The sequence below is a fragment of the Microchirus variegatus genome (assembly GCF_963457635.1).
Source record: "Microchirus variegatus genome assembly, chromosome: 15".
Classification (NCBI taxonomy): Eukaryota; Metazoa; Chordata; class Actinopteri; order Pleuronectiformes; family Soleidae; genus Microchirus; species Microchirus variegatus.
The window spans coordinates 12,189,958-12,261,607 of NC_139816.1; the positions used below are offsets into that span (position 1 = coordinate 12,189,958).

The window sequence follows — 71,650 nt, forward strand, 5'->3', positions numbered from 1 at the left end:
AAAATGACAATGTGTGTTTCCCAAATCTCAAAATGCTGTCAATGTCGTCTGTTTTGAATTGTCTACAAAAAAATCTATTGTTACTAAATCATTTGTGTGTTCATATGGGTTTACTCTCAACCTTCTCGCTCTTGAACACTGGATCGCCTAAAAAAAAAGATGTCACATGAAGCACATTTCCTCATGGAACTGCTTTTTTTCGGTGTCTTAAGTGTTTTTATCGTCCAAACCACAGTCAGAAATGTTGGTCCTCCTCTACAGCCGCAACACTTGCTCAAACGGATGTTCTGGACAAGACTCATTCGCTGGGCTCGTATCTGAAAGGCACAGTGGGATGAATGTCAGGAGGTTAAAGTAAGGGAAAGGTTAAAGGTTAAGGGAGGCAGCAATGCAACATTATGGATGTGAAATGCTGGAAAACGCGAAGGAAGAAGAACGGAGTCAGTTCTGTGAGTTACGGACACTACACAGCAGCCATTTTGACATGTTTGAGCTGGTAAAGCACAGATGTTGCAGATTACAAGAACAATGACTCTGTTCAGTTCATGTAAATCAGGACCAGAATGAACCCAGTAAATCAGTCGTACATGTAGTAAGATAGGATACGATAGGCTTTATTGTCATTGTATATGCAGAACAGCAAAACCTTGACATTTCTTTGGCAATTCTTTGGTAGAGCTTTGTTCTTCTATTTCCTTGTGCTTGCCAAAAGGTGTTTTGTTGGAGGTGCCTTTTTAATCTTTGACATCAAATTCAATGACTTTTCAGGGACTTTCCATGACCGGATGTGCTGACACAGCTTAAGATGGGAGGGAAACTTGTCAGAGCCGCTTCTCCCATGGCGTCCACTTTTATTGATTTGCAGCATGCTCTGCATGTGGACCAGTCTTTGTAATTTTCTTTTGTGAGACAGAGACATTTGAATTTGCATTTCCCATGCATCACGTCATTTGCTCTCTCTTGGCTAACATTGTTCTGCACGGAATCTCACGTCAACGGCAGAGAGAGAGACAACACCGCTAGTATTTTTACGACTTGATGTTTGTTCCATGTAGGCCTAGTCTACACACATCAAGCAATGCAAGGCACATGAAACGGTATGGGTCGTGACAAAATATAAACTAAACTTGTGTCTTGCACAGAATTCAAGCACTTGCAATGGCCCATGACAACACAAACACTTAACAGAACCTCCTCACCTCTGCAATCGTTTTCTGATTTCTTTGATTTGCTCGTTTTTCTTGGTCAGGATTTCCTTCATGTTGCGGTACGCTGCAGTCTGCTGGAACTTCTTATCCAACTCCTAAACAACATGCACATAAAATAAACATGAACATAATGTCATGAAAGTGTTTGTTCTGTCAAAGTCTTGTTCTGAATACACTAAGCAAACTTTAAAAAAAAAATTAAAGTTAATGGAAATATGTGAAAACTAGTCCTGGAAATATACTTATATAATTCATTTTGTCGTCACCCTGACCATGTTTAGTCAGAGCAGTAAGTGTAAATAAGCTTCAGCCTATAAACTTTTTTCTTTGTCTATTAATCAGTCTATTGGAGACACACCTAAATAAATAAAGGGAAAAATATCAAAATGAACTCCAAATGTCAGTCCTGGCAAAGAAATTCTTCAATATGCTCATGTTGACTTTCATTCTCAGGAACTGACATCATCATCATTACTGCGTGGGTGTGGTCTGATCAGACTTGGCCTGGCAACATAAACAACAAACCAAACCCTTCGAGCACTAAAAAAATAAGTTTGTGTGACATCATCTGTAATAAGAGACATGATGCACTCAAACCAACTGTTTTCACTTCAGCATCACAGACAGAAAACATGTTTTCTTTGGGGCATTTCACTTGAGGTGATTGTTAGTGTCACTGCTGAATAGAGACCGCAGTCGTGTACCTTCTCTGCCAAGGACAGCTGCTCCTGCACTCGAAGCAGCTCGTGTTTGGCAGACACCAGGTTCTCCTGCAGGTCCTTCTGGGACGCGGCGTTGGCACTGAGCGACCGCTGGTAGTCGCCTTTCAGAGCTGCCACTGTGTCCTCCAGACTGTTGATCTCCTGGGATTGAGCAGCAAGCTAGAAGCAAAAACAAACAACACAGTGGATTAATACGAGACACATGGACATATAGTACTCTGTTTACTGTCGTATGCACAATAAAAATAAAAAACACAGCTGTTTAAACCAGTCATTCCCAGAGAAGGGGGTTGGGAGCCTCTAAATGGGTCACAGTAGAGATTTCTTGATCTGTTAAAAAATATTTGGGTTCACAAGGCGGTACAGTGGCCTGCAGTGTTGCCTCACAGCAAGAAGGTTACCGGTTCAAATACTGGATCAGCTGAAGGCCTTTCAGTGAGTTTGCATGTTCTCCCCTGGTGTACGGTGGGTTCTCTCCGGATAGAAACATGATTAGTTCAAGTGGAATTTCCAGCCTTTTTTATAAGATTTATGAAACAATTTCTATTCAAAATGTGTAATTTTCAAATAAAAAATAATTATATTAGGTGTTGCCGAAATGGCTCTAAAAAAATACTGCAAATGTAGTATTGACAGCATGTGTGAAAGTTATACTGTGTATATTGCAATTTATATGTTAAACGGGTTAAAAAGGTTTGGGGAAACTACTTTAGAGATCACCACGAAAAGAAACCTGGGTTTACACTCAAGAAATTGAGCTTGAAAACAAATGTGGTGATAATAGACATGGTCATGGTAAAATAAAGTGGAAATCATGTATGAGTTTGTGTTATGTGGGATTTTAAATGCGTTCTCGGCTACAGTTTTTTGGTCAATTTATTCATAGTTATTACTATGATGACTGTGGGATTTTTTTCTCCAGTCATTACTTACTTTTTGCTTCAGGTACAGACATAAGCACAGCTTAAATACAAAATCTTATAGATTAAAAAAAGGAATTTATCTATGTTGAAGTGAATGTAATGAAACTACAGAATGGACACCTTCTATTTCTACTCATTAGAAAGCACTCTAATCAGCTACATACGTACCATTTCAGATCCAAGTCGGCACAAAGAAGCACAATGACAGACAGTGTTGAGATGTTAAATAATTATTATGGAGTGAAAGTAGTAAAATGGAAATGAAACCTCAACACAGAATGCTGATGATGTTACTGATACTGTACGTACCTGCTGTTCACCTTGCACCTTCTGCAGATCCTTCAAAGCTCTCTCTGCTCTGGTTTTCTCATCTAGTGCACTCATTGCCTGAGTGGGGGAAAAAACAATCAGAGCAGGAAGTTAATAATGTAAATAAGTTGACCTGAATATGGTGCGTGGTATGTGACTGATTTGTATACCTGTGATTCTATAGAACGCAGCCTTGCTTTCAGTTTGTTGTTCTCCTCCTGTAGTCTCGCTATCTCCTGAGGAAATGATGAGCATAGATTCTGCATGAGCGCGTGAATCTCATCACGATGACAATACGATGTCACGAAATGAATCCGCATGTGAAAAGTTGCTTTACCTTGTTGAGAAGTTCAGAAACCCCACCTTCATTCAGCGGCGCTAACTTGGGTTTGCTTATTTCCTGGTTAATCTGGTAGACAAAATAAACACTGTAAACATGTCCTTGAGTTATTTAAAACAATGCTTAATGCAATAGTTTTACTACAGAATAGAGCCACAGACATCACTAATAAAACTGGTAATGATGATGATGATAAAAATCTGTTTTATTTTTAAATCCCATATTTTAATGCAAATAATGTTAAAGGTGCCATATGTAAGAATGTGGCCAAAAACGGTTACTACATTCAAATTCCAAATACAGAGGTCTTTTACGTTTCATTTTCTGACGTAACTGGCAACCCGTGGTTGCTCGGCAGCTGAGACTCTACTGACTGCAGTGATTGGTAGACGGCGGTAGGTGGCGCCACATGCCAAAACATGATTTCAAAACATAATCATGATTTGCAGTCTGCAAAATATTTTTTTTAATGCAAATATTTTGGCTGTACTGTTGTTGTTGGTGAGTACAGTTTGTTATATGAATATTATTCCTGTGTCTTTGTAACATATTTGGAGGATTTTATAGCCAGTTGCTTTAGATCTATTACATAATGCATGGCTTATAAAAAAAAATCAGTGTTTTTAATGATTTGTGGCCATTTTTGAGGTATATAAGTTGATTCTAATTATGTGCATGCATTTGTACATACATATGTATGTATATTTTTCCTGCATATATTTTGTGAATTATGTGGGACGGGCATGTTCCTGCCGTCTGCGCTTATTCAATCACCGCTGTGCGTGATTGTTTGACTTTTTCCTACGCCGACCGCCTCTACGCGACAATTAAAAAAAGTTCTTCCGCTACATCTAAAGATGTTGAGTGTCTGCTTTTAAAGAAAGGTGTGAACAGAGTGCTGTATTTCAAAGTCGGTTTGTTTTTCCCTTGTGAGAAAATATCAAATATCACACCCTTTAATAACGCGTGTAAAACCACACATGTCGGTCACAGAGGAGTATCACTTCTGAACTGCATGTCTTCATATCAAGGGCAGCTGGCCTGATATATAAAACGACGTTGACTGTACAGGCGTGCTGCTATCGTGCTGCTATCGAGTTACTGAGCTTCATGTGGGTGGAAATGCGCTTTGAACACATGATTAATGGGCGACTCCGGCGCTGGTGATGTTGTAAGGTCGACACATGACCGAGCTGCACTCAGTACTCACCTTATCCGCGGATTTGAAGTCAGTCTTCTCAAATTCAGCCACTTGTTCTAACAGCTCTCTGTGTGGAAAGAGACGAGCAAAGAAAAGGGAAGGGAAGAAAAAAATCAGAAAAAGAAAGCAAAGATTGTGGAATTCTGGGTTGATTCACGTTCTGTGTTTTATCTTTGTGGCAGGAACAACAATGGGTAATACTTTACATTACAGTACAGTAACAGTATGGTAATCATTTTGTAATATAGATGTAATATTGTCTTTTTGTAATGTACTTTACCGCAATAAGAATTGCAATAGTGTGGTGAGAGGGAGAATATATTACAGTAGTATGCTATTTTCAATGTAATGTGATGATACTTACTGTACTATTATACTGTGTTACTGTAATCTAAAGAATAACCAAAAATGTTTAAAAGCACAAGACAATCACACTATCTTTGAAATATCACAAATTCAATCATGCAAATTTAGAAATAACCAGCATTTTTAAAGCCTCTTATTCAACTACTTTTGCATAAAAAGTCCAGATAAATGTCAGCAGATGTTAACTCGCTTAGTAACAGTTCTTAAAGTAAATATTCTATAAGCATCAATGAACATATTTAAGTGACTGACTGTCCATCACTTTACACTTTCATCTTCCCAGTATTTGGAGGTTGTGAATGTTTGGCAGCGAGAATAAAACACCCTTGTTTTTGATGACAGTTTAACACGTATGCTTAAAGACATAGCCCTGTGGTGAACAGATCAGCTTTTGAAATAGCTTAAATGTGGTTTATAGGAAGCAGTTGAGCGCACGTAGAGTGTGACACGGGGCGTATTCCTCGATTTAGACACCGTATGTATCAGTCACGTAGGGCTGAGCCCTGCAAAAACACAAACACAAAAAATCTTTGAGGCCTCTTCATCCACCCACATGTAAATTACAAACAAAAATGACTAGAGGTTCCAGAGGTCAAAAGTTCACCTGAATGTCACATGTACTGTGGCGTTCCACAGGGTTCACAAAATGGTTCTTTACTTTTAAGTAGTCAACTGCAGCTGTTTGTAAATGTTTTGTCCTTTTTATTTGACATTACAGATTATAATTTGTCCTCTTCTTCTTCTAATAATAATAATAATAATAGTAACTTCCAGCATGCTGCCCCCCCCCCGTCACAAAAACACAAACAGGATTGTGTTTTTGTGACTGCGCACAAAAACACAATCCTGTTTTTGTGCGCAGTTCTTCAGTGTGGGTCAATCTCACAGGCACAAAGAGGAAGAGGAGGACATGTTCCATTTGACTTCCAAATATGAACATCAAAGTCAATATACACATTAACTCAGTACAACTTAATTTTTTTTACATACACGTCTCCTTTAAACTGTTAATTGTTGTTATCTTAAATTAAATAGGACCTGTTCTCTGAGGCCTGGCTGTATTTGCAAAAAAAAAAAAACATTGAGTGCTGCTTTACCGAAAATGGATCAAGAATCTAGTGAAGATGCTGCAAGGACTTCTAAGGTACTGGTGTCACATGCACATGCCCATACTGCTCTCACATAAGTTCTGGTTAGATATAATGTCATCACATATGTTCATTTGTGCCACTTCAAAACTCATAAAAACATGAGCTGCTGATAATTGATAGATAGAATATGTTAACTTTATATGATAATCAAATGGAAAAATCATCACCAAAACGTATCATGATTTCGCTGGGATTAAGGATTAAACATGTTCAAATAATGATTTTCATATATGATATAGACTTTAATCCGCAGAAGAAGACAACGTCTTACTGGTGCAGTTTTAACACCATTAGGGATTATTAATAAAAGATGTGATATGATGTAAATTTGGTTGAGCTGACCAACAAAAGCAGTGAAATTAAGACAAGCGCTCTGATTTTTCAGCTTTTTAAATGTGAATATTTTCTTTCCTCCTTAACGCAAATAAATCATTATTTGTTGCTGAATAATTGAATAACTTTGATTTGTGGACAAAACAAGCCCTTATTCAAAGTAGAGGACCTTTCGTCCCCAATATGACGGTGCGCTGTGAGTTAAGAGGCCGAACCCAGTCCTTAAGAGGCCGAACCCAGACCAAGTTGCTTTGCTCGGTCAAAGTCTCAACCATCCTTCTCTCTCAGATTATTAGACCTACATTATACTGAAAGGTTATTACATATGTATACATATATATATATATATATATATATGTGTAGGGGAGTTTTTTTGCTCACCTGTTCTCCAGTTCAGAGATATCGCTCTGCAGTCGAAGGTAAAACTTCTCAGCCTGGGAGAAAAGCTGCCTGAGCAGCAGCACATTGGTGTGGGCTGTGTTGATGAGCTCCATCTCCACCTCCCCACGCACCACAGCCTGCAGCCCGTCCAGCATCTCCCTCACCTCGTCCACCGTGAAAGTTTCATCCACGAGCCTTTACACAAAAACACATGTGCGCGTGAATATAGTACTTGGCTGTTGAGAGCATTTCTAGCTAAAATACTACAGAGATATTCTGTGGTATTATTCATCGAATATTTGAAAATAAGTTTAGAGGAGCAGCTTCAAGATGCATTCAAGAAACCTTGTACAAATCATCACTTCTGCAGTACACTGACTAAATGTTTGCTGCTGCTGCCACCTTGTGATAATAGCTGCAGCACAATTGAGGTAGTGATTGGAGTAGAAAGACTTGCTTTTTATTAATGCAATTGTTGATAAAACATTTGTTTTGCCTCTTTGAATATACAGGGAATTGTCACAGTAACTAATCAACATCTTATAACCAAGTGAATAATCAAATAAGCAAATACTCATACCCATCCCTTGTTGAAAGTATGTATTGTAAAGGTCCAGTGTGTAAAGTTTAGGTGAACTTATCTTTATTTGGTAGAAACTGAAGATAAAATAGTTATCCTTAATATTAGTGTAATTAGCGTATCATATTGTGATTGTATGATTGTATGTTGTTATGATTTACATTTATTTCCACAATGACACCAAAAAGAACAATTACCTGCTGTCTTTGAGTTCCTCGAAGCACGAATCAATAGTCTTGAGCCTCAGCACCCTCTTTGACCGTGCAAATCGCATGTAATTGATGACCTCATGCTGATGGTGTTCGTTGAACCCAAATTCAGCCTATGTGGAGAGAAAAGCAATTAAAAATGTTACGAGCGTAACAGAGCAACATGTAAAAGTTGTAACAGTCTATTTTCAATACTAACAATGCAATAAACTATACATAATACACACACAGAGGCCAAAAAGCAGAATGTGTATATTAATACAAAAAAAACAGCAGAAGGAACAAAATACATTGTATTCATTGCTGCATCCTTTATAGACTAAACCTGATGAAATAATCTGTAATTCAGCATTTAGAAGCTGCAGCTCAAGAACAACTGACTTGGTCTTAGAGAAAGACCTGACAACTTGACAATTTTTTATTACTGTCATCGTCACAAATAAAACTTCACAACCTCCATACACAATCACCGCTGGTTTTCCTTTTATATACATCTGTGTTTTCATGAAAAATTTTTTTATGAACAATTCTGAATTACACTGTAACGTCAGACTATTGGTTAAATGTCCTGATGCTAGTCATATTAAATACATTGAAATGAAATTAGGCTTTCCCACAACAAATAAAGTTTACAATGACAGTATAACACAAGTAAAAGTGGAGAAAACAGTATTATGGCCCTCATGGAGATTATTATAGCAAGCACAACTAGCTGATCTGCTAACTCGAAGAGGATTTTCATATAAGACAGGCCCTGTTCACATGAGCTAACAAACACACACACAAACACACACATTACGGTGTATAACTTTATTGGTCCACGAATTTAGCAAAGCAGTGCTTAATGTGTAGCATGCTAACAGGTAGCCGGACATAGACCGCAGATAAAAGCATTAGCAACTACTCACCATGGTGGCTGTGCAGCTAACGTCAACCTAACTAAGTTAGCTAGCTCGCAGTCTGTGCTGGCGCGACGGAAAACGGAGGATTGAACCTTTACTTGAGACCACGCGGCGAACTCCCAACAAGCTAAAGGTGATTATCTGGAGACGAATGTCTACACAAACTCAAAGTTGAACTCGTTAAAATGCTGCCGTTATAGGGGGTTATTTCATGTCTCTAAGATTATCTGTTAGCCAGCCTAGCTACACCGCTTGTGTCTAAAGTGAGAATGCCTTGGCAACGGAGAATAGCGTCATCACCTTGGTTACGAGAGGTGCGTTCAATTGCACTACGTACAAAACAAAACCCACCAAAAAACGCCCTAATGCAGGTCAGTTGTTAGATAGAACAAGATAAATAGACTGTGTGAATAAAAATATTATGAGTTTAATGTAGATGATGGAAAGTATAAAAAAAAACATTCGAAAGTAAGAATTAAATACTGTGCAATTGTTGTGCAACTTTGCAATGTATATTTCAATAAGATTATTTCCTAAAAGTGTTATAACATTATCTTGTACATATTCTTTATTCATGTTGGTCCTCAAACTGTGGTACGTGAGCTTCCTCTGGTGGTTCTTTGAGGAAAATACTGAATACAAAATACAAAAATACTGTTCTACTGTATATACCAGGGTATGTGATCGGAGTGGAACTGAGGAATTTTGTGTATAGAAAATGAAACAAATAGTACAATTGTTAAAAATATAAAAATAAAAAATAGATATTTGCCTGTATGTTAACACCTAAATTATTAGTCTTAAACTGTTGCCAGAATAAGATAGTGAATGTTTTCTCCCACTGAGTTTATTGTGTTTAACACTTTAAATATATAACACGTTATCATGATGGCATAATTATTCCAAAAAGGGCACTAAACAAATTACGTGTTAACAATCTGAGGTTGGATTTTTCTGTAGAAAACAAGATGACATACACCATATGACTTTGTATGTTTTGTTGTACTACTTTATTCTCCTTAAACTATTTTTGTTATTGATCATGCAGCATCCATAATGTTTTCAACAACAGATGAGTCATCATTGTAGAGCCTTTATTGGCACATTGGCCGCTTCTCCATCATCCATTCATGTGGGTCCATGTGACCTGGATAAAATCTCCATAGAGATAATGTGCACTGCTTCCTTATTTCCCTCTGACTGAAGCTTGAAGGACATTATTATCCATCTTGTGTGTTAAGGTCCTAAAATGGAAGAAGGAAACTCTTTTCCCTCCTCATGTCTCTCTAGCTGTAATTAAATTAGACTAACGGGCAGCGCATGGTTGGTCAGCTCATCAGATGCCTCATAATGTGACCACTTTCGCTGTCCCGCTCAACTTCTCTGTGCAACATCAGTCAGTTAAAGAGGCCAAGATGTTTCCCCTTTACCTTCAGTCACGGTGAGTCACCTGGAATTTGATATGTAAAGGGACTGGTTTCAGTTTGTGGGGGGTTTTGAGACTCACATTCTGTTGGTGTTACTCTGATTTCACTCTTGTGACAGATCCAAAAGTATCGAATGTTGATGTTCAACAGCTGGTCCAGAAACTACATCAACAAACTTTTTAAAGAAGAACTTTTTAAGATCATTTGTTTGCATAGGGATGCTCAAAAACATGAAAAGAAACATAGTTTCTTTACAAGTAAAGTAAAGTTGTTACCTCTTTAGAACCTTTTCTGTCATAAATTCTGACATTGTCAGGACCAGTCGTCCTCATGGAGACCAAAACCTGGTCCTCATGAGGTAGACCCTAATTTCTGAGGAACTGGTTAAGTTTAGGAGAAAGATTTGAATTGTAGTTAGATTAGGTTAAGGTTACGGTTAGGCATTAACTGGTTATGGTTGAGGTTTCTAAATGAATGAAAGACAATATCTGTGCAAACCTGTGCATGTGTGTGTGTGTGTGTGTGTGTGTGTGTGGGTGTGTGTGTGGGTGTGGGTGTGTGTGTGTGTGTGTGTGTGTGTGTGTGTGTGTGTGTGTGTGTGTGTGAGAGAGAGAGAGAGAGAGAGAGAGAGAGAGAGAGAGAGCGAGAGACTAGTCTCAGTCTGTAGACATTATGGCGTTTTACTTTGTGGAGTACTGTAAAATACTGCAGTTACGGTACTACTGCATTAAAGACAACTGTCCCTAGAGGGCGCAATAGTCACATTAACAGATATAATAATTGCATCAGACTTCAGATGTAAAACCACAAGCTCCTTATATCAAGATGCTAGAAATGTACAATGTTAAAACAACAACAACAAAAACTATAATAAATAATAAACAAACTATAATGTATATATATATATATATATATATATATATATATATATATATATATATATATATATATATATATATATATATATATATATATATATATATATATATATATATCAAACGTTTAAATTATTTAATTTCATGTAAAAATATATTTATATATATGTGTGTGTTTATTACAGTTGTACATGTTATTATATACTTTATTATTATCATTATTACTATTAGTAGTAGTAGTATTATTATTATTATTATTATTATTATTATTTCATTTACATCACAAACACTTTTACTTTGAAATTCTGTGAAATATAATTTTGAATATCGTTGATTTTAAAGCTAATTTCACCACATAGTTAAACTATTTTCACATTACCAGCGCCCTCACGACCAGACTGAGCGCTCCCCGGTCGGTTTCGGCTTCATTCATTAATGTAAACGCAGATAAAAGTGATAAAATAACTGATCTCTGGTCAGGTACCTCGGCAATTCCGCGTCCGGACAAAACCAATCAGCTGACAGCCGCATGACAGGCAGGCCTCGCGCAAGCGCAGCAACGCAGTTTAGGAAGCAGGAATAATGGCAGCGTCCTGAGCGCTGTCGGGGGGGCTGTACGGCGCAAACTGAGCACTTCATCATCAGAGTGGGAAAAGTGAGAAGCAGCGGCCGCACTCAGAGGAGGGTGGGGGGCTGAGGGACGCCTACGAATAACACCCGTTATCGAATTGACAGGTAAACGCACACGTTACCACCTGCCACCCGCTCTCTTCCATGTTTGCTTGACAGAGCTCCGCTGCTAATGCGACTTAGCTTCGCTTCTCCACAAAACCCGAGTGATGTGCTAGTTAGCCGATAGCATTTGGCTAACCAAACATTAGCCTGCACCCCTTTATTTCTGCGTTTGGCAAACAAACACCGATAACACATGCATCTGCTGCTATCTGAGGTTCAGATAAGATGGGGCGGCAGTATCGACAGCATTAAAACAGAGCTGTCGTGCTTGTTTTTAGTCTCATTGTACATCGCGAAAGGCCTGCTGCAATGAAGCAGAGTTTGGCTAGTTTCTTGAGAGCCAGGTAACGTTCATGTTGCTTGTCATGGGTTTGGTTGACAGATTGGGAGCTAGCCTTGTATTTATTCAGGTGGATTTAAGAATCATCGTTAATCTTTTGTATTTGTAATTGTATTGGTTTTATCTTTATATCTGAATGCATGTGCAAATCAATTAGGCAAGTGTATATCAAATTTGCAGTGGGTGTTATATTGCATTTTTAAGTGAAGCTTTAGGGTTAAGGTTCCTGTCTTGGTGAAGAGATTGCTTCATATAGTTGCGAAGAGAGAAGGCATTGCAACAGAGAAAGTGTTAAAAAGGAAACCACATTGCAGAAATGAGTTTTGGCTAATTCATATTTGATTCTGATGTATCAGATGCCTTTATTTTTTCCCATTGACCTCATTGTATTTACTCTTTTGTGAATGTTTAGGTGTGGTGTAGTGGCTTTGTGTTCAACACAAATTGAGCTGGAGATATAATGATGTCAGCACATGACAGGTTAACCTTTGAACCTGTTGGTATTCTGTTCTTTAGAGAAACAGCTGATCCAGCAGCTATAAGAATTCAGGAACCTACATAAAGTTTCATATATCAAATTATACATTTCTGACAAAATAGTGTTTGCAGAGTATTGAAAATTAGTTTTGACTCGCACTATGCAGTTGTTTTGGCCATGGTTAGATTTGTTGTTTTAGCCATGCTTTAATGAACATAAGGTATAATTTTTTCTTAAGCACTTTATTTGAAAATGTCCAGAGAATATGAACAACAGTATGACCCCAGTTTGTCCTGCCATCAAGACAAATATCTGGTGTAAACAAGGTCTATTACCCCAGGTTTATTCGAGACATGCTTCATACACGTCATGTTGCATGAGTTAAACTCACTGACAGCTTGCAAATATATACAACCAGACTTCAGTTATAAAATTTCAAACCGCCAATGATCACATAATTTGACAGACATAAAAACAACAAAGCCGGTGATGCCCTAAGACTTTTGCACAGTACTGTATACTGGATGTGTTAGTTGATTACCCTGTAAAAATGCTTTCTCTTGCAGTTTATTAGTTTTTCAGTCTTGTTAACAGTGCTGTTTGGTTGTACACAAGAGCCACAACACATTACAACAGCTAAACACAAATGCCTACAAGATATGCTTTGTTATAGCTGAAAAGGTTGTGAAAACTGTGTTAATACACTAGAGTTAGGTTTATTTTGCGGTGCCATAAATATTTCTGTTACTGCCATCTCTAATTACTTTTTAAAATTTCCAAACTCAGCCTTTGAATTATTTGCTATTGATCTGCATACAGGCAGGAAGAGCTAGGAGGGGTGATCACATGACACAATCCTGGAAGCAGCCTTTTTTTTTCTCGAGCCAGCACAATCTACTAAAAACTTCACTGCTTTCTATGTTAGCAGCAAATATCATTCTCTGTGCTTTGATATTTTTCCTTTCACCAGCCGTCAGCTTTAGGATAGGCTCAGTATTCTGTTGTGTATGGAAAACTTGGCTGTGGACAGTTCCTTGCACATTTGTTTCTCCAGTACAGGCATCAGTCATTTGTTTTCATCCAGTAACGCAGCACCAAAGACTAGTCTGTATTTGTGTCTTGCTCTCTTTAAACACCAGACACTTGTCCTCTTGATGACTGGTGGATTCCTTCATGCGAACCTCATGTGAATTTTTCTGTTAACTGCCTCATTTTGGTTATTAAATGGAGAGGAAGGAAAACTGGAGTCAGATTTTTCCAGGATCCTGGAAGAGTGCTGACACAGGTTCCCCTTGTCACAGTGCAGCCGAAAGCAAATCACTGCAGTAATGACAGGAGAGGCAGTATTTCTCTCCCTGTTGTCCGCTAAAGTCTGGGCATCTCTAATTAGTTTCATCTCTAATCAGTCACAAAGCATCACACTTATTAATCATCCTTTTGCTTTGTATTGTGTAACCTAGGAAGGAAGTGCCTCAGACCGCTGTCTTACTGGAAAATTACAATGATTTTTCATCTAAATTAGACACCAGGTCTGTTTGTCTAAAATGGATCAATGAGCCACGCAGGCTTTGTACTGTATTGACAGTGGCCCACTGTTGTGTTGTTTTTCCTGCAAATGTTATCAACATTGAGTGGAAGACCTTTAGTTCCTTTCTGTTCTTGCTAAATATACTCAATCCCAGATATTCTGTTTGTGTGAGATGAGTGGAGATTCAAAAAAGGGGAGTGTTGTAATAAATTGCCAGTTCAGAAACTGCATTGATGCTATGGCTTGTAGCCGAAGTAATGAGAGTGAAGAATGAGTGGAATCAACTCTATTAGTTCTGTTACTGTGGGAGTGTCTGGTGGGAGTCTCTTCATCTGAGCTGCAAAATGTTGAATGATAGTGTGAAGTGTGTAGCAGTATGGTGCCATGTGTTATATAAACTTGAGGACTTGTAAAAGTCTAGGTACATATGTCACATGTTAACTGACCAAGATTCTGAAGTGTAAGATAATATATATATATATATATAATGCTCAAAAGGTATTTCACTTTTTTATTTTCTGAACACTGTGAATGCTGTATGTTGTTTGGATACATAGAAAGTCTAATTTCTTCTCTCTGTCGTGTTTAGGTCTTTTGAAAAGATGAATGTCGTCAAAGAAAACAAGGACCTGGCCTGTTTCTACACAACCAAACACTCCTGGAGGGGAAAGTAAGACACACATTTTTAAGCCTCAATGATAGGATTTCAGGGCTGATATTGTCTTTTTTCACACATGTGTATTAGTTTACAAAACAATAAAAACCTCACCTCTTGTCTTCATCACCCTGTAAAAGGAGGTGTGGGAAACTCATGAAAATCTGACTCAGTGCTTCCATTGTATTGACTTCCTTATCTCAGCTTAGGATAGCAGGCCTTTTGAACACTGGTCAGCAGTTGTGTGACCAGCCGCAAAATATCTCCTCAAGAAACAGATATGGAGAGTAAATGCAAAACTGAGTGATGAGGAAATCTATACTGATGACCATTAATTGTAGAGAAACATACTCATATTTCTTCACACAAGTGTAGGGCTATTCTTCCCCCTTCTTCTTGGTATTATTAAGCTACTGTAGGTTTTAAATTAATAAGGCTATTGCAGTGTATTCAATTTTGAATATGACTAATAAATCTTTTGAGTGAAACCCAAAATTCAGTGGGTGGCTGAAGATCAGTTTACTAAATGATTTCGTGTTGATGAAACAAATATAACATTGTACCAATAAGGCAACTTTTCAGATTTGAAGCTAAAAAAGTTGGAAAAGCTGTGAAAAATCGAAAACACAAGGCAGAACTCCGTTGTTCTGCTGACGTTGGCACCGTTTTGCTTCTTCTTTGAGTAAATTGGTGGTTCACACACTCGGAAAGATAAGTTACATGATTTGTAATTGGTTAACAAATCATTTCAAGTTATGTTTGTTAAATTATTTGAAACTTTTTTTTATTTATTATTTTATTCATGACAATTAAACCTACACACATACATCTCAAGATTGTGAAAATTCTGGAAAATTGGTTTGGGGATCTGTGGGTCCTGATGAAGAATGAAGCCAACATACTTTATCATTATCATTAGTTGATCAAATGTAATGCATATTATGTAACTGAATTCTATTTGTGTATAAGATGCCCATTTGTTTTCATGTTATAGATCATAGATAACTGTTAAATTACATACTTAAGTCGATGTAGACCTAAATCTGGACTGGACTACTTAGTCCTCAAACCTAATAGAATGAACAAGCTCCAGTCGGAGCAGTGAGCCAGTGGGATCATATTACCAATACCTGCTCTCTAAATGGCCCCATTAAGGCCATCTATTGACTTGGGTAACTTAACCAGGGCTGCAGAGCATTAGCCACCATCCGAGCTTCATCCTACTAATGCCTCTTGAAGTGTCCAGCAGAGACGAGTGTTGATGTGTATGTGACAGACTGTGTGGAGACTGATGCTGTATCCTGAACAACGCAGTAAACCCACGGTGGTGGTTTGTCTAAATTATTCCATGTGTGTCAGCTGACCTGGTTCCATGGCCCTCGTCCTCCTAAATTGTCATTCCAATATATTTTGACTGTGCAATGAGTCCTGCGTTGGGTCACAAAACATCAGTTAAAATCAGGTGGCTCATCAAAGATAAGAGCAATAGTCGATTTAAAATTCACAGTGATGACTGTCTTTTCAAGGCAAAGTCCATAAAGTAGAAGTGGCAGTCCAAAGGGAAGGCTTTACATCTGACCCACACAGCGGGGATGCTGTTTTGTTGCTGTATATTATTTTGCTGACAAAATGGTCAATAGTTTTTGTAAAATCATCTTCAATTTCTGCAATACAACTGCACCCTGGGCATTGAAATGTATTGGTTTGGCCATCTTTAAGTTTTCTATGAATTAAGGATATTTTTAATTTTTCTATGTGCCTTGGACTTCCACTTATACTTTCATTTATGGATTTTCTCTTCAGATGGAAAGGACGGTCATCACTGCAAATTTTGAATAGACTATTTTGATAGAGGAAGAGAAAGATGAGGGTGCAGTACATGGAACTTGCATAGATAAATGAAAATGAAACCTTGATGTTTATGAATGCCCGTCTGCATGTCGAGACTGGTTTTTGTGCCTCATGTGAGGGTCACATCACGCTCCCACTGGCTGACTAATTCATGGTCCTTGTGTAAAGGACATACTCTGGTCAAATGCAGTTCAATAGATTTGCTCTGTCTGAAGCATGTGCAATTTTCTGCACTTTTAAAATTGTTGAAATCCCACAGAGCAATAAAAGGCCAACAGAAAGGTGTTCTGTCAGCATTTCCTCTTTGAGCTTGTTTCATACCAACCATAAAAATCATGGGCTTCTTTTGTCTACAGTTGGTTGTAAATTATGAATGCTAACAAGGTACACAGATTCGTAGGTATGTAGCGTGGTAAATGGTGTTCAAATCCAGGGACAGAAATGTGTGTCCATTATTTAGTTAAGTGGACTAAAAGACAGATTTTGTCAGTAGACCGATACATTTTTAATCGTCTGTTTTGCAGGGAATTCAACAGATTTTATTCATATTCATAAGGTGTTGTAGTTTCCACAACTATCTGTCTCATTTCCTTTTGACATGTCTAAAACAAGCGTTTCTTTATGCCACACACTTCATGGTTGCATCGTATGTAAGTAGAGCTCTTAGTGTTGAGTTACACTCAGGTCTTGCGTACAAATTGCTTTTTCAGCAACATTTAAACTTACAGTAGGCTTTAAGTGTTAAAGATAATCTCGGCTTTTAGTGTGGGAGCAGGATTTTTCCTTTTCTCCCTGTGCTCGTGATCTTTTATGATTAAAGTCTTGTGACTTCTGTTTGTATAGTATATTAGATTTTGATGTCATGAGTAACATTTCTGTGATTTTTATACTAATGTCTCATCCAGGCGTTTGGTGTCATTTTAGTGTTTTGCTTGTTTACAAAGTAGATAATTATTTTCTTAAAAAAAGAAAAAAGCCTTGCCTTTGCATGGCTGCATGTTACAGCGTGGCTTCCTTTTATTGTCCAGGGAACAAGAAATACTCAAGCTGTATTTTTAATCAGCCGCTTTATTCACCGTATAATGCCCCTTTGTGACCATGTCTTGTTCTCTCTCATTGTTTAGTATTTATGTTGCTTGTTGTTTTACTCTGTTTCTGTTCAGTCTATGTTTGATGATTATGCAGCAGACAGTGTTTTTTTAAGATTTGTTTTTTATTAAACTAACCTGTTTTGTAGTGAGAAATTTAGATCTAGTTACCCAGATTAGTCTAAATCTTATCAATGGCTTTGAAAGAGGAGAGGCAGTTGAGATTTAGTCTAATACAGGAAGTTGCTTAATGTGATATTATGAAATGTTACAAGCGGAAGGAAAAGACATGCTGCATTCAGTATTCCTGAATGAAGAGTAAAGTGATTTCATCACAACCTGTAAGCTCTAAGCACTTATGCAAAATTGGTTTTACCTAATGCAAAGCACCCTTAAAAACATCAGCAGTTTTTTTCACCTCATTTTTGATAAAGGGAACCTAACATCAACCATTTCTAAACCTAAACAGAAAATTAGAGGGATTTTAGTAATTTTTTTGTTACATTTTATTCCAGTTCTTTTTGAAATTCTGCTCTATGATGGATTACCTGCTGTCAGTATTAGACATCATCGTTACAAAATCGTTGATTTTGTAATCAGTTTATCATCCATGTATCCTTGCAGCCAGAGAAATCTTTTTTATAGATAGGTTAAAGCATGGAAAAAACGCTGGTTATTTAAATTCCTTCCACTTTTTAATACTAATTTACTCTCATCTCATCCCTCAGTTTTCCTTGAAGGTGTAACACCATTTTAGCTTAACATCTCTGTAAACAAAGGTCCATCTACTCATTTTGACTCATTATTTCATTTGAAGATGTCTCGGGAGGCAACTACTGTTTTGCTTCTTACTGCACACTGCAATTGATATGCTTCAATCAGAAAGAAAGAAATGGGTTGTTAGCTCCGTCTTTTCTATAATGCTGTAGTAATATGCTTTGTTATCAGCTAGTTAAATGTGAAAAAAAAATGAAACCTGCATTATTGTCCTTACAGGCACCTACGAATATAGAATTGGGTGTGAAAAAAAATCGACGTACAGAGAATGAATAATTGACGAGGTTTGAGCTGACACCCAAATTAAGCCTGCCACTTAGCACCAAGGTCAAAATGTGTATGGACTCACTCGGAGAGTGATCGGAATCAGTTGTGGTCTCATACTTTGCTGCCCAAGCTGACATAACCGTGAAGAGAGAAGCTCAGTGACAGAAAAGAAAGAGGATACTGTCTAAAAATGACATGGCATTTGTATAATTGAGGAGAAGGAAGGGGACTAACTGTACCATTCGTTTGGATGCAATATTCCACTACGGCCTTCCCTTAGGCTTCTGCTTGTCTGTTTGTGTTTTTCTCATATGCGAATACAAACGCTAAAGTTAGTTTGGACCAGTGTGAGCAATTCATTTCATTACTATTCAGTTACACTGAATATTGGACGCTATCAACCTACACTGATATACATTGGAATTATGTTATGAATGGTCGTCAGGAGAGGAACGAGGAGAAGGAGCAGGATAATTCTGTACAAACCTCCCGTTGTGCTTATGTGACATCAGCGCGGGTGTGATTGGGCGCAGGTGTGATACTAAATATAAGCGTATAATGTGTCATGAACACAAAAAATATAGCCCTTGCAAAAAAACTTGTTCTGTTCATTAAAATATATATTTTTCAAAGTTACTGGGGACCATCTATTGATAGCAGGAGATGATACTGTTAACTTGTCAGATAATATAAACGACTAAAACATCAGACACTTTTATTCTCTGAAAACATGCAAATAAATGGACATGAATCAAAGAAGTGGACATAACCTGTGTAGGGCACAGGATATGCCCATTGTTTGTGTTGCTAGGCAACAGTCAAGTTGGTCCGGTTGCGGACGGTGTGGAGCCATAAAATTTGTTACATAGTAGTAATTTGTAGTTGTTGATAAAGGCAATACAGTCGACTTGCTCTCGACATCATGCTGTTTTGTAAATAACTTGATTTTACTCAGCATTGTTTTGATATGTTCACAGTTGTTTGAATGTTATCATCACCAGACCAGACTTCTTAACGTTATCCTAATGAGGATGTACGAGACAGAAAGGAGTAGAGTCAGCATGTTCATTGTGCAGTGGAGGTGCTAAAAGAACAGGCTGTGCAAGGATGACAATACAACGCATAACGTTCCATCATTCTGTCATTCAACACCTAAGCTTCAATTTTAACGGGGGGAAAAAAACATTATTCTTTCACAAACATAACTCATTTTGAAGCTAAAACACAAAGCAGAATGGATTCATTCTGCTGGAACCTAACCTGCAGAAAGATGTGCAAAATGGAATTTCACACTTGTTTCCTGTTATGTGAAAGAAAACCCACTCCCATAACACTGAGTTTATGTGTGTCATTTCAATGTGAGGGATTGACACAAAAATAACACACACATGAGCAAAGGAACCATGTTAGGATGACCCCACTTTAGTTTATTTTGCATATAAAACATTTAATTAGGAATGAATGTGTTGGTTTTCATATTGCTGTTCTTTTTAATTTGATCGTTTAACTTTATGAACACTAGTTTTCTTCTTATGTTCATATTAAGATTATTATTTACAATTAAGATTGGATTGGGACTCATCACAGAACTGCTCTCATATAATAAGTTGCTGTCGTCTCAGTGGTCTGTCATTTTATCAGTGAGAGAAACTGACTATGATTAGTACAGAGAAATAGTGACAAATATCCGGATCTTAGCTGGAAGTGCTCTCAATGAAAGGGTTAGTGCAAGAATTCGAAGCTTCCTGTTTTCCTGTCATTTGTCATTTTCACTCCAATTCTTTTTGCAATCTGTTCTTATCCTCTTTTTTTTTTTTACTCGTACATGCCTCTTCTCAGCTATTGGAAAATGATCATGATGACGCTTGATGACAACATCAGTATATGTCGCCTTATTGTCATTATCGTCTTTACCTAAGAGGAGGAGTAAAACTGGATAATCGCCTCCAGTTAGTTTTAGTAGATCTTTATTAAAGCGACGAGATAAACCACACAACACACTTTGTTTCCCACGTCCCCTGCTGATGTGAACTGACTTGTTATGCTGTTGTAGGAATTGATGTGGAGTAAACTGACTTTTTTTCTAACTCATCCCATCTCTGTGTTCCAGGTATAAGAGAGTCTTCTCTGTGGGCACGTATGGCATTACCACTTACAACCCAACCACGCTAGAAGTAACCAATCAGGTCAGTATGTAAACAGTGGAACGCCAGTGTCATTCAGGAGCTTCATCTTCACTATAGCTATTGGCACCAGACAGATTTCTGTTGGATGAGCTGTTCTGGACTCCATTTATCCAATAAAATGGAGACAGTGTTTTGAACTAATTTTGCTCATCCATTAAAAATGCACTGTAGTGGATGTGCAACACTTTGCTTTTCACTGTTTTACGCTGATTAGAAATGTGTCATAAACGGTAATGAACCCAACCCAAGGCTCAGAAGAGACATTAATACATTTGATAAACACTTTTGTCAGCTTGTAGCACAACTTCATAATAATGCTTTTATGTTAATTAAACGGTGTTAATGTTGTGTTTGATTGGTGTAAAAGCTAAATAGAGAGACTTGAGTTCAGCTGTGTCTGTGTCATCACACACCTCCAGCTGGCGATTCAATCACCAGTTTACATTGTAGCATCCTGATTAGTACTGTCAGCTCTTTTGTTCTGATGATAATGGGTTTCAGTCAACTTGTTGATATAATTTAGTAGATGATTTTAAATTTCCTTTTACTGAGAGCACAACAGGAGCAGAACAAGTAAAGGTGGTCAATGTGACACTGAGCTAATCAAGAGAGGCATGGGGAGAATATGTATGTACATAGCAGTTGAAGATGGAGACTGTGTGACATAATATCCTGTCCAATGCTGTCACTGCCCAAGTACTAGTGTTGTGCAAACTGGAGTATAAATTGGGCTTTTGTGTATTGTCCATGTTTCAAGTTTATTTATGTGACGTCATCTGAGCTGTTGTGTTCACCAGTGGCCTTATGGAGACATCTGCGGCATCGGACCAGTCGGAAAAGGTCAGGGAACAGAGTTCAGCCTCACATTCCGGAAAGGCAGCGGCAAGAAGTCGGAAACGCTCAAGTTCTCAACAGAGCACCGGACGGAGCTGCTTACAGAAGCACTGGTAAAGAAAAACAGTCCCAGCTGCACCACTTCACCACTATCATTCAGTCATACTAAACAGACTTCTTGCACGTTTCATAAAAAAATATCCCAGAAACCCAGATGTGGTGTTTGATGTCGCGCATTCTTGCTTTCTCACATTGTCATGGCAACACATTTTGCTCTGCTGGTTAGAAAACAATCGCTTAATGTACAATGCTCTGTTTGCAGTGCTTGCAAATCACAGGTCCTTTGACTCACACGCTGTGTTCACCACACGTGTGAATCAGCAGATTAAGAAATAAGCTCATTATCCTGAGGTGTTTCAATACACCCGCCAGGATGAGTTTTAACAAGTGTTACACTTCATTAATTAAACAAGCAGATGTGTCAGTATTTACTTTAATTCAATACCTTTCTTTTTTTTTTCTTATAGAGATTCAGAACAGAGTTTTCAGAGGGAAAGATAACGGGCAGGGTAAGTACTGTGATCTTTAAAAATAATGAGTAATCGATTCGAGTTGACATGTAACTGAATGGTGTCTCACAACATGTTGTGCTCTCCAACAGCGTTACAACTGCTACAAGCACCACTGGAGTGACACGCGAAAGCCTGTGAGTTTAGAGGTGACGCCGGGTGGCATAGACCAGATCGACCCCCAGACAAACAGAGTAGTATGTTCCTATGACTATCGGAATGTAGAGGGCTTCGTCGAGCTCTCTGATTACCAGGGAGGATTCTGCATCATCTATGGAGGCTTCAGCAGGCTCGTATGTAATTAATGAGTGCATGAGTGTGCATTTTTGTGTATGTGCGTCAGTGCAGTTTTTATGTGATGTCTAAGCAAAGTTAAGATTTTACCCCATGTGCCGTTGCCTCTTTTTCTCTCAGCATCTGTTTGCCTCGGAGCACCGAGAGGAAATCATCCGCACCGCCATAGAGCATGCTGGGAATTTTATTGGCATCACACTACGATTGAGGAAAGAGGCTCTGACCTTTGAGGGTTTCGTGACGGACAGGTTGGGGAAGTACAGCTCAGATGAGAGCATCACCTCGCTGGCCGAGTTCGTAGTACAGAAGATCACGTCTCGCCACCCGGTTAGAACACATTGATTTTTTTTTTTCTGTTTGTCAGTGCAGTATGGTTGTAATTGTTAGATTTGAAGCAGTAGATCATTAATGTGATGTCTGTTAAAGAATGTGCCAACATATGTTTAATTAGCAATCCAAATTAGTATATTTTCCTTTTGCCTATTTCTGCTTTTAAATTGTTAGTTAAATTGTTAATTTTGTTAGTTACATGCTTTCTATTTCTTCCAGGAACCAGTTAGGCGTATTCTGGCACTGACAGAGACATGTCTAGTGGAAAGAGATCCTGCTTCATACAACATAGTTACCATCAAACCCTTTGGAGAGGTAAACACTCGTAAACTTAAGTCAAATCAAGTGAAAAAATGTAAAGCCAACACTTGGAACCTTTTCCTCCTCTCCAGTTGTTTTTATGTGAAACTAGATGTTACTACACTGCTTTCCTTTCTTTCATTGATTGCGTTTTCTGTATGTTTTCGCTCTTATTGTCCCCCCAGGTATTTGCTCTCATTTGTGACGTAGAAAACCCCCAGGTGTTTACAGTTGAATTCATCAGGGGCCAGATCAGGAAGTTCTCCTCTACGGAAAGGTACACGTATGAAACGCATACGTCTTTTTTTTTTATTGCATTTGTTGACATTTTTTTGTCAAATGTTTACCTTAGCTTGTTTACCTTTTCTTCTGTACTATGTAAATAGTATTCAAGTTGTCTGTAGCATAGCATTAACACGGGTGCACACACCATCATTGTCCCTCAGCACATCAGTGTAACACATTTGAATACATTTGTGTGTACTCCTGTGTGTGCAGGGACTCCCTGTTAGCCAGCCTCCTTGATGGAGTGCGTGCGTCAGGCAACCGGGACGTTTGCGTCAAGATGGCTTCCACGCAACGAGGGCAAAGATGGGGCCTACTGAGCATGCCCGTCGATGAGGAGGTGGAGAGTTTGCATCTGAAATTCCTGGCAGCACCACCTAGTGAGTCAGACCCCTCAATCTCCATGAGGCTAAATTCATTAATATTAATGTCAAATAACAAAGGTCTCAGTTTGCTCAATACTTAGTGTAATTGTAGTGTAATTAGTCATAATTTACGTTCCCATCAGGCTCAGCTTTGTTGTGTTTTGTTGTAAATAGCATTTGCCAGTGTGCTAGTACACTAACATGCAAGGTAAACATCACTCTTGCCAAACATCAAGATAATAGAATTGTGATCATTGTTATTATGCCAACACATATAGTTCTGTGCAAAAGTGTGAGGGCACCACAAGCTTAAAGTTGGTCTCATATAGTAGTACTTTTAATGAGTAAAAACTTGTAATGCTCAGGCATGTCTTGATAGATTTCGTGTAATAGATTTTTTTTCACAGCAGATATTTGTCGATGTTTAAAAGTAGAACAAACACAGGCTTTAAAAAACAAAACAAAAAAAAAACATTAAATTGAATGTTTTAAGGGTCATGATATTGTTCAAGTGTAAGAGTAGAGCCTACTAAATACTCAGTATACATAAACTCTGTTTGTCGAAGAGTCTCATGAGTCACCATGGAATTAGAGCTGTTATTATAAACTAAGCTTATCAGAAAATAAATGGCTCTTAAATATTTGAAAAATCCAGATGGTTGTTTATCAACGTGATTTGAATGTTATCTTCTAAAATAAATAATCTGGGAATTCTGGAAATGCCTCACAAACAGGAGAGAACTGTTTTGTTCGAATTTCTGTCTATTACTTTTCAAGATCACTTTCTGCACCTTGAAAAAATTGGTCATACATGTGTTATGCGTGTAAGCACAGCCTCAGACAGCTGCTAACATGGTTGTAGACTCAAAGTCCTGTCAAAAAAGTTCAGGTGATGTGTGTTCCTCTGTTAATTTGTTCCATTCCTTCCTTTGCTCAGATGGAAACTTTGCAGATGCAGTGTTCAGATTCAACGCCAACATATCCTACAGTGGAGTGCTGCACGCGGTAACCCAAGATGTGAGTCTTCAGCTTGTGTGTGATCTGTCTTCACATCTGCCCAGTCTGAATCCATTCACACATCTTCATCTCTCTATCTCTCACTTCTCTTCAGGGTCTTTTCTCTGAAAACAAAGAGAAGCTCATCAGCAATGCCATCCTGGCTCTGTTATCCCAGGAGGCTGAGCTGCCTGCTCTCAATACTGAACTGGAGAGCCATTTCCAGGCCATCCGACGCTTGGTAGCCTCCAAGGCTGGCTTCCAGGCTTTCACCCAGCTGCCTAAGTAAGGATGCAGCACATGCACCATTTCACTTCATCTTTTTTAATATACTTTTTTTTAATATACTTGTTGGGGAGCTGGCATGCTCTGCCATTTCAAGGTCTGGTCAAGCGTCTGGACTCTCAAGTGCAACATAAATATGAATACACACATCTCAGTCAGCCATTTTGTGTCAATATCTTATCGTAGTTGTTCTTTTCCAGACTGCTTCTTCGCTGTCTGTTGATCAGCCTTCTCTTCTTTTCATCTTTCGTCCTGCTCTCATCTCAGTCCTTTCAGAAGCGGGGAGGTTATATCACCTCACTCTGTGCAGTGGAGCTGTCGGTCTTGGTTTGTCTTGACCTCCCACTCGCGCCCTTTCATCCTGTTATTTATGTGGCTGAGTTTCTCTGTCAGTATCTGCATTTCTCCTTTTTATCCTTGACATTTCTGTAGCTCACATATATTGAAAAACATTTTAATCTTTCCTGGGTCACTGAGATGTATGAGAGGAAGTGTATGTATTGTTTATTCCGTTTGTCTATTATGCAAATGAGACAGAAAAATGAATTGCTGCAGGAGTTAAGTGTCTCCTTCACAAAGCCACAAGATTCAGATCAGTATGATTACATAAATAGTGTATTTTTGTTTCAAGGAAACCCTCTTTAATGACATTACCCTCTGTAGTTCAATAGAAAACTGTGACAGTTGATGAGAAAAACAAGCCAAAAGTGAATTCTTTGTGTATTCACTCCCAGAACTCATTAAATAATTCAGTATTTGTATTTTTAATATTCTGTTGTGCCATATTTTTTACTACAACTGTGAATGTATGTTTTTGCATTCTAGGTTTAGGGAAAAGTTGGGCGTGAAGACGGTAAAAGCTTTAAAAAGGAACAATAATAGTGTGACACATGCTGCTATAGACATGCTCTGTGCCCTTATGTGTGTAAGTATTATGAAACATTTCAACTTTACAGACAGATACATCCGTTGATTGATTCTTAATTAATTCTTGCCTCTCCCCCTTATCTTTTCTTGCAGCCAATGCATGATGACTATGACCTCAGGCAGGAGCAGCTAAATAAGGCCTCTCTGCTGTCGTCTAAGAAGTTCCTGGAAAACCTCCTTGAAAAATTCATCACTAATGTGGTACATTTTATTCCTCTTGTCTCAACATCAACTGATAATTAGGAATTCAATCTTTTTAAAAGTTTATTTCATCAGTTTAATCTGGCTCCTTTTTTAAATTCTCGTGTTGACTTTTTCCAGGACCATGGAACGGGAGCTTTGGTCATCAGCTCCTTACTGGACTTCCTAACGTTTGCCCTATGCGCCCCCTACAGTGAAACCACTGAGGGGCAGCAGTTTGACATGCTGCTTGAGATGGCTGCATCAAATGGACGCACCTTGTTCAAACTCTTCCAGGTGGCTGACATATGGTTTAATATAACTAATCATGATAATAATGTAATCCATGAGATGCTTGTGCACTGAATTTAGTTGTTCTTTTCTGTAGCACCCTTCTATGGCCATAGTGAAGGGAGCTGGGCTGGTTATGAAGGCCATTATTGAGGTGAGTCTTTCCCTGAGTTTGGTGTGCTACAGTATCTATTAGGGTTCAGTGATTGGAGTGACATTTTTTGGGTTTGTCATTTCACTCTTCTAAATATAATAATCTGCCTCCAGATTATGATTATGTTCTGGAGAACCATTCCAGTGCAATTCAAAGAGTATGTTAGAAGTAATTGTATATTATACTATATATTCGTTCACTCATCCCTTCAGTGTCTGCTCACTCTCTTTGTCTCTGTCGCTCATTTATTTGGCTACACACATAAAGGTATATATGATACGATACTATTGATATCGGTTCAATTCTGGTCAGAATCACTGGATTGGATGTCGGAAAAAGAAAAATAGGAATCCCAAAATGATCCACAAACCCTCAATATCATACTGTCCCAAGCACAGACTCTAAAACGGTAATTAAAAAGCCAATGAGTCGTATTATGTTACGTTTCACTCAGCAGAAAAGCAGAACTTGTTACATTTTTGGAGCATTATGTTTTTGAAATTTGCTGGTTATGACTAGGTGGGAAATACATCAACACAAATGTGACATTAACTACTTTGTGGTTTAAAAAAAGTCTATCAAATGTATTTTGGTATCGGTAGATACTTGCAGTTAGAAGAAGGAATATCAGCTGTGAATGCATCCCACATGCACACCTACTCTACAGTGGGTGGTTGGCAAATTTTACAATATTACCTAACCCCAGTCTCATTATTGTTCATGCTTTGTGATTAATTGATAATGAATAATAATAAATCTGCATTTTCTTATAGGAGGGAGACAAGGAAATAGCTACCAAGATGCAGGAGCTGGCTTTAAGTGAAGGAGCTCTTCCAAGGCACCTGCACACGTCTTTGTTCACCATCAGCGCTGATCAGAGGATGCTCACCAACAGGTCCACCTTCAATATTAACTCCCTTACACAGACACAGTACTTAAGCTGATTGGATTTGAAATACTCTTTCTAATCTTTAGAAATATTCCTTATATGTAACAAAAGAAGGTGAAGTTGTTACAGAATGCACAGGAAGACATTCGCTGTCAAATAACACAAATGCTCAGTGACTCACCACAGATGTTTCTTCATCAGGCAACTGAGTCGTCACCTGGTGGGACTGTGGACAGCAGAAAATCCCATTGCTATTAACCTTCTGAAAAGAATACTGGTAGGCCTTCATATGTTCAAATTAATTGTTTAATGATGGTGGTACCAACAATGCCCTCCAGGACAAAAGACAATGATTTTCCTGTCAGCTTAGACACACCGTGTTTATATTCGTGCCCATTTCATTTGTGTCTCTGTGCATTGTGCCGTTAGCCCACAGGTCTGCTGGCTTACCTGGACTCTCCGGACCCAGTCCCAGAGAAAGATGTGGACAGAATGCACATCCGGGACAACTTGAAAATTGCCTCGGTATAAATTCTGTGTAGTTGGAGCAAGAAGCCTATAACAAGAATTGTCCTTTTATTCAACGTAATTGTTGCTTCTTATTTCTTTTCCACAGGACCAACTAAACCGAAACAAAGTGCCTGACTGGCAGCGAATCGCGGGCAAAGCAGCCAAAGAGGTGGAAAAGTTTGCCAAGGAGAAGGCTGATGTCGTGCTCATGCACTGGAGAGATAAGATGGGCATAGCACAGAAGGAGGTGAGCTTTGAGGGCTGATAAGTCAATGCTTCTGCTATTGTTGCTGTTGCTGCTGCTGCTGTCCTGCTGTTTCCAGCTGTTGCTCTTTCTGCTGATGCTGAATGGTCCTGCGGAATCCAGAGACGAGCCTCAAAAGCATACCTTTTTCAGCTGTGGCCGTTTTGCACTTTGCTTGGAAAGAGCTGCCAGAGCAGATGCTGCTTGACCTTGTGGAGATCTTGCACGCCAAAATAAAATAATGTTTGCTTTTTTGTGTGTGCCTCTTGGTTATTTATTATAGCACATGTAGATCTTTTTTTCATTCAGATATAACAAAGGCATTGCTTTTAATTTGTACATGAAATTACATGTATGAAGTAAATCATGTGTTCAAATTTGGCAATTTAGATCGAACCTGTGTGGTTTAATCTTCACTTGCTCTGTGGCTTTTCATCAGAATCAGTTCTCCCTTCAAATAAAGCTTTAAGTCAAAGCTTTCTCTCCTGAATGTCACGGGACTCTATTCTTCCTCTTGACATTTTGTTGACTTGCTCCAAATGGCTGACGCTGATCAACTATGTGTTTTGATTGGCTTGCATTCACTGAATATTTCCTGAAATGTTACTTTACGTTTGCTGCACACATTACCGGTTAATGTGGCGATCGCAATTCCCTAAATAGTTCTTTGAAATGAATCCATTAGATTTTCAGCTAATAAATCTGATTTAGTGACATATTTATGCCAGTGTCACAATATGAATAGTCCAGTGACCCTGCTGTGATTCATCTCCGTTTGATCTGAAGAACAATAATCTCTCTGTGGTTTCTCTGCCCTCCCCTCCCCTTTGTCTGTGTGGTTTCACTGCTGTCAAACAATGCAGCAGGACAGAAATAACCTGGTAAGTAGGACTGACCAATGGGATCCATGCTGTCTTTTCTTTCCATTATTCTTTCTCCAGACCAAAACTTTGTTTTCATTTTCCTGTGGCATATTGAGTGTGTGGGTTTTTTTATTCAGCCAGGTGATGATGACTTTCCTTTCATTTGCTGTAACATGTTTTCATATAAATGTAAAGACTTAATGTATTTCACAATAGAGCCTAGATTTACTTGTCTTTTCTTGTCCTACTGTCAGTAATAGACATGTTCAAGTTACAAGGTGGCCTCAATTAGTGACTCTAATGGCCATATTGGCAAACCCTTTGCATAGTTTGCTCATACAGTGTTTCAATCTTGTATTATATTTATATTTTTTGTATTATTGTTTTTGCTTTTTGGTGGGAAGGAAAAAAATTCTGCTTCTGCAAGAAATTACTTGCATGTAACTTGATCTAGTGTAGCAAATGGCAACATATTTATTGGAACTAATGTTTTTAATTTGAAAAGGCCGGTAAAGCACATTTAAATGCCATTCAGCTTAGACTTGACTCTCCCAGGAAGAATTACAAAATGCACACATCATCCCATCTTGGTTTTTGTGTTTTATAAACCTTTCTCTGTTGGTGTATTATTGACATGGTTTTTAAATGGTGTGTTTCCTTTTTCCATTGTTCTAATATCAGACTTTGTCCATTCTCAAAAGCTTTTTTTGTTCCATTTCTTCCCACACTGGTGCCATTTATTTGTGGTGTTTTTGTCTGTGTAAAATGCTGTTCATGTTGTCACCCTTTAAACTAATGCACTCTCTTATTGTTAGCAGCTGAAAAACAACCAATATCAAATGCCATTAACAATGAGAAAGTGATGCGGAATGTCAAAGTTTTGTGTTTTTTCCTTTGTTGTCAGAACCCAAACCAAAAGCCTGTCATCTTGAGGAAAAGAAGGCAGAGAATAAAGATTGAATCCAACTGGGAGCTTTTCTACTACAGGTATAACAGTTATGAGAATCCCTGTGTGCGCACATTTTGGTTTTATTCATTGTTTTTAGTTACTATCTTAACGTTTTTCTTTCTGATCTCAAGATTCCAGGTCGACCACGCTCGGTCCAACCTCATCTGGAACCTAAAGACAAGGGAAGAGCTGCGGGACGCTCTGGAGGGGGAGATGCGCGCCTTCACCGTGGACCGTGAGCTGGGCAGTGCCACTGTCATCTCCTGGAACCACCAGGAGTTTGAGGTTTGTACTTTGATCGAGTATGTTGAACTTATTAATGTCCATATGTTGGTCATATGCTAGACCACTGCATTGTGATACATCTGTAAATAATAAATAGAGGGTTATTTTGAAATTCTAATGATTGTTTGCAGGTGAGGTATGAGTGCCTTTCAGATGAGATAAAGATTGGGGATTATTATCTGCGTCTGCTGCTCGAGGAGGACGAAAATGAAGAATCGAGTGCCATCAAGAGATCGTAAGACGAATAGACGACAGCAAAGCAGACTTCACTAATATTATCAATATAATCTCAACCCCAACATATTCTTTTATGTATTCATTTCACTTCTCCTAGATATGAATTCTTCAACGAGCTCTACCACCGCTTTCTGCTAACACCCAAAGTTGCAATGAAGTGCTTGTGCCTACAGGCGCTCGCCATTGTGTATGGCAAGTGTTACGAGGAAATTGGCCCATTCACAGATACAAAATTCATCGTGGGCATGTTGGACCGAGTGAGTATATCAAAAACATCCCGACCAAGTGTTTACATGGCACCAGTTCTTAACGCTGACATTTAAAACCTACCTCTGTGACTTTAGTGTACAGACAAACTGGAGAGAGACCGACTCATTCTCTTCCTCAACAAACTGATGCTCAACAAGGTTAGTTAATATGTGGCATTGTATATTCAATTAAAATACATGCATACATGCTTTTTCTCCTATTGTAATTACGTTTTTATTGTGCAGAAAAATGTGAAGGAGGTGATGGACTCGAATGGCGTGCGAATCATGGTGGACCTGTTGACTTTGGCTCATCTACATACCAGCAGAGCTACTGTGCCCCTACAGGTAAAACATTACATCTGTTTGTTTTATAATTTATATTTTATGAATGAAATGGCTACTTGGAACTAAGAGATCAATCTTGAAAGGGCTACAAATCTCACTGAGCCAAAGTTGAGATTTTATTCAACAATTAATTGTAATTAATCTGTGCAGTGTGAAACAGAGAATTATTCTTTTCCACAGAGTAATGTGATCGAAGCTTCACCAGACATGAAGAGAGAGAGTGAGAAAGAGTGGTACTTTGGTAACGCAGACAAGGAAAGAAGAGGACCTTTTAGTTTTGAGGAGGTAATGTAATCTTCAATCGATGGGAAACTCCCTTGTTTTTACTAAAGAAGCAACCAAAATAGGAATATTTCCAAAACAATCATTGTATTTTTTTTTCACCCATTATATTTTTCGTGCATTACAGATGCAGGAGTATTGGAGCCAAGGTGTCCTGACAGCAAAGACGCGCTGCTGGGCTCAGGGCATGGATGGGTGGCGCCCCCTGCAGGCCATTCCTCAGCTCAAATGGTGCCTCTTGGCCACGGGACAGGCAGTTATGAATGAAACCGATCTGTCCACTCTCATCCTCAACATGCTCATCACCATGTGTTCCTACTACCCCAGCAGGTTTGGGACATTGCATGTTTTAAGTTGTGTTTGTGCACAGAAAACACTATCTCTTATCTCATGTTTTGTTTATTTACTTTCTACTCAGGGACCCAGATAATGCCATTATCCGCCCTTTACCTAAAATCAAGAGATTGATCAGTGACAATGCCTGTCTGCCGCATATTGTCCAGGTACTTACAAAAAATAGTCTACTGTATATTGTTTCACAGTCATATCTACCGAAGTAAATAAACGGTTCAATAACCTCGTCACCATGGTCTGTTCTTTGTCTTCTCCAGCTGCTGTTGACTTTTGACCCCATCCTGGTAGAAAAAGTTGGCAATGTTCTGTACCTGGTGATGCAAGACAACCCCAATCTGCAGCGTCTCTATTTATGTGGAATCTTCTTCTTCATCATGATGTACACAGGCTCCAACGTGCTTCCTGTAGCAAGGTGAACAAAATTCTGACAAATATATTTTCAAAATTGATATTCAGTGATGTTTTTCCTTATTTTAGAAGAACCACAATAGTGACACTGAAAAAATTCTTGTGATTTTAGGTTCCTGAAGTACACCCACCTAAAGCAAGCCTTTAGATCAGAGGAGGTAAATTGGTTCGTTTTAGATTCAGATTCTTACAGTTGAAACCAAATGGATTGTTTCTTATCAGTTTCCTTCTCCACAGGCTAAGGGTCAGGACATTGTGCAGCGTAGTATTCTGGGTCCAGTGCTGCCAGAGGCAATGGTGTGTTACCTTGAGAACTACGAGGCTGAGCGCTTCTCTGAGATATTCCTTGGAGAGTTTGATACACCCGAGGCCATTTGGAGCAGCGAAATGAGGTTAACATTAGTTTCTGTCGTGTTAAAATAGTCCGCTCTAAAAGGCAGTGTGTTTAGAAGTACAACACTGAATGCCACTCTCTAATTTAAAGGGATTTTCATACTGTGTTTGATCTCTTTTAAGGCGCATGATGATTGAGAAGATTGCAGCCCACATAGCTGATTTCAGCCCCAGGCTGCAGAGCAACACACGGGCCCTCTACCAGTACTGTCCCATTCCTGTGATCAGCTTCCCTCAGCTGGACAATGAGCTCTTCTGCAACATCTACTACCTCAGACATCTGTGTGACACCATCCGATTCCCCAATTGGCCCATTCGAGATGCTGTATGTCCCTTTTCTTACCCCTTTATATATTTCAGCTCATGCTTTCTTCTTTGAAAGATTCTTTTAATATAGTGCCTGTTGTATATACAGGTGAAACTGCTGAAAGACACTCTTGAAGCCTGGAAGAGGGAAGTGGAAAAGAAACCTCCTTCTATGTCTGTAGATGATGCCTATGAAGTCCTGAACCTCCCCAAAGGACAGGGGCAGTGAGTGGCCTTTGATTTATTCTTCTTCTAATTTAATAATGATCTTTTTTCAACATTTTGAAATGTAATGTTAGACAGTAAAATTTTGAAAATGATTGTTCTTAATAATTTAGTAATTTCCAACTTTTATACAGTTGGATCCTTCTTTAAATGAGTCATTGACATTATTGTTTCAGGCACGAAGAAAGTAAAATCAGGAAAGCGTACTTCAGACTGGCTCAGAAGTACCATCCTGACAAGAACCCAGAGGGCAGGGTGTGTATTGTAGTTGCTATTTATTCACTGCATGTACAGCATATAGGAATAAGAATATACTCATATTTGTTTTCAACCGTTTGGGGCTTTTTTCAGGACACTTTTGAGAAAGTCAACAAAGCCTATGAGTTTCTCTGCACAAAATCTGCCCGAATCCTGGATGGGCCCGACCCAGAAAACATCATCCTCATCCTCAAAACCCAGAGCATCCTGTTCAACCGACACAAACAAGGTATAACTTCTGGTTTTGTTCTTTGTACATCTCTCTTAATCTGGAATGAACTATTTACCTGACAAGAAATTGTGGATTTTTGTCTTAAACTGTGAACCCCCTGACCAAATGCTTTGTCTTCATTATAGAACTGGAACCCTACAAATACGCTGGTTACCCCATGCTCATCAAAACAATCACAATGGAGACGGCAGATGATCAGCTCTTCTCTAAAACCTCGCCTCTCCTCCCTGCTGCTGCTGAACTAGCCTTTCACACGGTCAACTGCTCTGCCCTGAATGCAGAGGAGCTGCGCCGCGAGAATGGCATTGAGGTAAAGCTGCATATTTAAAAAATATATATATATATCAACCAGCCAAAATGAATCATCAATGATCATAGCTGTCTATGAACTTAACTAAGTTGTTTGTATTTATTCAGGTGTTGCTGGAGGCTCTTTCTCGATGTGTTGGTGTATTAACTGCATCTAGTAAACCCAATGACATGGCTGTGCAGGTAAAACGCCAGGGTCTTTATGCACATGCAGTTGCCTCTCTCTGCAGATCAGGATTGTGCCCTCTCTTATCATTTCTGGTTAATTCATTGTGAATGTGACACAGGTGTGCGGGCACATCTGCAAGTGCTACAGTGTCGCAGCGCAATTTGAGGAATGCAGGGAAAAGATCATCGAACAGCCGAATATCATCAGGGACCTTTGTCATATCTTATTCTATGGAAAGGTGAGAGTTTTTCATCTATTGTTTACTTCTGTCTTCCCAGTGTTCTATTGTTTCTTTATTAAGAAAGAAAGCCAGATCTCCTTTCACTGTCTAAGAAGGATACACCATAAATGTTGGAAAGCTCTCTGTCAGCCATCACCAGTTTGCCCTCAGTAAGATGATATAGGTCAAATAAAATCACATACTGTTAGACATTTTCTTTCCTCAAGGCCATTCCACCCTGCAGAGAAAACATATTTTGGCCGCTTGGTATTTGAAATCTTATTCTTTCACTACTCACAGCTCATGACCATAGCTGAGGGTTGGAATGTAGATCGACCAGTAAATTAATATCTTCGCCCTCTGGTTCAGCTCTTTCTTCATTGCAGCAGACTGGTATAGCATCCACATTACTGCAGACACCGCCTCAATCTGTCTTTCTGTCTCAAGCTCTATTTTCCCCTCAATCGTAAACATGACTGCCTGGTGTGTTTATGTTGGACAGGTTTTGTTCAATAATACTGTGAGTTAAAATTTATGAGTAATGGCTCATGAGCCTTTTTTTGTTGTGAACTCAGACAACTAGATTGAAATACTGAAACAAAGACATTTTTTTCCATCTTTGCAGTGATTCATGTTTCCTCCTTTTTCCTTTTCTCAGGGTCTCCCAAAGACTGCTGCGCTGTGTGTAACGTGTGTCAGCTCCTTCGCAGTGGATTTCTTCCTACAGACCCATCTGTATCACGCTGGTGTTCTTTGGCACTTACTGGTTAACCTCTTCAACTACGACTACACTCTGGAGGAGAGCGGCGTGCAGGCCAGCCAGGAAACAAATCAGCAGGAGGTTGCGAACAGCTTGGCGAAGCTCAGCCTCGTAGCTCTTAGCCGCCTGGCAGGCTACTGCCCAACACCACAAAATCCAGAGAGTAACAATCCTGATTCAGAGACCAATGGCATCGAAGGCACACCTCCCGAGAACCCCACCATCCGTAAGAGCTTAGCAGCCATGTTAACGCCATACATCTCAAGGAAGCTGGGAACGGGAGCTCCTGCTGAGGTCAGTGAAACAGATGATGTAGAGCATTTATTCACACAGACAGAGAAAAAGGAGAGGCTTCTATATTTTTTGTTTTGTATTTAGGTCCTGAAGCTGCTAAACAGTAACTCGGAAAACCCTTACCTGATCTGGAACAATGGAACACGAGCAGAACTGATGGAGTTCCTGGAGTGTCAGCAGGAGGGAAACATCAAGAGGGTAATAAGAAAGGCTAATGTTTCAATAGAGGGACTGGGGAAACTAGTTAATATGGAGTCTGACCTCTCTGATATCTTTCTACAGGGAGAAAACGATGAAAGCTTTGGTGCAGAATTTGTGTTTAGTGATCACAGCAAAGAGCTGATCGTTGGGGAGATCTTTGTGCGGGTCTACAATGAGCAGCCATCTTTTCCACTTGAGGTGAGTAGACGATCAATACATGAAACAAATCATGTCCAGTGTGAAATTCCCTTTTTAACAACCATCATCATCATAAAGTGTTTTTTTTTTATTTACGAAACACACTTTTGTAATGCTATAATATTGTGTTTTACGGCCTCTGTTTTAGTATCCCAAAGCATTTGCAGCCAGTTTACTGGACTATGTGGGATCCCAGGCTCAGTACCTCCACACTTTACTGGCCATGAGTCAGAGTAACAAGGTGGAGTCCCAGCAGCACGCTGAGAGGCTCCGCTTTGCTGAGATGGCTTTGGAGGCTCTACGAAATGTCATCAAGAACAACCCTGGTGAGAAATGACACATCATGTTGAAATATAGATTTATGCAACATGTTCTTTTTCTTAACAGGTACTGTACCTCTGTCTGATTACAGGCTCAGAGTCGGAGTGCATTGGTCAATTCAAGCTGCTTTTCTCGTTGTTGCGGGTTCATGGAGCTGGTAGAGTGCAGCAGCTGGTTTTGGAGGTACAGAGAAACGGTTTTTACTGGCTCTAAAATATATTTGCTTACTCAAATCACTATGTTTGATAATAATGGTTTCCTCTGCAGGTTGTGAATACAGTAACGTCAAACCAAGAATGTGTGAGCAACATTGCAGAATCTCTAGTTTTGTCCAACCTTCTGTTGCTGCTACACTCGCTACCCTCCAGTAAGAAATGTTTTACAATTTAATTTCATCTTTCTCTCTACTTACTTTTTTAGTGCTTTATTTTTTGACTAAAATGATTCTTCTCTTTTATTTAGGCAGGCAGATCGTTCTGGAAACCCTTTATGCACTGACTTCAAACACAAAGATAGTCAAAGAGGCTATGGCCAAAGGTAATTCTGAGTGCTTCATATTTATGCGAATCCTCACAGCTGAGATGGTAATGTTCAACTGTATGTCCTCAGGTGCCCTGATATACTTGCTGGACCTCTTCTGTAACTGCACACATCCCCAGGTCCGCACACAGACTGCAGAGCTCTTCTCCAAAATGACCTCAGACAAGCTGGTTGGACCAAAGGTCAGACTGAACTGGAAATTGTTTTCAATTGATTTAAAAATTAATAATACATTAATTAATAAAGTCTATATATTTATTGATGCTCTGCCAGGTGCGTTTGACTCTGATGCGTTTCCTGCCTGGTGTGTTCATGGACGCCATGCGAGACAACGCAGAGGCAGCAGTGCACATATTTGAGGGAACACATGAAAACCCTGAACTCATCTGGAATGACAACTCAAGGGAGAAAGTGTCCACAACAGTCCGTGAGATGATGCTCGAGTATGACAAATCATTTGATGACATATTTACTTGATGGCTAGTTGAGAATTTATGTTGTAATTGTTGCTAATAAGATTCCCAATGCCATTTTAAATATGTTTTCAGGCACTTTAAACAGCAGAAGGATAATCCTGATGTGAACTGGAAAGTAGGTGAAATAATATATTGTTGCAATAAAGCGGAATATTTTGTGAATATTTGAACTCTAATTCCTCGGTTTTTGTGTTCAGTTCACAGAGGATTTCACCATGGCTTGTGGAGCAGGACAGGGTGAGCTCGAAGTTGGTGGCGTCTTCCTGCGAATCTTCATCGCTCAGCCAGGCTGGGTGCTTCGCAAACCTCGGGAGTTCCTGGTTTCTCTCCTGGAGACACTTACTGAGCTGCTGGAGAAGAACAATCCCAATGTGAGCTTGCTTTATTGAAAAACGCAAAGAAAACACTTTTTTTATCTTTTTTTGTCATCGCCTCTTTTACTGACTGACCTGTGCTGTCCTGCAGGGTGAGGCACTGGAGACCGTTACTACAGCAGCGGTGTGTCTCTTCAGCACGCAGAGCCAGCTGGCTGACCAGGTTCCTCCTCTGGGTCACCTGCCTCGCATCCTGGCAGCACTAAACCACAAGAATAACGCCATACCCAAGAGCGCCATCCGCCTCATCCACGTGCTGTCAGATAATGAGGTAGAAAGTTAACTTTACTTTACAATTCTTTACAGCTAATATTTAGGAAACTTATTATTATACTGTTACTAAGAAAAATCATGAAAATAGCTTTCCACAGTAGCATTGTTATTGCTGTGGTAACCTCAAATCTAAAAAAAACATACAATTGTCAGGGATTTATGTAATGAAAAACTCAGCACTGATTGATTTACTTTGTGTAGACGTTGCCTTCTGTACAATATTATGCATTGACTAAAGCTGTCATGTTGTGTGTAGCTGTGTGTGCGCTCCATGGCTGCTCTGGAGACCATTGGCCCCCTCATGTCTGGGATGAAGGCTCGGGCAGACATGGCTGGATTAGCTTGTGAAGCTCTCAACCGTATGTTCCAGAAAGAGCAGACAGAACTGGTCGCCCAGGTAAAACCTCATCATTATAGTTTTTTTGTTTTGTCCATCTTATCCATCGTCTGTGTAGCCTAAATAATTCTACATGTTGTTAACAAACTGTACAGGCTCTCAGAGTGGAGCTGGTTCCATACCTTCTGAAGTTACTGGAAGGAATCGGTCTGGAGACGTTAGACAACCCTTCAGCTACCAAGGCCCAGATAGTAAAAGCCCTTAAGTCTATGACTCGCAGTCTGCAGTATGGCGAACAGGTAAAATATCATCAATCAAAATCTTTGGATAATTATTCCTGTTGTTTATTCAGTAATTTGTCTCCTAAAAACTATTTTGAAATCACTGTTTTACAGGTGAATGAAATTCTTGCGAAGTCCTCAGTGTGGAGTGCCTTCAAAGACCAGAAACATGATCTTTTCATCTCAGAATCTCAGACTGCAGGCTACCTGACAGGTACAGTCATCTCATGAAATTAACCTGTCATTTTCTTAACGTCTTTCAAAGTAAGTCTTAAGCATCTGTCTCTGTGCTGTGTTGTCGAATCTGATTGCTTTGCTTTATCCTATAAACCTCGTGGCTGACTCCTCACTTGTACTCAAACCCAGCGACCCTTTTTCTCTCTAACTTCCTGGCTCTGTCCTTTCCTTGCCTTGTTGTCCTTCATATTTCCTTCTCAGGGGTTTCCACTCCTTCCCTCCTGGCTGCCAGCAGCCCACTGCGAGGTGGGCTCTAGACTTCTGAGCTGGGCCCTCACAGCCCTCCTCTTTATTGCTCTGATGCAGGTAGTCTTTGTCCTCACTCCTAACACTAATCCCTCCCTCTTAACTGCCATCTGCAACTATCACTTAACGCTCCATTTCCCACTTCTCCATCTTTGTAATGCTTCGTAAGTGTCATATTAACCTCAACCACCATTTTTCAGTCTCATTTGAAACTTGAAAATTTGGTGGACAACAATATCCTTGGATCTCACACACAGCCTTCATCCCTCTGGTTTGAAGACGACCCACTCTCCCACTGAGCAGCTGTCATCCACCTATCAGTCATTCTCATGATCATCACTTCATGACAGTAGTTCAGTGTTTCCCAAACTGGAACTAATGTTTTTTAAATCAATTACAACTTAATTTTGTGCATCTGTGAGTCCCGACCCAGTCTTTGGAAATCACTGTAGTAGTTTATGTCTGTAGTTCAGTACATCATCGTCGCTGACCATTAATGTTTCAAATACCCTCACACATCAACCCTGCTCTGTATCTAATATGCCATTGTCTCACCTGCAGGTCCAGGAGTAGCAGGTTACCTTACAGCAGGAACTGGCACCACGGTAATGTCTAGCGTCCCTCCGCCTGTGGACAACGTCATCGGAGAGCAGGGCTGAAGATCACACAAACACGGTCACGCTCAGGCACCCAGACTGCCCCGCAGCTTCACAGCTGCAGCTCAGAGAGGGACTGCTCAGCTCCCCAGATGAGGGGATGGAGAGAGAGAGACAGATGGAGGAGAGCGCGTCGCCTCTGCGACACCTCCTCCAGGATCGCTCTTCTCCCCTCTTTACAAATGGCACTCAAGTCTTCATAAACACTTAGAAATTGTTTTAACGGATGACCACATTTTTGTTTTTGTTTCTGTGCTACTTTTCTTGTTTCCAATGACAGAAGAGTTTACTTTTTGTATGAATATATTTTTTACTCTAGATTTTTTGTCCTTTTTTTTTCATCAAAAGACTGAGGGTTATTATTGGTAACCCTTCACTTTCCAATTTTTTTGTCCTGATTGGCTAAACTTATTTCCATTTTGCTCATCTACGTGAAAGGCTGGCCTTGTGTGAGATGCATCTGTGCAGAGGATCTTGCCACCTCCTACATTAATACTTGTTGATGTAATTAATGCCTATTCGGAAGGCAAATGTTAAATTAAAGCACCATAAAACGGATGCCACTGGAGCCTTCAGACTAATGCTGACCTCCTGCCCTGTTTGGTCAGGTTTTTTTTTTTTACCCACTCTTTCGAGATTTGACTGATCTACTCCAGAAATGTTCAGCCTCTTATTCCTCTGATCTTAACAAATACGTCATTCTTCTTTCTCTTTGAAGGCTGCCCCATCTGCCTCACATTTTTACAGTGATTCTACTTCTCCCCCCAGAATGCAAAAAGCACTAGAATATTTATAAGGAATAATAACCACCGGAAATGAGCTTCTGCTAAGATGTGACGAATGACATTGACTCTTGATTATGAATCTATGTGAAAGACTAGTGCAATTTGTGAAATGTTTAATGTAATATTACGTATATAAACTTTCTATATTGAATGTACATTAAAAAAAAAAAATTGGTCGCACTTGTACATAAAATTTTAAGAATAAAAGGGAACCCACAGTGTTGTTCTTTTGAATTTACATCTGTGTTGTCGAACTCAAGACTTGGAAGTGCACCACTACGACTACACCACTACAACAGTATTTTTTTCTGCATAATTCTAAGGTTTTTCTGTATAAAATATTAATTCGACCAGAATTCATTGGCTTAAGAATTTAGCTCTATGTACAGTCTACCTTTGACCAACAATAAGTCAAAGCACCATAGAGTTCATGCATTTTCATTTTGAAATAAATGAGACACTACATTTGGTTAATTAACCAAATAAACACTGTCAGGACAAAAATGGAAACAGACTTATGGGCTGAAGCAAATGTTGTCAATGGTGTAGATAAAATTACGAACTTCAGGTTGCATGTAGAATCATGTAGGCAACTTAAAGGTGACATACAAAAAAAGATCTCATGTTTGGTAATTTTTCCACAACTAATTATACATTAAATTATATATATTTAACAGATTTTTTGCCATCTCCATTGTCTTCTTAAACTGTCCTTTTCCAGGTATACAGTTTAAAGACATAATCCTAAAAAGTCCACCATTTATTTGAAAATAATATAGCAACAATTTGTCTGGATGGATATGTATCTTAAATGTGCATATGGTTTGTGATAAAGATGACAACTTTAAAGTCAAAAACACACTTTAAGGTCATATTAACACATTAATGGATGGATTGATGATTAATGAACGATACATACATGACCATACGTTCTACAATTTAAAGGATATCAACACAGACCATAACTTTATGCTGAAAATCCTACAACAGTTTTTTATTTGTTTTCCTTTGTTTTCCCTCTGTAGCGGAACCTTTCCCGGTGTCCTTTTCCTCACGGTCAGATCTACAGTGAACACAGGAAATTACGCAGATGGCGCGAACAACATCAACAAAGAGTCAATTTCAATTTCGCTTAGCTATTTTAAACTAAATTGTTAAGTAGGATAAAAGTTGTAAATTATTTCATCGGAGACGTGTAGAATAGTAGCCGTTCGTTTATAGTTTTGAGAATTGGTTTGGTTTTTTTTAGTATATTTTTAACGCTAAGATTGAATGTTAGCTTATTTCTGTTCTTGGTTTCCTTCCATGTACGTCAGCCCAGACTGTCTATTATTAGCGTTGGAGAAAGTGTTTTATTTCGACGACTTTCTTCTCTGCATGTCATAAAACTGCTAAACTAATGACTCAATGACTTGTTAGAGTCCATTCTCGTTGCTGTCATAGTGCAGATTTAAATGTATTAACCTCCTGAGGCCATAAAGAGGTGAGTACACTCTTCTGTTGAGTTGACATTTACATTGAGAACAACAAAATCAGACACATTTACATTAATGTTATGAATGCTGTATTGTCTCAGTCTATAGCGGTTTCATATTAGGTTGATGAAATGAACAATATTGCTTTTTATAAGACTCATGATTATTGCATATTTCTGTTAATGACCCAGCCGCTGTTCTTTAAGAAATGCTAAGCTGCTGCACTGCTTCCTTTCCAGGTTGACCATGTCCAAAGGAGGCCAGGAAGGCTTCATTGTGAAGTTTGTGGAAATTAAAGGGCAAAAATCAGAATATGCTGCGAAGGCTTATGAGGTAAACTCTGCTCTCTGTCTGTCTGTTTCCAAATTATCGTTGATGTTATTGGGTCCCTGTCCTTCCTTTTTATGCAGTTGATCATATTATTATTATTACTACTATTATCGTTATGTGTTTTACAGGCCATTTTGGAGCTGCAGTCTGAAAAGCACTTGAAGTCCATCGATGAGGATGCTGTTTTACAGATGGACCAGAAGGACAAGTCTCTGTTTGTGTTCAACACATTTACCTCTCCAGCGTTTCTGCACTGCCAGAAGGTTGGACTCATGCGTTGAGAAATCTACACCCAGAATGTTAAAGGCTTTGCTGAACAATTTAAATGTTGATTCCACTTTTTTGAAATTGTCATGTAGCTTGGCTGCCGAGTCGTGAGTCCACTGGTGGTGTTGTACTGCCTGCAGCAGCAACGTTGTGTCCCCAAAGCAGAGAAGCCCGTCTATAACATGGCCATGGCTGACGTCACAGTTTCCTGCACCAGTCTAGAAAAAACAACACGGGTTAGTACACTCTGCCTTAAACTTGGTTGACTGATGCTCTTTTGAAATCAGTAGTTGAATAAACTGTATGCCACACACAACAGTGAGGCTATGAATGATTGCAACATCACCATTCATGGCACTCTAGAAAAATGTAATGAATAATAATAATAATAATAATTCATGTTCTAATAACTAAAATAAATCTGTATAATGTAATACTATAAAAACACTATGATCTATGATTATTGATTGTTAGTGGCATTTTATGTGGTTTTATGTCAACATGATTATTTACTTTGCTTTGTGATAATCTCATATTCAAAAGAGTGCAATTATTGATGGTTAGTTTGTATGAAGTTAGGATGTTTTGAATTGGTTCAGTTTTATTTTTGTTAAACAAAGATTCATTAGAAAACTTGCTTGTGAAAACTGCAAAAAATATTTTGTGATTAAGGTGATCACATTTAAATTATAGTTGTATGCTTTATTAACATGAAAAGAACTTGGTGTAACGCGCTTAGGCTCACATCTATGTCTGAATCTCATTGCAGGCAGAGGTGATGGATCTGGTGCAACTCATGGGTGGACGGGTTTATCTTGACCTGAATGTATCTGTCACACACCTGGTTGCAGGAGAAGTTGGCAGCAAGAAATACCTGGTCGCTGCCAGCCTGGGTAAACCCATCCTCCTGCCCACATGGGTCAGAGCCTGCTGGGAAAAATCTCAGGACAGGTATGCTTTCAATTTCAACGATATATCCACCCTAATAGATGTAATCCATTTATCATAATCGTAGCATGGAATTAATAAATTGCCTTTAAAAATATGTCTTTTTCTGTCCTTCAGTCTTTTCAGATATACAGATTTACCCACAGAGGACTATCTGTGTCCTGTGCTGCGAGGCTGTAGTGTGTGTGTGACAGGACTTTCCAGCACAGAGCGCAAAGAGGTGCAGCGGCTCTGTGAACAGCACGGAGCCAACTATGCTGGTCAGCTCAAAATGAATGAGTGTACACACCTCATAGTTGGTGAAGCAACAGGTACATCACCAGCAGTTTAAGTGTTATAGTCACTGTTTTCTCTTGAGGTTTCAGTAGGACTTGGCGATTGTCATTTTTATTTGCATTTATCCAATCTGTATAATGGTTTAAACTAAAAATGTAAATACTCCGAATTACAAATGGCTCACTGATGATCATTTCATAAAATATATTGGCAAACTACTTATTTTCACACTATCTAGCATCCAAATATGTTTTATATGGAATATTCTACTTCAACTTCAAAAGGTTTAGGACCATAAACAAGCCAATTTTAGCATATCATACTTACTATACAGTAACTGTTTTCATCAGATAGATATTTTTAATTGCTTTACATGGACTTTAGAATTAGTTTGATGTCTGATGTGATGATGTCTGTGTTTGGCTGCAGGTCAGAAGTACGAGTGTGCTCGTAAGTGGAACGTATACTGCGTCTCTCTGCACTGGCTGTTTGACAGCATCGAGAAGGGTTTTTGTCAAGACGAGAGCAGATACACCATGGAACGTAATTCATCAAAGTCCACTCGACAGCACACCTCCACCCCGACTGGTACCAACAAGAAGGAGGGTGAGCCACAGATGGATGAGGCAGTTGGTTATTTAATACTTTTGTGTTACTGTTTCTGATTTCCATCATTAAATCTGTTAAATAATATAATGAAGATTTCTTTTCTTTTTTTAAACACCAGCTGGTCTATCGCTGTTGGGCTTAAGTCACATCTCTGTCAACACCAGCATGACGATTCAGGACACGGCACTGACCAACAACACCACCATAAGTCGCCTGGAGGCTCCAGACCCCGTTGACAACCTAGACCTCACCGTCTGTCCAGCTGATGATTTACTGGACGGCTGTAAGGTAAGTTTAAATCATCTTAATGTAATGTATTATTGACACAGGCGTCTGTGTCAATCTGATTCAATCTGATTATTTTTTAACATGGTAAATGTTGTACAGCTTTTCCTGTGCGGCCTGCCAGGCAAGAAACTGGACAAACTGCGGCGCCTCGTGAACACAGCAGGTGGTCTGCACTTCAGCCAGCCCAGTGAGGAACTCACACATGTGGTCATGGGAGAGCTGGATCAGGACCTCAAGAACTTTGTCTCCAAAGCCAATCACAGGTCTGGACTACACAATACATTTAGTCCCTCTAGTTCAATATATGGCTTGTTTTAAAGTTTTAACACATTTAACACATCTGAAAAAAATACTGAGCAAGAGGATGTAAAAATAAACTATTGAGGTTTTCATTTTTAGTTTTGTCATAAAGCTTCCAATAACACCTTTACAGATAAGTCTATCATGAGTAAAGTCAACAAGTAGATAAAAAGAAACTCTGAAAAAAAAAAAACACTGATATGTATTGTATTTAATCAACATTTAACATTAAGGTAGTTTCCATGAGTTATCTTTTGTTGTTCAGTTATAGATATGCAGAGGCCTGATTCATTCTACTCAAAATTCATACTGCAAAACTCTACTTTGGAAATGGCTGATTGAGTTCATTTAGATGTTACTAAAAGTGTCTCTATTTGTCACTTCCTAGGCCTCATGTGGTAACAGTGCAGTGGCTGCTCGACAGTTTCACTAAGGGCAGTTTACTCCCAGAATCGGGCTATTTCCACTCTGACTGTCTACCTCCTGCTGTGGCCCCTGTTTCTGTGCCAGTCCGACACACTCCCACTTCCCGGCCATCATTTGTTCCTCCTGCCGTCAGTCCTAACACTCCCAGGAAAGCAGAGGAAGATCTGTTATCACAGTACATGGATGATGATCCGACAGTTGGTATGTGTCAGTTAATCACGTTATATAGTTTCATTATGTCTAAGACATCTAAAGCCTGGTGGTTATATCTTGTTGGGCTTTTATCCTCCAGTTGACATGCCACCACCAGAAATGGAGAGCAACAGGAGAAAGTCCACAAGTACAATTGCACAGCCCCAGGATGAAGCCTGGCCACAGAACCAGACCAGAGGACGAGAGTCAGACTCGACCCTGCAGGAAGCCAGCGAGGCCGGACTGTTTGGTGGGAAATGTTTCCTCCTTGTTGGCTTTGGCAGTGAAGCCGAGGCTCAGCTCTCTCTGCTGGTGACAGAACATGGAGGCAGGGTACTGTCCGGTCGCACACGTGTTGTGGCCGACTATGCCGTGGTGCCGCTGTTGGGCTGTTCAGTGGAAGCCACAGTGGACGAGGTGGTCACTGATACTTGGCTGGTATGATCTGTATATTCCCCCTCATATTTGTCAATAATATTGGATATTATTTTCCTCTTTTTTCTCTAACAAAACATGTCTGAGATGCTCAGATGATCTAATAATGAAAATCATTCAGGGATGCTCTCTGTACATTTACATTCTGACATGTGTGTTGCTCTTGTTACTTTTCAGGCCATGTGTGTGGAGAAAGAGTGTGCTCTGCAGCTTTCTTCCAACCCTTTGTTCACCCCTGTTCCTGTGATGGACGGACGTTTCCCTCTTAAAAACTGTGTTCTCTCCGTCAGTCAGTTTACTGGAGCAGAGAGAGAATCTTTGGTGGAGCTGGCCAAGCACCTCGGAGCCAAGTATGCCTCTCATGACAACTCACATAAACCATTTTTTACATTGTTCTGTCATAATGTTAGCCCCACGTGGCCTTCCCCACTCATTTTGAGCTACTTTAGCGAAATAAATCTGCATCTTTTCTTCTCTCCCACCGCCTGCAGTGTGCAAGATTTCTTTGTGCGCCTGGCCAACCAGAAGAAAGGCATGCTGGCCAGCACTCATCTGGTTTTGCAGAGCCCTGAAGGCACAAAGTACCAGGCGGCAAAGAAATGGGGGCTCCCTGCTGTAACCATGAACTGGATACTGGAGTCAGCTCGGACCGGTCAGATGGCAAAAGAGGAGAGATTCCTGGTGGACCTGCCCCCATCGCCAGGTGAAATTAGTTTGGTAGCACTATGTGTTTATGTTTTATTTGTATGGGCTGGACATTAAGTACAACATCATAGTAGAGTAATGGATGACCGATCACTTGTAATGTGATACTTGGCTGCATCTTTTATTTATCTGTGATTTTGCTTGCTATATTGACCACCGTGGACAGTTTTGCATCCAGGCTGACACTATGTTCTCATTCCACAGAAAGGGATGAGGAGAGTTTTGTCGGTGGATCTCAGAAACCCACCATGTTGCCTCCAGCTCGTCCATCTCCAGAGATCCCTTTGCTGGGTTTCCAGAGTGGTAAAGCCGTTACGCCTCTGGATTTAGGTCGCTTTCAGAGCAAAGTGTTCCGCTCTGTTGTGGACGACATGAAGCCCAAAGACAGCACCCCAAAACAAAATCAGGAGGGCAGCAGAAGAAACCATCTTCAAAAAGAGCCCTCCCTGCAGCTGGATACTCCCTCTCGTTTCCTCAGCAGAGACCAGCTCTTCAGGCCATCTTTTAATGTCAAGGTCAGGACTGACTGAATGATTTTTATTTAGACTTATAGTACCAGCATTTGATTAATAAATAATTAATGGACTGTTTCTTTTATTAAGGATGCACTAGGAGCTTTGGAGACTCCAGGTGGGAGATCAAAGCCAGGAGAGAGGGTTGACACCCCACTGACAGATGTCATCAACCGGAACCTGAAGGTGGCTCTGGCTAATAGCACACGTCACCAGGAAATGCAAGCGGTCTCAGCCAGCCCCCAGTTCACCAAGACAACTGAGAAGGAGGTACAAACCAAACAGACCATCTGACTATCAGCACCTCTTTTTGCAATTAATGCTAATTTTAACTACTCTATTTATTTGTTTGTTTTGCAAGGCTCCAGAGAAAGAAGCTGGTCCCCTGTGTGGCGTTGTGATCTGTGTAGGAAAGAAGCTGAGCAAAATGCAAAGTGAACTGAATGCCATCGCTGCCTCACTTGGAGCTGACTTCCGGTATGTGACGCATGTAAACACATTATACATTCGTGGTACATACATGGTACAAACATCTTTTTAAAATATCTTCTTTTTAGGTGGGCTTGTGATGATATTGTGACACACTACATCTATCAGGGTCGAGTGGGAGACAACAACCGGGAGTACAGAGGAGTGAAGGAGAGAGGACTGCATGTGGTCTCTCAGCACTGGCTGCAGGCTGTAAGAATCCCACTGCCAAATATAAATAGAACCCCAAATCCTAATCAGTCAATCAAACTTTATTTTTTACAAACAAATCAAATGCATTACAAGGGCTTTTACATGTGATTACTTTTCTCATTTACCATAAAGCACAAATAAAATGTGGATGTAATCTTTTCCAGGGTGAGTCCAAACAGGAAGTAACACTTTATAGAAAAGCCACAAGGGGGCAATACAGCTTGTTGCACAAAGTATTCTGTTCAAAATGATTCATTTATAATGTCAGTAAACATTTTCCAGAGGAGTTAATGGTCTTAACACTAGTTTAAGCTCTTTTTTTAATAGTTGTTCCCATGTAGAGGAAAATGGGTGATTAAGTGCAGCACACATCACTTGACACACTGTGACTGACAGCTAGTACTATCCAATAGGTGCCTGGTTGATGTTGAATTTTGGAAGACTTTGTCCACTTTTATATACAATATGGTTTTTACTAAATAAGGCTTTAAATGGTGTTCAGGGGAGTTAAACACTTACTAATTTGTCCATTTTATTGACTCTCATCACAAATAACACTTAAGATTTAATGCTGAATTTACCAGAGAAGAAATAGTAATCGAGTAAAAAGACTGAAGTTGGTCCCCCTCTACTGAATTCTTAGACATTCATAAAATAAAAAGGAGCAGAATTTAAGATGTGTGTTTTGAACCATACATGTACACTTAAAACAAATATCTGTAAGAGGGTACATCAAGTGATATTAGTTATTTAATTTGGGATTACATTTTCATGGATGTAGCTTCACTTCCGTGCCTCCTGCTGCCGCTGACATATTAAGCACTGCTCACTTAGATTAAATAATTATAATCCCAGTCACGACTCAATGTTCCCCACTAATTAATAATCATCTCATGATGTTTGTGTAGTGTGCTGAGGAGGAGCGACGCGTCCCGGAATCTCTGTATCCTTTCACCTACAACCCCAAGATGAGCCTGAACCTGAGCCAGGTGCCCAACAACACTCAGAAGTCTCCGCCTTTAACACGTACACAACTCCGAAACATCGCAGAGACCAGCGTCAACAATGTGAGTGTTAAGGATAAGAAGATTCTGTGTGTGCGTTTGTGCAGAATAAAAACAGTACTTTATATCCATTGTCTTTTCACAATTAAATATCATCCGTCCCTCAGCCTGAGCACGATACCACAGAAGAAGCTACAACCTTGCGTCGCGTAAGTGATGGAAGTGTGGATCAAGAGGAGATGAATGATTCAACAGAAAGGGGTGGTGGGTTTTTCTCTCTAATCTTTTGCATCTGTTTATGGAAAGCTTTTGCCCCCCTTCTTTTTATTTTCAATGCACATGGTGATTTATTTTAATGATCTCTTTTCCAGATATTTCAGAGAATCTGGAAATGAGAGAGAACCTGCAAAGACAGCTGCAAGAGATCATGTCAGCCACCAAGTTGACGACAGGCAGGCGAACCTCAGTCAGACTCGCCCGGATAGGATCAGGCGGGATCGACTCAAGGCCCCACACGCCCGATGGCAGCCGACTTGGACGCAGTGGGAACAGGCGAACTCTCGAGGCCCTGAGGTAAGAAAATGAAGCATGGCATCCATCTTGTGCATTCTAAGACTTTGCCACTGGTGTAAATGCTCCCGGTCTGTCCTTGCTCCAGGGTTTCCAGAGAAGCAGCCATGGACATAAACACTGAGCCATCCCAGAGTGAGCAGATAGTGTGGGATGACCCCACAGCCAGGGAGGAGAGGGCAAAGCTGGCTGATAACTTACAGTGGCCTGGTAGTCCTTCACAGCATTCAGAGTCTTTCCATCCTCCACCTCCTCCAACTGCAGAAAACGGTCCTCAGAATGGAGAATCCATGACTGACTCTGAGCTGGTGGAGATGGGTAAGAACGCAGTTGCACACCACTACTCTTTTAGTCTTCACTTTATTATTATGACAATATCACTAATTTACTCCTAATTGAGGGTCTGCTTAATAATATTAGGAACACTTGTAAAGATATTTCATCATGTCCACAAAACAATATCACGTTATCTAAACTCCATTAACAATAGCATTTTTGGAAGTTTAATTATGTGAATAATAATAATAATAAGCTTCACTGACCTCCTGTTTACGCTGTCTGTTCCTTTTGTTTCCGAGCAACTGATTTATACATTTATAAAATATTTTCTTTGATGAAAGGAAGTATGAATTTGCAGTAAAGTGTAGTATATGAACATCCAGTTCATCAGGAAACATGGGGTATATGTGTATAATGTTTTTACTCTTTCTTCTTCCAGCTGCTTGTGATGTCATTGAACAGCACATGGGCCAGAAAGTGACGACCCCTCAATCAGGAGAGTCTGATAATAACATCCTCACACCAAATGCTCCCAGCATCGCCTTTCCTCTCGCCAACCCCCCAGTAGCACCAGAGCCAAAGGTCAGGATTTACATTTACACATGAACACATCATTCAGCAGGGCTTTGAGTGACACTACAATTGATAGGATTTGCAGAGTGTACTGATTTTAAATTGCACCCCAACCCGTCTTTTTCACTTGAGCCAAATACGTGTTTCGTTTTTCTCAGGAGGAAGAAAAGCAGCCACCCAGATTTCAGCTCTCCTCCCTCAGCCCTCAGGAACGCATTGATTACAGCCAACTCATCGAGGAGCTCGGTGCGTCTCTTAACTAATTAGGACTTTCCATCTTTCTGCGGTTGAAAAACAAACAAACAAAATGCCTAATTCCCAGAGAGTAAGAATGAAGATCTGCCTTTCTGCATGGGAATATTTGCTCCAGCAAAATCCGAGCATCATCAGATGAATTCAGTGGTTGTCACAAATTCAATCTTTATCGAGCGTTAATCCAACATATAACTTCACATTTATGTGTCAGTTTTGTAGCCTTTACTCCTCTTTAGATCTTTTGTTTTATGTAGGTGCTACATTTAGCTGCCCCTACGATAGCACAATAACTATGACCAGGCCAAATGGTATATAAAGTGTTTTTATTCTTTATCTTCGTCTACTCTGAGTTCACTAAGCTAGTGTTGTAAGATCAGGAAACACTGGGGCCAAAATAAATAGAGCCTCTTAAGAGCCTTAAATTAATATGCTTCAAATGAAAATGAAAAATGTCATTTAAAATCCCTGGTTTGAAGAAAACAATGATGGACACAAAAAAACTAGTTATTACCTAAATTGCAGTATGAAGACTACATTTATTTTGCATAATTTAGCAACTGATTTTACAGCCATATTTGTAACACCTAATGTCATTTTGAACTGGTAAACAAATCATGTTTGGTAGAGTAATTAAAATGTAATTTTATTCATGTTATTTAAAAATATGCACATGAATCTTAACTGAAACGTTGAAGAAATTCAGCAGATTATCTCCTGTGGCCTATCTCAGGGCCTTTGGGAACCACTGGTCTAAAAAAATCAAGATAAATAGATTTTTTCCTTCCTCCTGTGCGGTTTCTGTGTTTTACTTTAGGCGGTTTCGTCCTGGACAAGCAGTCATTTGACCCCAGCTGCTCCCACATCATCGTGGGGACTCCTCTGCGTAACGAGAAGTACCTGGCAGCGATGGCAGCCGGTAAATGGATCCTGCATCGCTCGTATCTGGAGGCCTGTCGATCCGTGGGTCACTACATCCCGGTCAGAATTCAAATGAGACGCTCCAATTTCACTCCTCCTCAGTGGACTGCGATGAAACAATCAGTGACATGAGTTGTTGTTTGTGTGTTTTTTTGCTCCAGGAGGATGAGTATGAGTGGGGAAGCAGCTCAATCCTGGATGCCTTGCCTTCTATCAACTCCCAGCAGAGGAGACTAGCTTTAGCCGCTATGCGCTGGAGGAAAGCCCTGCATGGAAGCTTTAATCGAGGGGTATTTATTCACCACAGGGCTCACTCGTATTTTTTTATCTGCTCCCTGAACCTTTCATTTCATTGTGTGGCCCCAAATAAACATATATTTTGTTTTTTTCAGGGTGCCTTCAGTGGATGGACAGTCATGCTAAACATTGACCATAGCAGAGAATCAGGCTTCAGGCGGTTACTGCAGTCTGGTGGAGCAAAGGTCAGTGCTTGTTTATTTGTTGTAGTAAATGTGACATTGTGTAACGTCCATTTGAAAATGGGGGGAAAATTCAATCTTCAGAGCTGCAGTTCATAACTTTTGGAGATTGTATTTGTTGTCGATGTGATTATTCTGCCTCTGTTTTGTCCTTGTGAAGAGAAACAATGCATTCTTTATCTAAAAACAGGCTCTGTGAAGCTGAAACTAATGATCATTTTCATAATCTGTCATAGTCTGTCGATTATTAAAATCGTTTGGTCTATAAAATGTTGATCAGTGTTTTCTCAAACCTCAAAATGATGTTCTCAAATATCTTGTTTCATCTACAAACCAAAGTGATTCATTTTTAATGATTTCAGCCGTCTCTCTTGCTGCTGTTTCCCTGTCTATCTTGACATAAACAAATCACTTTACATCATTCAGTAGTAGCACCTGATATTGCGAGATCAGATACTGTTCTTGCTCTGCTGCTGTATACACACAAACTGCCTCAGTCAGGTCTGATAGTTTTGCCTGACAGAGGCTGTTTTCAGATGAAGGACGACAACGACGACATCAATCAACAAGCTATGCACTGCAGCTTTAATATAACTTAACAGCCCTCTGATATTTAAATAAAATGGGGGGTAATTTGTCTGTGATTCGTCTCCAGGTCCTGGCCAGTCCCTCCCCGTCCTTGTACAAAGAAGCCACTCACCTGTTTGCTGATTTTAGTCGACTGAAGCCCGGAGACTTTAGAGTCAACGTATCAGAGGCTACAGCTGAAGGAGTCACGTGTTTGAAGACAGAATATATCGCAGACTACCTCATGCAGGTAAGCAGGGACTTATCAATGTTTCTTTGTCATGTTTATATAAAATAAATGTAGTAGCATTAGAGTGTTTTTACCATTAGGCAGTTTCAAATGGCTTACTCCTCTTAAGAATTCACTTCCTCTATATACTTGGCTCACTTTCAATGCTGCTTAATCTTGGTCTTTGTGCACCGTCACTACCCTTTTTCATCTTCCTGTCATATCCTCCAGGAGCCGACTCCACCTATGGAGCCGTACTGCCTGACTGAAGCTCCCCCCGAGGAAACTCCCGATACTCCATCACGCAAACGTAAAGCAGCAGACGACACGTCCAGGCTGAAAAAGAGCCGTCTGAAATGAAATGTAACTCTTAAATATTGTCCTCATAATCCCTGTAAAATTAGACTCTTTTTTTCCTTTTCTTTTAAATGAAATAAATATTGTACATTAAAAAATAAAATAAATGCAGCACTGGTTTTTGTCAGTCTGTCATTTTCACATCAGAGCTCTGCAGGTGCTGCTGCCTGCACACTGTGACGCTGTAGCTGTGATTGATGACTAAATGAAGGTCTGGAGAAAATGTTGAGTCATGTTTTGTAATGGGATGCAGTTATGTCTTCCTGTAGAGGGCAGTAGAGCTTCCCTTTTGGATTCAAGCCAGCACGTTTCAGACAAAACTAAACCACAGAATCAGTGATTTCTTCTTGTATGTATTAGCATCTGCTGTTGTTCTCCAACACTCTGTAAACATCACATTAGAGTGATGTTCATGTTCAAACCTGGGCATCAGCTGATGTTGCATGTCCTTGTTCTCGCCCATATGGACGGATAAGAGGTTTAACCTGAGAGTATAATGAAGTAGCTGACAGACGCAGGGTTGAGCTGATAGTGAAGTGGAGGATTAGAGGAGACGGAGCTTGTAACTGCAGTAGGAAGAAGATGCATTCAGTTTTCCCACTGCTTTTTCAATCCTGTATTAAAATGAAGCAACATTTGCTTTCAGGCTGCAACAAATAATCGATCATTTATTAATTTGTCAATGAATTGCCCACTGCTAAAAACTGCTTTTGCTCATCAGTGACTGTAAACTGATAATCTCTGGCTTGTGGATGGAAACCAAATGTCATTTTTGGATTAGATTTGACACTGATCGATCACTTTATTAGGTTAGTCTCCTGTCAGAGATGCACCTATATTCATTTTACAATAACACACAAAAAGTATTATATTGTGATCAATCACAGCTAAAGTCTAAAATGATAGGGTCAAAATGCACTGTGTATTTTTATAAAACGAGTTTATCAATTATGGATAACTGAAACAATCAATTTAGCCATTTGTGAATCTGTGGCAATGATTATTTAACCTAAAAGTGCTGATTAAATAAATAATATATAATAATACATTAAATAATATAAAGTGTAATTATATTTTACTGACTTTATAATCCCCAGTACCTTGTTTTATATGTTGGTGTTTGTATGTTAACTCCTATTTTGTCTCCTGTTGTGCTCTTCTTCTACTTCTGTGTGCTGATAATGAGCTGTTGTTAATCCACCTGTTTTTTTTTTGTTTGTGTTTTTTTTCCAAAGTCATTCATCCTTTCACTCCACAGGGAAACACACAGACCTCACTTTAGGTGAAGTTTTCTCTCTGAATTGTGTGTTTTAATTCAACAGGTGTTTGTTGAAGTTGACTCTTCTCACTGTCCTTTTGTTTGCAGGAGGCGCATCACCTTTCTCTCTGTGTGTGTGTGTGTGTGTGTGAGAGAGATAAATTAAAGATATTCCTGTCAGGACAGTGGAGTTGTGCACAGAGAAAGAGAGAAGGATGGATGGAGAGAGAGAGAAGGGAGGAAACTGCAGCATTCCTCATTAAAATTCCCTGCCCGTACACTCACTACTGAAAACCCTCCTGTAGTGGGTGGCACCGGCGTCCTGCGCGCCTTAATTGCGCACCAGGCTTTAACCCGGCGTTCACGGATTAGTGTGGCCGTGGATCAAAATCACGCGGAGTTTCCTCTCCTCTCCTCTCCTCTGATATTTAACCACGTCGCGGCTGAGCGAGACGGACGAAAAGTGAGTCCTGGAGGTCCAGCAAAGGGTGGCGCCCTGCGCATCTCATCCAGCGCCTGGACACGCGCCGTGACGCTTTCCCACGGGCAGTGGAGGGGGGGACCCACAGTCAGTCATAGTCCTGCTTCTTCTCCTCCTCCTCCTCCTCCTCCTGCTGCTGCTGCTGCTGTTGCTGGAGCTTCACTGGCTTCTTGTTGCGGCTCATGGTTGTGACATTTCTCGCCGTGGACTGGAAACATGTGCGTGTGGATGGTGTGAAGTGTGACCACAGCTGCTCTCAGCTCCTCTCGGATACGACGAAGTACCCGACGCTACGACGCACCTTGTGAAATATAGGTAAGAACACACAGTCTTTGTTTTATTCATATTTTTTTTTTTATTATCATTGTTATTTATGCATCTGCTCCTCTGTGTCTCTGTCGTGATTTGATTTATACTTGATTTCTCTGAGATCCGGGTTTCCAAGGCAATCACAGACAAAAGCATCACATCTACTGTATGTCAGTGCTGCATTCAACTACACTGCAACACATCAGAGATCATACTCTATTAGCTCACAGCATGACAAGTGCATTTTCTTAATGTCAAGTCTGGGGGGGGGGGGGGGGTCTTCATCAGAAGTTGAGCTGCTGCGTCTCTGTTCTTTGAAACATCATTAGAAAGTCACTTTTCCCCCGAGAATGACATTTTTTGTCCAGTTTTATGAAGCCGCTTTTTCATAATGGATTCAATATAGTGTCACAGGCAATTCAGGAAATCTTTTTTTTTTGACACTTTATTCTGGAGCAGGGGCGTTGAAGCAGGACTGGCAAGGCATGCATTTACCGGGGACCCCAGGCTGGAAGGGGGGGGGGGTATTTACCTGTTTTCAATGTGACAATGCAAGCACACATTTTTTTTTTGATTTCCTGGATTTTCAGGCTTGTGTGAACATATTTGATCCATTGTTCAGTTTACATTTTTAGTTACACTACAAAGAAAGAAAGAAAGTCATCCAGGTCATCTCTACAGTTCCCGGTTCCAAGGTTGAGGCTGCCCGTTCCATATATAATAGTTCTACAAATGCCTTCAGCCAGTTATTTATTCGCAAAAAACATTTAAATTCCACACTTTCAGCCATTTCTTCAGGCTAATCCTTTTCAAAGAAAGGAATGTCAAAGCTATAACGAAAGCAGGTGTTGCTGCGGATTTTACGCCGTATCACTCCGAACTTCTCTGAATAGTGGCACCATTTCCTCCTGCTCTTACGGCTCTGACATGTGCATTTAGGGTCCTCACTTGGTGGGAAAACCTTACTCTGTATGAGCCCAGACCCAATGTTACATTCAAGTTAATGTCGGAAACCTGTTAAATTAAATGTTAACAACAGTGTTGTTCTGCCTTATTGCTTCTAACTTTGGCGTGGTTTGGTCTATAGTTTGATGGAGGTGGGCCCCCCCGCCCCCCCCAGGACACTCAGCCCGGGGGGCCCCCCAAACTCTCTTGAAACACGTATGTTCTCTGGAAGATAAATGGCAAAGACTTCTGGCAGTTGTTTGCTGTCATCTCAGTTTATTTACAGCACTGGCTTCCAAAAATAAAAACTTTGCAGTGGAAGGGGAAGGAGAGTCATCAATCTTGAACGTCTCGGCCTCGAGTGGACTTCGAGTGCTTTATTCCTCGGGCAACGTGGCAGCAACAAAGCAGATAATAAGAGTTTTAAAAACGGCGGAGGCCACCCTCGAACGCACAGAGTGCCTCATTTGAATGTGGCGGCCGCAGCAGCAGCTTTGTGTTGAGGAACAGTGGCGTCGTTTAAAAGTGAGTTCGGATTGAACCTGGTGGTCACTCTGACCATTGTGACAGGAATGTTTGGCTGTGTGAAACCCCCCACTCCTTTGTTCTGGGGTCCTTCAGTGCCATGTGTGCAGAGGTGGGGGGAGGGGGGCGGGGTCAATGTGTGTGTGTGTGTGTATGGGGTTGGGGGGTTATTGACATATGTAGCTGACAGCTTCCTCGCGGTGAGCTAACATGCTGTGATACCATGAATGGGTATTAGTGAGCATACGAGCAAGGCACTTAACACTAATGAGGACATGGGTGATTTGTGCACACACACACACACACACACATAAAGCTCAGGAGCGTCATGTATATCAATCCAGAGTTAGACTTACTTAACGAGTTGAGGCTGCAGTGATTTATTGATTATTCATCAATGACTCATTTAATCACTCACTATTTTGATAGTTTCTGTTTTTTTTTTTAAGTAAATAAGACAAGCACTCTCTGACTTTACCGTTCCTTAAATGTGAATATTTTCTTTTATTTTTTCTTAATTTGATATAACAAATAACTTAGGGAAGCACATTATTATCGGCATGTTATCGGTATTGGATGCTATAGGCTCACGAATGTATGATTGGTAATTGGGAAACAAAAAGTCACGAGAAATCAAAATATGGTGTTAATTTCACTGCAGAAGAAACCAAATTACCTCTGGATTTTGGTGCAGGGATAACCGATACGTTATCGGCCCGTGCACTCCCGATTAATCGGAATATAGTATATCGGCAAAAAGTCATTTGAGAACATCTTGAGTTTCGGGGGAATCGCATAGATCGACATTTTTCACCATCGTCCGACAGCTAATGATTAATCTCGGAAATAATAGCCGGATTACTTTGAATATAATGTTGAATTTTCGCTGTAACATCTTAAAGCTCCCATAGAGTGGTCCTATCGCACATATATGTGCTATACTATACTACTACTTACATACATTAACTTGTTTTTATGGTCAAAAAACCTCCTCGTTACTGTAAATGAGACCGATAGAAATCTCTCCTCACTGAAGCTCTCGTCAGTCACACTGTTTCAGACTAAAATCTCACCCCCAGATAACAGACTGTGTTGTGATTGGCCGGCCAGCCAGCATGAGCTTTCCCAACTGTCTTGTTATTGGCCAATACCTGGAAGTGCACACCATCTCTCTGAAGCGCAGCTCCCCCCTCTGGAACGGTGGATACACTGCTACTCATTATCAAAACATTGTTTTAACAGTGTTTAAAATGGCTTCCTTGTGACTCCCCGCCGCAGCCCCTTTGACCCGGAGTCGGTCAGAAGACACTGTCGCTCGTGAAACACCTCCACAACGGACGTTCTTCTTCTTCTGCGGTTCAATGTACGCAAACCGGATGTGCCCGGACTAGTGCCCGGAGCAGGAGGATCTGCTGTTCAAGAGAACCGTTGTTTACGTAACCGGACCAGGTTTTTTCAGAGATCTCGCTGAGCCCGAGATTACGATACAACACATCGTTCTCAGCAGTGGCTGAACTGTTTGTTTTCGAACCATCAGGGCTTCGTAAACGAGATAATGTCGCAGATACACACCAAAAAACAGCGTTAATTGGAACTTCCGTTCTATGGGAACATTAATGCCAAATATCCATGTCATGCGCAAACATTTCACCGGATTTGACTCTTTTCAATGGCATGATTTGAGTGTGAAATCGAATCAAACTTAAAGCTTTGATCTGCATGACGATGGCTGTTAGAGAAGGTCAGCGTATCGACAGCATTGAAACCTCATCTTTGGGAGAAGAAGGATGTAAAAGTTTAACGGCGAGTGTACGCAACACATTTTATGAAAATAAGCAAATGTCAACGCGAAGGTTACGCTGGAGGGAAAAGTCACTTAATCGCTAAAAGATAAAAGACTGGATAAAATATCATAGTAATCTTGTTTTGGCAGGAGAATTCAAGGAATCGGCTAATATCAGTTGTAGGGGTATTGAAAATGATGGGTTTTTTTAAGATGCATCATGAAGCAGACAATAACAATTCTGCATGATGCAGAGATTTTAAATGTAATTTGTTACTGCTGCTTGTATTCAGTGATGAGAAACTAACCATGTGCATAAATAGAGAAAAATAAATGTAGAAAACGGAGAATGTGCTGCATCGTTATGCGTCATCATGGAATCAAATCAAATTGTGAGACCAGTGAAGTTGCAGCACAGCCCTAATAATTTAGATCGATGATCCTTCAGCAGTTGTTGTTGAGGCATTTAACAGAGAGAGATTGAAATGTTAGTGTGAAGGTTGCACTAGAATCACACAGAAGTTTGTGGGATTCAAGTGTTTAAATATAGTAGTATATATGTGTGTATATTATATGTAAGGTTGTATTGATGGGATAGAACGTGATTTAAAGGGGTTTTTATCCCCTAGGTTTAAATTTAGAGTAATTGTTAAAGAGAATAATCTGATTGTTGCTCTCCAACCAAATAAATTTTCTTCGTCCAAGGTTTCACAGGAAGCAACTATCATGAGCTAATTCCAGAAAAACCTCCCAAAAAAAAAAAATCCACATCACCTCATAAAGACAGGACTGTGATATCGACTGTCAACACTGGGAACAATTTTCACAGGACAGCGGCGAAGTAATCTCTGCAGCTGCTGTTTTATCACTGATGTCAGGGAAAGTCGACGTTAACGACTCGGAAAATATTAGGTTTCCCAACCATAGTGAAGGACCTCCCTTAAACAAACTTATCAGGGAAGTTTCAGGAAAAGGGAAAGTCTGGTTTCGGCCACTTGGATCAGAAAAGGGCGACTGAGCTGCTGGGAAAGTTTTGGGGGGGAATGTGACTACAACACTGTAAGCCGGGTCTTTATACTTTGTACAAAAGCGACAGTCATGAGAGCGGCACACACACACGAGGTGGAATTGCAGCCCTCATACGACACAGTATGTGCTCAGGATGGACTTCGCACCTTCATCCAGCCTGACTAAACACCGAGTGGCCAAAACAGGATTTTACCAAAGCAAAAACAGTCAGGCTGTTCTTTTCCTGTGCGCTCTAAAGGCCACGTAGCATTAACAAAGACGCCTCAGCTGCTTTTCGAGATGACTTTCATTTTAAGCTCGTACACAGGAACCACGCATGGGGGGGGGGGGGGTGCTTCCTGTGTTCAGCCAGTGAGGAAAAATATGAATTTCCCCCTTTTTCTACTTATGATCCTATCAGCTAAAGTGTTCCTATGAGAGCAGGGGACGTTTTGGGAAAAAAAATGACCATAAATTGGTTTCCCCATCATTCCAACAAAATATCCTGGCCTGGATTATGCCATGTTTTTTGCCACTGTTGTCTTAGACTCTGGTCCAATTGAACATATGCATGCTGCGTTGAGTTATTCAGTTTAGTTCAATTTCACATGTTTACATGTATTTTAAAAGTCCGCTCTTAGTCAGACTAAAGGCCTGTATACAAGAGAATTTGTATCTCTTGTATACAAAAGTTTTTTGATCATATCAGCTTTTGTCCACACAGAAAAACTGTTTTTGGAGCCCGCAAATGCTATTTTTGGAGACCTGGTCCCAGGGTTTTGCATGTATAGAACCATCTTTTGTGTCTTCTTCTGTTGTTCGGAGTATACGATACTCAAAATCAGTATCGATACAATCCAAAAAATCCTATATAGTATATCGCATGCTTCTCTACACTGTATGACTGTAACATTTTAAATACAAATCAAGAGCAGCATTTCAGCTGAGTCGTGTCTTGGGCTTTTTCATGGGAGAAGAATTTGAAATAGCTAACACAAATGGGTTTTTAGTTGAAAGGGACGAAAAAAAAGATCGGGCTAATATCGATATTGGTAGATATTTTTAGAGTTTGTGATATCGGTATGAAAGACATGAAAGCAGTGGTATCGTGCCATCCCTAGTTTGGAGTTTGTACACGGCACACAAGCTGTTTACAGTTGTTTTTCTTTAAATGATACCGTTGTTACGGAAAAAAGTTAATTTTGGGGAAGTTCTGTTTCCATGTGGATAACACAATTTTTTTTTTTTATCATGTCAAGTAATAACTGACTGTTTACCCACTGGGGATATCAGAGTGAATAATACCATGTGGTGCCTCTGGTAAACAAAAGAGTGGAGTTGTCGGGGGAAGCAGAAAGCTCACCTGCTCTGACTGATAGAGTGGAGGTCACAGGAGAGGCAGATAGAGGAAGAAGAAGAAGTGAAGGGGGGATTGATGGTAATGAATAACCAACCATTATGATGATTAAGGGGGGGGGGGGGTTAATGGGCACGGGGAGATAAGAGCTCTGTGGCCGTCCGAGCATGAGGTGTTTACAAGGGGAATTCCTCACATTCCTCCGCTTCAGCCATGCCACTCCAAATCTGCACCTCCACCCACTGATGGTCACTGTCTGTGCCAAGAGGGTCCCAAGGGGGCGAAAAGTGCCCGATAAGGTCCTCGCAGTAACTGTGTTTAACTTACGTAAGCTGATTCCGGAGTGTTTTGAGGAGCATCTGATAGAGCTAATTCAGTCTGCGACTGAGCTGTGCTCGCAATCCATACAGAGGCTTGTTTTCAGAGTGAAATGGAATAAATTGTTGTGACTCTGTAGTTTTCCAAATCATTCAACGGCGAAATGATGGAGCCGCGACCAAGTGCGACTGTTCTGAAGTGCTGAATTGTACGTACAGTACAGTACATCGATAAGGTTCTGGTTTTAGCACTGGAAGAGGCGATGATCGATTGATCGGCTCAGCACTCTGTTCCAGAAATATCCTCGGCTGTTTGATTGTAATTTGTTGCTGTTCACATAGTCATTTTTCTCTAGTTTTACCTTAAGTTTGTGGTTTTTAATGAGATTATTAGAGGAAGTCTTCCCATCAGAGTAGTGTCATCGTTAAGTAATGAATTTGTTGTTCTTCTAAACCTTTTAATGTATCATCTGCAAAGTATCTGATATGCTCTGTGTCCTGTGTTTACATTGTATTGTGCATACATCAGCATTTTAGCATGCTGACATCAGTCCGCTGGTATAACTTTAGCTTCATGGAGCTGCAAGCGTCATTCGTCTCAGTCTATTTTACAGGCTTATGTAATTAAGATTTATTCAGAAGAAAGCCCGATGTTCTTCAGCTTAAAATTCAACAAAGAGCTGCTCTGTGGTCAAATATTTAACCTGATTATGTCAAGTTCCGGGATGATCCCTCATGCTTCATCATAATTCCTCAGTGTTTCAAGGTTCTGGATTGCTTAAACACAGGTAGATAAACCTACGAGGTAACACTGTTACTGCATGTAACAGTCTCTAGGAGTAATACTGTAATTGGATTAAAAATCAACCTAAATATGTGCTGTTATTTTAAGTTTTTTTCTAACTAAATGCTCCAAAGTTGAGGCTTAAAAACCCTGGTGCCTTTTTTTTGAAAATCAAATCACAAGGCTGGGCTTAACTCTTTGTCTTAACTGCCTCCCTCTATGCAGGTTTTAGGAGCTTTAAGGACCTTTAATTTTGGCACGGCAGATTATTTTATTTTCACAGAATTTAAAGTTACTCGATTACAGTTGAGAGATGCGGTTCCAGTAATGAGGTGAGATTTCAGTTTGGCGACTACATACAAAAGTAAATAGGCAGCCTCAGGACACAGAGGGTTTGTGTTTTAGGATCAATCAGCACGTTTAAAAAAAATAAATAAAAAATGCACTGCAGATGACTGGGTCTAATAGGATTACAAGAAGGTCTTGTGGGAGGAGAAGTCGTCCCCCGGAGCTGCTACGTTACTACCCCTTCAATCCCAGCATGAGCATGGCTTCTGGGGGTCATGTGATGGAGGGGCACAATAGTAGCAGGTGTCAGCCCAATGATTGCGAAGTCTGAGGCCGCGCTCACCTATAAATGAGGGTCATTTACAGCCTTTAATGGATGGTTGGTTGTGGCGCCGGCAGAACAGAGAAAGCAAATCATCATCATCATCATCTATGAAATCATAAGCGAAAGAGAGAGTCTGGTTTCCTTGGCAACTTCCTCAATCTGGATATTTGTCGTATCAGCTATGAACTTAAAGGCACAGTAAAGATGTGTTTATTCCGTTTATTTTATGTCTTAGCGTGCGTAACTTTTAAATATAAGCACATTAATTCCCACAATGCAGCGCCAAACATCTCCCTCTGTTTTTCCTCACTATAGCAGTATTTAGACCTCATGTTGCCACACATTCCTGCTCTGCCCACAGGAAGTGATTCATTTGACGTAAAGATAGACAGCAACAATGCTAGTTAAAGGTGCATTATGTAATAAATCTAAAGCAACTGGCCATAAAATCCTCCTAATATGTCACAGAGACTCAGGAATAATGTTCATATAACAAACTGAACTCACCAACAACAACAGTACAGACAAAATATTTGCATTAAAAAAAATATTTTACAGGCTGCAAATCATGTTTATGTTTTGAAATCATGTTTTGGCATGTGGCGCCACCTACCGCCGTCTACCAATCGTTGTTAGTAGAGTCTCAGCTGCCGCGCAACCACGGGTTGCCAGTTACGTCAGAGACGAAACCTGAAAGACTTTGAATTTGAATGTAGTAACCGTTTTTGGCCACATTCTTACATATGGCACCTTTAAGTAAGACAATAACTGCAAACACATTGGAGTGTAGGGAATATGCTACCCATTGCTATGTTTGTATAAGTCTGCAAGCGCTTTAAAATAAAGATTGTTTGTTGGTACTTTAGCCACGGGCCTTGTGGAGGAATCCAACATTTGTTAAAATCTATCATATCACACACATTCTTTCACACTGGACCTTTAAAATCAAACCTTTTCTATTGACCACGTTCATCTGATTGAGGCTGCAGATTAAAGTGGCACCGTATGCTGGGGAATAAGGAGTTCCGTCCCCATGGTGGAGCTTATTATTGCACTCCTATGTCACTGTCTCTGACTAATTGTTGTTGGTGTATTGAGGGTACGATAAGAACATCTCCCCTCTCTCGTTTTAAACGCTTGGTCATCTTTACTCCACTCCCTAAATCAAATCCTTTTCTTTTCTCCAATACTCAAACACACACCCTGGGTATTTGTAATCACCTAAAAGCCCGAGCCAGCATTTGATTTTGTGCCTCACACTACCCTAGTTTAAGCTGCTCGAGTCTCAGTTGTGCAATGAAAGGAAATCTGGATCTCTTTACTATATAAAGCCATTGTTTTTATCGGTTTTTTCCCCCCCTCTCCCCGCACCCTGCCGTTGCTGCATATGGCTCATTTCATGGCTGCTGGAGACTCAGATTGATGGGTTGAAGAGCAGCTGGGCTGAGGCTCCCGCACAGCGTACGGTGCAGGAGGCAAGTCCTCGCCGAGGTCATTTCAGGTAAAGAAACATATATAGGAGATGGGAAATGGAGGAGGAATTTGCCAGACTGTGACAATTGCGCTTTGAGTAAAAAAATACTCTTAACAAAAAGACCATTGCAGGTGATTTTAAAGGACCTCTAATGCCCATTTCCCACTAAAAGTAGCTGTTGTTACCTTTTGTTGTGTGTTTGTTTGCTATTTTTTCTTAGTTGCACCCATTAAAAAAAGGTGATTAACACCATTTGCATTGCCAGTAGTTGGTCTGCCCTGTGGCGTTGCCTTTTCCGCCCCTGGTCGCCCATGCATGAATTTTGACATGACAAACAAAGCAGGTAAGAGGAAGAAAACACTCTTAAACTCTTATTTTGAAAACTGATTTGGGAGTACTTAGTACAGTTTAAACTCGTGTTTATTTGACCAGCGGGAAACGGGATGTAAGACAACATGACAGCTATTGTGCAAACTAAGCAGCCAGGTAATACAGTATGTGTCTGATGTCTCTCTCTTGCCAGAGGTGACATTGTGACATTTCATTGTAATCAGTGTATTAACCACCTCAGAGAGACCTCGCAGAGAAACTGTCTGTGCTTGTCACCATCAGTTGTGGAGCAGCTTCGTATGGTTTTTGCTTTCATTCTCCTCCTCTGTCTCGGGCTCCAGTCTAAGAGATCCGAGCCTCCCGGGGCTCGAGAAAGCTGTCGAGTAATCTAACACATTAATACTGAATAAAATGGAGCGAGGTGTCAGCCGCATGCACAAATTAATTTCCTTACACGGAGCAGCATCTGCATACAAAAGTGTTAAGGGACACAGTGGTGGGGGGGATTTGTATGTTGGTTTGTTTGTGTGTGGTTCTAGTAGTGGTGGCAGAGATCGTAGTTTGTGGCAGCTCCTGTGCGTCACCATGGAGACAGCGGCACTATCATGTAGGGAGGACATTGTCGGACTGGCAACAGAAAGCAGCAACATGGCAACAACAAAAGCTATGTGGATGACAACTGGACAGATGTTTCGTTTTGGAAGTGTTTCCTTTCACACGCGTCCTTTGCTCTGGTTCTGGCCCAAACCCCAGAAAACCAAAATATTTGGTGACAACGACAAGCCCACATGAATGTGCTGCTGTTAGCTGCTGGAATGACTCTCCTCTCACTCACTCACTCCCTCCTCCCTCGCTGAAGAGGACACCGTCCTCTGGGGAGAAGAGATGACTTGACGTTTTGGGTTTGTCAGGAGCTGCAAATAATTTGGACACACTGGTCGCTGCGCTGGCTGTTTGTGCTAACACTGCAGTGACTGTGGTGTACAGTGTGTCAAACATGCTGTAGAAACTGCAGTGTTTTCACTGTGTACATCTGGAGAGACTGGACTTAAAGGTGCATTATGTAATAAATCTAAAGCAACTGGCCGTAAAATCCTGACAAAATGTGTCACAGAGACTCAGGAATAATGTTCATATAACAAACTGAACTCACCAACAGTACAGACAAAATATTTGCATTAAAAAATATTTTGCAGACTGCAAATCCTGTTTATGTTTTGAAATCATGTTTTGGCATGTGGCGCCACCTACCGCCGCTTACCAATCATTGCAGTCAGTAGAGTCCCAGCTGCCGTTAGTTACGTCAGAAAACAAAACCTAAAAGACGCCGGTATTTTGAATTCGAATGTAGTAACCGTTTTTGGCCACATTCTTACATATGGCACCTTTAAGCCATTATCTTTTCCTTTCACACATTGTTGCATTCAAGTCGCAGAACTAACTTTAATGTACAGTATGTTTCTTGATGATGAAGAGACTTCTCTTTCTTTCTTTTAAAGAATAACCTTTGGGGCTGCAAACGTGTTTCGAGCAGCTGTGTCTCAGAAATGTGACAGACGAGGAACATCTGCCTGTCTGTTTACAAAATGGCTGAAGGATTTCATAGTGTTCATGCTGTTTAATTAAGATGGACTTAAAATAAAATTCCCACAGTATAGTGAAATAATGGCGTCACTGCCTGGCTGTTAACATTAACAATGTAGAGAGGCGATACAGAATGGAAATATACCGAATGACTGTTAATTAAGATACAGGTGCAGTGTCAATCTTAAATTTTACATTCAACAAATTCAGATTATGTATAACCTGATTTTTTTTTGTTCATTAAGTCATTGTCTTCAGCTTTATCCTCCACATGAGGCTCGCGGGGTCACTGGAGCCAATCCCGGCTGACACGAAGCAGTGCATTGTGTGCTGCGTTAAATCAATTAACAGACTTTTTTTTCAGTGTCAGTGTGAAGTATTTTTCCTTAACACCCAATAAATTAAAAGGCGGTATTTAATGCTCAGTGTACTGTATGTCAGTTTAATTAGTTTGGTCGCTGATGAGTTTGTTAAAATTCTCAAAGCTACTGCACATTGCACTCTTAGAAATAAAAGTAGAACCGTGTAAGGTTCTTCGGCTTGTCCTCATAGGAGAACCCTTTTTGGCTCCAGGTAGAACCTTCCACCTCGAAACCCTTTTTAAATCCTTTATTCAGAAAAGGGGTTTTAAAGGGTTCTCTGGATCAAAATTGTTCTTTCTGGAACCATTAGTGTTACCAAGAACCCTTGAAAAGAACCCTTGTAGAAGGACCATTTTGGAACCCTTATTTCAAAGAGTGTGTTGCCTCGAGACAACGCTTGTATTCGTACAACCTCTTTATTATATTTAATTTGACTGTAACATCCCTCTATGAATTCGTGCCTGATGACAATCATGTAAATTTAATGCAGACTTCATTTTCAGTGTGATAATTTCAGAACATTAAGCTTTTGTTGTTTTCTTAGGGCATGACAAATGGAAAACCAATGGGTGTAGAGTAAACAAGCTGCATTAAAAATTTAATTTGTATTGTGTTATGTACAGTGAACACCACAGTGCGCTGCAACTTGCAAAACCACAGGAACGTCCCTCTAAATTGTGAAGTCAAAAAGTGTCACCACAGCATCTCTTAAAACAATGTAAGTGAGGTTTGTTACGGGCTCCCCTGCTTTTCCCCTGGGTCTTCACTCCAGTCTTTACTCTTTCACTAATAACAGACCTTGTTGCTCGTCCTGCCGTATTGTCTCGTACACACAGACAACAGATCGGCAGCATAAAGAGAGAGAGGGAGAGAGAGAAACCTGCATGTCCTCACCCAGCTCTGTCTCCCAACGGGGACACAGCCTTTTGACATTTAACCATGATAGCTGTAAACAGGCCATTGGAATGCCTTTGACATTCACTTTGTATGGCACACACTTGTTCATTGGTATACAATCCCCATATTTCCCCAGAATGAGCCTTTTTGTATTTATATCAGGAGCCCTGTCACCTCTACAGACCACTTTGGACCACCATTAATTCTAACTGAAAGCTACATAGGTAATACCAAACATAATCTGTCTGGCATTACTAATCAACACCTGTTTTGAATGGTGTCCGTTGACTTTTCTAATCAATTCAAGTAACCATGGCAATGAAAATCATGAAAAACTGTGAAAAAAATGTTTCCATAAATAATGAAATCCACACCTTTCTGTTGACATGCTGTGTTGACGTGGGTTAACATCTGTCGTTATCTCGCACAGTTTTTGGGGTTAAGTGACTTGCGGGTTGTGCAAAACAGCCATTTTGAAGATTATCTTTGACTCTGGGTCTCTTAATTGTGTGAGAATCATGTTTGTTTCCATTACATGCTCAGCAGTAGGCTGTGTTCCTGTTTTCACAAGGATAAAAAGGAAGTTAATGTGTTCTGACCTTCACTACTACTGTTTTTCTAACTGTTAACGCACTAGATTTTGGATTTTGATGATTTAATAATTGCTGTAAACCAGCATCAACCACTTCTACTGTCACTGAAACGCTTTACTTAGAATGCACGTTAAAAACTTTGTATTGCATCAGTTATCTCTGATTTATAATATCCTTTCCAGTTTCATAAAACATTTTACTCTATCAAAACAAAGCAAAGCACCTCATCCAGTGTGAAGGCAGCATCATGGAGGCATGTAGTGGAAAAACACCTCGCCAGGACACTTTTCATTTATTATTATTATCATTTACAGTGGAGAGCAATGACTTCATTATTTTACCAGCTGTAAGTCAGAGCAAGAGGCCCATGCATCATCTGTGTGTCATCACTTCATCATAAGACAGTGTGAAGCTTACCAAACAAATCACCCACAAGCCTGAGCTCCCGCTCCAGTCTACCATGGTGCTGAACCACCACCTCATCCATAATATTAAACACCACTGACTCTCCCTCAGTCTGTGTGTGTGTGTGTGTTTGTGTGTGTGTGTCACCAATCTCATCCACATCAAGTCGAGTCTGGCTGGTTCCTCTGCTGTTTACCTATTCATTAATTCAGCCATGAGTGATGGCACGGGCAAACAAACGCTCTTCATCCACGGATTATTAACAATCTCTTGGTGAGACATTTTTCTCCTGGAAAGCTTAACAACAAAAAAAAAACCTGATATACTCACACACACACACACAGACACACTCATACACTCGTCCCCTGAGATGCTGTTGGTGGGCTTCCTGGGCTAGTGTGGATAATTAGCATGCTGAGTAGTTGCACTGATTGCTCCATCATCTCTTCGATTGGGCATCTGTGAGAGATATTTGATGGATGCTGCATATTTGACAGTAATCCATGCTAAAGCTATTTGCATATGCATCATGCTGTCATGTGACGTTGAGTCTACATAATATTAAACTCTGCTCTTTTTCTTCACGCCTATAGGATCCATTTACACTGGGGGGGGGGGGTTATGGTTTTTGTGGCCAGTGGGAATGTGTTTAATCAGCCAAAAATCTGTCAAATTACTCTGCAACGCATACGCAGTGAGACCCAGGTGGAGTCATTTCTTCTTTGTCTGCTTAATTGCTGGCAGCGATGCAAGTTACTGCATAATTGCTGGTGCTACGACATGCATTCATGTTCTGGCCATTAGCATAGCCATTAACCTGCTAATTTATGTAGCCATACTCCCAAATATACCCCCACATTTTATCAACAATATACGTGCCAATTTTAGCAGCTATACCCGCTACTTGCCAATTTTAGCAGCAATACCCGCTAATTTGAGCTACCATACCTGCTAATTTTAGCAGAGGTGGAAAGTAACGAAATACATTAACTCAAGAACAATTTAAAATACTTTAGTTTACTTGAGTACATATTGACTCAAGTATTGTACTTAGTTACTTAGTTAAATTCAGCACAATTAAGACCTACAGGGGGGAAATATACACCAGAACCAGACAAATGATGATGTGATTAGCACCAGCACTGGCGCGTGAACGTAGAGGGCGAGCACCAAAAGTGACGTAATATCCTGTGTCGCGTCGGGTGCGTGAGCTCCAAAATAGTTTTGGATTTCTGACCCCTTGTCATATTTCTACTACGCTTACACCCCACGCAAAGTAACTAAGTAACTTTTACTTAAAGTACATTTCAAATGAACTTCTTTTTACTTCTACTTGAGTAATATTTCATCAAAGTATTGGTACTTTTACTTGAGTAAAATATTTTAGTACTTTTTCCACCCCTGAATTTTAGTAGCCATACTCGCTAATTTCAGCCACTCTACTCACTAATTTTAGCAACTACACTCGCCAATTTTAGCAGCTATACCCGCTAATTTTAGCAACTATACTCTGCAATTTTTAGCAGCAATACCCACTAATTTGAGATGCCATACCTGCAAATTTTAGTAGCCATACTCGCTAATTTTTGCAGAAATACCCGCTAATTTGAGCTGCTATAACTTCTAATTTTAGCAGCAATAGCCGCTAATTTGAGATACCATACCTGCTAATTTTACTCGCTAATCAGCAAAGTAAAATTAAGAGGCTAATCTTATCTCAAATCAAATCCCTCAACATCTTTTGCATCACAGTGCAACCAAATTAACCACCATTGTAGTGTAGTTATTCACCATAAGCACATACATCCTGTGGTAATCTTGTGTGCTGCTCCCATTAAGGAGTGTCATGTTTGTGGGAAAAAAAAAGGTTTCTAAATGTACTGTACATCAGCCTCTCTCAGATCCTCCGACTTCAAAAATGAAACGGGTTAATTGGTTTGTTTTTCTCAAAGCGGTTCAGGCCGATGCTGCTAGCAGGTCGCCAATTATCAGCCTCGGTCTGTGGCTCAGTCTCAGACGAGGCTTGTTTTTGAGCACACTGCAAGAAATATGTGGCTGTTTCTCAATATGCGGTTTTAGTTATTTACGGCAGCTGCAGACCACAAGATTAAGGTGAACATTGTGTATCTCACTGTGTTGAAATAGCGCTGTGGTTATTTATGGATAAATATCAGAAAATTGTGTGATAATATTTTGTTATTTGAAGTTGACAAATTGGAGATTGTGAAGACGTGGGTGAACTGAAATGGGAAATTTGAACATTGCTCGACAATGGCAACATCAGTTATCTGTGTGAGGGGTTAACAGACACGATTTTAACATCAAGGGACGCAACAGAGTCTTCCCGATTTCAAATCGTAACATGTTTAGAATCGTAAATGTTACAAGCCAAGTTGATTCGGTCCTCTCAGCCATGATTTCATCCACAGTTGCTTGCGTTTTTCAGCACACAGCAGCTATTAACTGACGATGTCGAGAGTCCGTCTCAATGTTTATTTTCTGAAGTCACGTTAAATCACGTGAGTTTCTGTGAGATCCCAAGTCCATGGAATCTCCTCCCTAAAACTGTTTGATTAAATGCCCAGTGTGTGGTCACACATTTTTAACATCTAGTGTGGGACAGGCTTAATGTAAAGAATAAAGACAGAGGGAAGTTGCAATTAAAAACTTACCATTTAATGGCCATTTTGGGAAAACCGTTCAGAAACTTTCCAATCTCCATTTTTCTTAACATGACATGAGGGTGACACTTAACTGGACTCAAGGCATCAGTTATCTCACTGACATTCTGATTGAGCTACATCTTCACTCCGCTGCATGACTTCCCCTAGTTTTACTGCTTCTAGCCTCTAGATTTCCAGCTTTCCCTCTCTAATAATTTACTTCTTTGCTATTCGATGAATGATTTTCCATAGTCATGAGTGTTAACGAAAAAATCCTTCACTCAATAAAGGCCATTATACAAACATTTAAAGCGGACCTAGACCGGAAGTTCCAATTAACGCTGTTTGCTTAGTGTGTATCTGCGTCATTACCTTGTTTACCAAGCCCTGAAGTATCAAAACAAGCAGTTCAGCCACTGCTGAGAACGCTGTGTTTTATTGTAATCTCGGGCTCAGTGAGATCTCGGAAAAAACCCGGTCCGGTTACGTAAACAGCATTTACATAAACAGGTATTGGCCAATCACAAGACAGTTGGGAAGGCTCTACGCTGGCTGGCCAATCACAACACACGCTATCTTCTGGGTGAGAGATTTCAGTCTGAAATATCGCGGCTGAGGAACAGCGTCAGAAAAGAGAGATTTCTATTGGCTCGTTTACAGCAACTAGGAGGTTTTTGACCAATAAAAACAAGTTAATGTATGTAAGTAGACCTCCATAACTAACATATATGTGCAACAGGACCACTCTTTGTGAGCTTTAAGTAGAATGTTGGCTTTATTATACACAGAATCCAGCCACAGTTTGTTATTTTTGCTGATAACAATACCTGCTCTGCAACACTTATACAACAATATAATAGAATTGTCCCTCCAGCTTTTCCTTTATTAAAAAAAAAACAAAAAAACAGACTCCCATTTTGGCTCTTGGCTTCAGAAG

The 71,650-nt window shown here is 40.1% G+C and overlaps 3 protein-coding genes across 3 annotated transcripts; 2 read left to right on the top strand and 1 right to left on the bottom strand.

The window, feature by feature from the left end:
• Window positions 1–200: 200 nt before the first annotated feature.
• On the bottom strand, window positions 201–7,830 carry lztfl1 (leucine zipper transcription factor-like 1). Its single transcript, XM_083901955.1, has 9 exons — window positions 7,712–7,830; window positions 6,935–7,129; window positions 4,713–4,770; window positions 3,500–3,571; window positions 3,333–3,398; window positions 3,163–3,240; window positions 1,913–2,089; window positions 1,200–1,303; window positions 201–317 (listed from the first exon to the last, which is right to left on the bottom strand). The coding sequence occupies exons 1-9, from the start codon at window positions 7,786–7,788 to the stop codon at window positions 299–301; spliced, it is 846 nt and encodes a 281-aa protein (XP_083758081.1). The 5' UTR covers window positions 7,789–7,830; the 3' UTR covers window positions 201–298.
• A 3,743-nt stretch (window positions 7,831–11,573) lies between these two features.
• Window positions 11,574–40,515, top strand: dnajc13 (DnaJ heat shock protein family (Hsp40) member C13). Its single transcript, XM_083901909.1, has 56 exons — window positions 11,574–11,662; window positions 14,598–14,678; window positions 20,757–20,832; window positions 21,630–21,779; window positions 22,194–22,235; window positions 22,328–22,528; window positions 22,650–22,856; window positions 23,079–23,174; window positions 23,345–23,436; window positions 23,658–23,824; window positions 24,747–24,826; window positions 24,921–25,090; window positions 25,916–26,015; window positions 26,111–26,218; window positions 26,339–26,494; window positions 26,586–26,642; window positions 27,416–27,537; window positions 27,733–27,808; window positions 27,961–28,056; window positions 28,148–28,288; window positions 29,149–29,166; window positions 30,053–30,135; window positions 30,229–30,382; window positions 30,514–30,617; window positions 30,717–30,876; window positions 30,964–31,026; window positions 31,114–31,215; window positions 31,396–31,500; window positions 31,625–31,827; window positions 31,916–32,000; window positions 32,109–32,263; window positions 32,372–32,417; window positions 32,497–32,651; window positions 32,776–32,977; window positions 33,068–33,183; window positions 33,360–33,438; window positions 33,535–33,670; window positions 33,799–33,983; window positions 34,091–34,165; window positions 34,270–34,389; window positions 35,030–35,425; window positions 35,510–35,623; window positions 35,708–35,824; window positions 35,973–36,150; window positions 36,237–36,328; window positions 36,413–36,512; window positions 36,608–36,682; window positions 36,755–36,867; window positions 36,959–37,128; window positions 37,234–37,276; window positions 37,359–37,532; window positions 37,627–37,806; window positions 38,065–38,205; window positions 38,301–38,444; window positions 38,541–38,640; window positions 39,471–40,515. Exons 2-56 carry the CDS (start codon window positions 14,611–14,613, stop codon window positions 39,566–39,568), a joined length of 6,786 nt encoding a protein of 2,261 aa, XP_083758035.1. The 5' UTR covers window positions 11,574–11,662; window positions 14,598–14,610; the 3' UTR covers window positions 39,569–40,515.
• A 1,556-nt stretch (window positions 40,516–42,071) lies between these two features.
• topbp1 (DNA topoisomerase II binding protein 1) lies at window positions 42,072–53,028 on the top strand (the record flags this gene model as incomplete). Its single annotated transcript, XM_083901538.1, has 27 exons — window positions 42,072–42,158; window positions 42,284–42,418; window positions 42,515–42,658; window positions 43,192–43,373; window positions 43,488–43,681; window positions 44,076–44,252; window positions 44,374–44,543; window positions 44,643–44,806; window positions 45,232–45,470; window positions 45,562–45,899; window positions 46,074–46,246; window positions 46,388–46,599; window positions 46,806–47,116; window positions 47,204–47,383; window positions 47,475–47,590; window positions 47,671–47,794; window positions 48,703–48,861; window positions 48,966–49,062; window positions 49,170–49,371; window positions 49,457–49,686; window positions 50,087–50,229; window positions 50,379–50,466; window positions 51,290–51,453; window positions 51,555–51,683; window positions 51,786–51,875; window positions 52,528–52,689; window positions 52,900–53,028. 27 exons carry the CDS (start codon window positions 42,072–42,074, stop codon window positions 53,026–53,028), a joined length of 4,539 nt encoding a protein of 1,512 aa, XP_083757664.1.
• Window positions 53,029–71,650: the final 18,622 nt, after the last annotated feature.

Bases quoted from the DNA above. Each gene is read 5' to 3' on its own strand.
- lztfl1 (XM_083901955.1), bottom strand. From the start codon at position 7,788: ATGCGATTTGCACGGTCAAAGAGGGTGCTGAGGCTCAAGACTATTGAT. The intron at 4,771-6,934 runs GTGAGCAAAAAA...CTTTCCACACAG, and splicing joins ATCTCTGAACTGGAGAACAG to AGAGCTGTTAGAACAAGTGG. The intron at 3,399-3,499 runs GTAAAGCAACTT...TCATTTCCTCAG, and splicing joins TTTCTGAACTTCTCAACAAG to GAGATAGCGAGACTACAGGA.
- dnajc13 (XM_083901909.1), top strand. From the start codon at position 14,611: ATGAATGTCGTCAAAGAAAACAAGGACCTGGCCTGTTTCTACACAACC. The intron at 25,091-25,915 runs GTAAGGATGCAG...TTTGCATTCTAG, and splicing joins GCTTTCACCCAGCTGCCTAA to GTTTAGGGAAAAGTTGGGCG. The intron at 36,151-36,236 runs GTGAGAAATGAC...GTCTGATTACAG, and splicing joins TGTCATCAAGAACAACCCTG to GCTCAGAGTCGGAGTGCATT.